The sequence below is a fragment of the Eurytemora carolleeae genome, unplaced genomic scaffold, assembly GCF_000591075.1.
Source record: "Eurytemora carolleeae unplaced genomic scaffold, Eaff_2.0 scaffold520, whole genome shotgun sequence".
NCBI classification, from domain to species: Eukaryota; Metazoa; Arthropoda; class Copepoda; order Calanoida; family Temoridae; genus Eurytemora; species Eurytemora carolleeae.
In genome coordinates this window covers 139,021-211,109 of record NW_019396438.1, presented here as the reverse complement: position 1 = coordinate 211,109, position 72,089 = coordinate 139,021, and the positions used below count along the sequence as shown (strand labels likewise).

The window sequence follows — 72,089 nt, the reverse complement described above, 5'->3', positions numbered from 1 at the left end:
GGTCACCAGAGCCATGAAACAAAGAAAAACGATAATTAGATTTTATCTAATTAGTCCTGACTGCACCTTATTTTAACTGTTTTGAAAACATATATATACAAAAACTTGATCGCATATACCAATATTGAACTTAAAATCTTTACAAATTGATTAAAGTAGACATTTTGCAAATTTTAAACAATTTATATAAAAAATTTGCAAATTTACGGCTGTGGTAATTTTATTTATATTAAGATTTTTTTAGATATTGCACATCAGTAAGTAAGTTTAAAATTCTTATTAGGGAAAGGACATTAACTTAAAGCTTGTTTTTTTATTGCTATTGCACAAAGTAAAATTTTGATTTATGATCAATTTGTAACTTTGAATTAACTTAGTAATCATAAATCTTAGATGTGTTTATCGTTATTCCTTTTATACCAATACATACAGGACATACTCAGCTTTAGCTAATTTCGCGTGACTTAGAATAAAATGTTTCATATTTTACGATTATGGTAGCAAATATTGTTTTTATACCAATACATACAGGACATACTCAGCTTTAGCTAATTTCGCGTGACTTAGAATAAAATGTTTAATATTTTACGATTATGGTAGCAAATATTGTTTTTATAAAAGTAGAAAGTATATTTCTCATTTACAGCAAAATCTATAATTTTGTTTCAAGTATCGTACCGACGAAAACATTACGAAATTTTTAAGAAAAATTTAAAAGGACTGTAAAGAAAAAATGAAAGGGGGTATAGGCTGAAACCTGAGAATCTCAGGAGTTGGTTGAGACATATTAGAGTTCTATCTGCTGTTCCTGTCTCGAGAAATTGATATAAAACTGTGTCAAAATTATATTAAAACATATATATGTAAGATTTTGTATTTAGTATTCTCAATTTTAAGATTTTCAAAACTAAGGAGAACTCATTCATTTTGGCCTTAGACAAAGGTTTACAGGGTACTGTTGTGAATCCGCCAATGACAATGTTACTTTGTAAACGGAGGGTTACTTGAAAATACACAGATATACGTTCCACAGTCAATTAAAAGGCTACAGTGATAACAAGAAAACTATGAATTAGAAAACGATATTAATGCAATCCTCAAGTTTATTTCCTGTTGTTACAAAGCAAAACGTTTTACTATTAATTGGTTGAATTACTGTTTAGGCAAAATGGGTATGTTTTTACTACACAATTACTTCGTATCATGTTCATTGGACTATTTAAAGGCATTAATTGAGCCTAAAAGTCGTCTTCCTATTCCAGATTTTTCTGGTTATCACTGTAGTAAGTCGAAAATTGCAGAAAGTACAGGGTAACTTATAGTTACGTTGCCTGGTTCACTTTTATAACTGTGCTTATAACTGTTTTCCTCAACAATATAATGAAATTAAGTCAATACTGAAACTAGTAGAATAGATATAAATAATTAATTCTAATCTTCAAATACAGAAGTGTTAAAAACAGAGGGGGGGGGGGATGTGCTTATCAGTCAGAACCTCATTTATAAAAGACTAAGAGGGATTTAAAGTGACACTGCAAAAATGACAATGTCTGGTTCACTACGGTACCCTTAAAAGCTTGGTCTGATCAATGTTTACAATACTAAAAATAATTATTTCCTCTAAAAAAGGGACAATTCTTGCGCATTTCTACTACAGGAAAAATAATAGATTAACAAAATGTATCTATATCAAATGAAAGTTCTCTTAAGCATTTAGATTTAAAATTGTGTGAATTAAACACTCCATTTGTTCCGTAATGAGTGTATATATAATCCTAATTTATGTTAAGAAGGTAGAACTAGATACAGGAAGAACAAGGGCTTTAAACCAGTTTAAAACTGTTCTACTTAATTTATTTTATCGAACTCACAATACATCTTGTCCCAGTATAATTCCAGCTATGCATAAAATTACAGTTTAACACACACAGCTTTTTATCTTATAGAGCCGACTAGAAAGTTTGGAAATTAAAGAAAATCAGAATTTTTCTAAAAATCATGGGGTTTTCACCTGTAAAGGGAGTGTCTTGCTTTACATAGTAGTGTAACCCATTCAGTTCTCATACGGACCCGGAGCTAAGATGTAACCAGTGCAGTGTGAGCTCAATAGCTCGGAATAGGGATAGTTCCATTGATGTAACACCTTAAGTCCTCATACTGACCAGGAGCTAAGCGCAGATTGCAAGTAGTCCGGCCTATAAACAAGCGAATGTACTAGCTCTTTTTTACATAGATATAGGTCGGACAGAAGTGGGGCAGATACCAAGTCATCTCATCTATATCGTGTAGGAAGATTCGCCCGTTAAAAAATGCCAACCCGGAGAAGGCTTTGAATGCATGTTTGGGCGCATGGAGAACCAAAGCCGCCATTGGACCAGGAATTCTATTTTCCAAGTTTAAATTCAAGCCAATAGGCATGAGACACGGCCTGACATGAGGCAGAAGGAAATAGAGTTGGCGTGGGATAAAACCGAAACAAAAAGTTAGTGTTCATGAGGAATCCGAAGACGAAAGATTAACTCGTCGTACAAAGCAAATAAAGGCGGAGAGCCTGTTAGAGAGCTCCGGCTTTCCATGATACATTAGTATAAATTTTAATTGTTATTTTTTTACTTGTAAATACCTTTTTCATTATACTCTGTAGATTTACTCACATCAGTTTTCAGGCTTTAGATTTCCTTTTTTTTCATACCATCTTTATATGGTAACATGGTCACAGCTGTCACATCAGCTTTGAGGCTTTAAATTTCCTTTTTTTCATACCATCTTTATATGGTAACAGTAGTAGACCAGAGAGTGCAGAATGGTAGAGAATTTTTTAGAAATAATTTAAAACGTTTGTAAGAGCGCATAATTGATCTTAAAAATCCTCCTACCTGAACTCTCAGCTCAACTACCATTCCAAGCAAGACACATAAAATTCTCAAAAATTCGAAAAAAAAACTCGTGGAAACTCAGAAAAAAAAACTTATTCAGTGGTAGGCGAAGACGAAATTTGTTTAATTTTTAATTGTTTACAACTTTTTTTCCGATTCATAAGTTAACAAGTAATTAAAGAGAAGATTTTTTGATTTACAGCTTCTTATTGTTTCCACGTTTTAGTTTATTCATGCTGTTTAAAGCTGGATATAAATCAAAATTAAAATCGAAATTCGTCTTAATTATATTGATATAATCGCCAAAACTTTGTCTCAGTAATGTAGCATAAAATTGATCGTCTTTTTCTGTTTAGTTCACAGTGATTTACCCATCTTGAAACCTATAGGGGTTTTCAGCGAAATGGAGAAATTGTTTCGCATTATTTCTCATACCGTGAAAATTTCGCGTTTATCTGTTTCGCAAAAAATTATCGCAAAAAAAACTAAATGCGGAAATTTTGAAAATAAATTGCGAAATTTTTTGTTTGTTTTCTTGAAATTTCGCATTTTTTTCGCGAACATGTTGCTTTTTTTGTGAAGCAGATCAATGCGAAATTTCGCGGAAATTAGCAAAAATCACGACATTGTCACTTTTTTCTCTCACAAAATTCCATATGGTTTTTGAAATTTCGCAAAAAAGTTTGCAAAATACGAATAGAAATTTTCGCTTTTTTTTCGCGAAAGTTCTCGTTCGCTGGAAACCCTACTAAAAATGCAGGTTTCATTTTCTATGATACAACTCGAGGTAGACACTCCAGCTATTTTCTATTTCCCTCGGAGGAGGTGTGGTTGTGCTTTTACAAATGTAGGAAGTCATACATTGTATAATATTTCAATCCAAGCAAACCTGTCAAATCTATAATTCATCAGTCAAATATATATTCTTGTATTTTAAAAATATCTTCATAGAGTAATAAAAACCTGAATTATGGTTAAAAATACAAAGTAGAAGGGGAAACAATTGTATGAAAACTATAATTTTAAAATCTTTTTAAATTAAAAAACATTTTTGAAAAAGACCTTTTTTTCAATTTCGACCATTGTGAGTCACTCGTTCGTAGAACCCCCCGGAATCATACCACAAAGAATCTGACCTGATCGATTCAGCCGTTTTGATATTTATCTATACTTTGCTTGTCTGTCTGTTTGTTTGTTTGACCCTAGGGAAGGTTTATGGATGATCAAAGTAAAACAAAATTCGATTTTCAAAAATTTAGAAAATCCCGAAAATACAAAAAAAAACTAAGAACTTTTGTTGTTGTTTTTGTTTCACAATGCTTACAAAAAGAAAATGTTCAGAATTCAAATAAAAGATTGACGCGCTAAAAGCTCCTAGTTAGATAAAAACAAAACGGCTCGTCCAGCACAAATATGTACATATCTTTAATACGAAAGTTGTTTTCTAGGAGCAATGTTTTTTTTGTTAGAATTTTAATTGAAATGTTTTTTTTGTTTATTACAGGAAACGTTTCCGTTAATTTCCATGACACCCCCCCCCCCTTGCGCTATTTTATTCTCCGAGCAAATATAGGTGAAGTACTAGAAGTATTGGATTACATTGGTTGTAAAGTGGATTTCTCGAAACTTAGTCCAGAAAATTACACTTTAAGGGAAGGGGGGAGGCCGGGGGGGGGTTTCGATATCAATGGCAAATTTTCTTATTTTTTGTATTAAAGCTCAACTGTAGAAGAAGCTGTAAAGATAATTTAATTAAGTATAATGATGTACTTACATCAGACTTTAGAGTGCTGTCCTGTGTTATTTCTTCTTTAGTATTTTATTCTATTCTATTATATAACTTACCCTTNTGAAGACCCAAGCGTTGGGGAGGGGGCGGAACAACCCCGGGGTAGCTAGGGTTAAATGCGATCCTAGGATGGAGCAAAATCGAAGGGGGACAGGGAGTTGTGATTCAGCTCCCTTGAATTAAGGTTCCCTTGAAGAATTCCCCTATTTTGATGAAACTAATTTGATTAACAATATTTAATTTGTATAAGTGAGACGATGAAAATGAAAATGTAAAATGTCTCCTGTTTGATAGAACTGATTAGATTCATAATATTTAGTTTGTATTAGTATCGTTCGATTTAGAGTTTGTATCTTTTGTATATAAATATATTGTAAGAAAACCCGACTCGTTGAATATTTGAGAAACTCAGTGCATTGCTTTATTGATTTTTATTCATTACTATAGTACACCTTATTTATTCTATTCTTTAATATAATATGACTTACCCTTTCTTTCTCTATAGTAAATGATACACCTTATTGTTTTGTTCTAATTTGTAATATTACTATATTCTGTTACTTTTCTATTCTACTCTCCCTTATGCAAATCAAACTGAAATAAGTTGTACGTTAGAGTGAAACCTTATATTTTTTATTCATAACTCCTCCTATTTAAAAGTTTTTGAGATAAACGAATTTGCCTCATATTTTGATCGGGAAACTTGGTAGGACCACGGGAATGTTCTTATAGCTTGATTTTGAGATTCTTAGTTGAGTGGGTCGACTTAAATAGCGAAATTTAGTTTCACGCCCCCAGCTAAATTGTTCAAGTGCGGGTAAACGGTGGAAGTAACTTCAAGTAACCTGGGCAGCACTGGGTTCCCAAGCTAGTTAGAAATAAACCCGATTTAATCTTTAGCAAGGATCTGAAAAAATCAAACATTTATAAATAAAAAACTAAAGTTAATGTGAATGGCATGTCTAAGAAATGGAATTCAAATCACCATGTGCAATGTAAACAGTAGCGTTGACTATACTTCTAAATGAAAAAATATTGTTTGCATTCCACTTTTTTAACCACTTTGTTTTTTGAAAATACTGAATAAAACACTCCCAAAGTATTTTTTAAACTTTTGACTTAAGTGTTTTTTTTTACAGAATTACGGCTAGGTTATTAAACAATTTAAGACAGTTTAAAATCATGACTTTAAAGTATTGAATAGCAAAAGAAAATGCAAGCTGTTAACAAAACTACTCCATACATTTATAAAAAATGGTTAAAACTATTTAACGAAACAATAAAGTCTTAACTAATAAAAATGTATGAGAATTAGTTTTTGGAGCAAAATAGAAAAATAAATTGAATCGTTCTTCCATAATTAAAAAAAACAGTACGGCATTGAGGAATAAAAATGTTAATATCATTTTGTTCTTACAAAATAATTTAACTGAAATGCAGGAAATTGTTTTTTTAAATGCTGGAAATTGAATCAACTTATTCTCTTATTTAACAAATAATTTAAATTCTAGATATAATACAAGATAATTTTTACTTCCAGTGATTTATTTAGTAAGTTATGAAAGAAATGATATGTTCGGAAATTGAAAACCTGACTTTAATTTTCTTGAAAACGGTCAAGGGTTTTCATTTAAAAGAACTTCTTTAATAATTTTAATTTCAGAAAATAATTTAAAATTGGGAATTGTTGTCCTCCTTAATAACATGTTGGTTATAGTTTTTACTAGCTGAAGGGCCCGGCGTTGCAAGTTTAAGAATAATTTGCCTTCAACACTCCCCGGCCACCCCTGAGTATCCATAGAAAATTTCAGCCCAATCGGTCCAGCCGTTTGGCCGCCTGTACACAACATATTTACGAATGTCTTGTTTTATTATATAGAATACTAGCTGAAGGGCCCGGCGCGGCATTGCCCGTGGAACAAACTAAAAAAATAAAAGTTAAGAAATTTAAGGAAAAGAAATTTCGATTTTTTTGGCCTATAACACCCCCTGGCCACCTATCAGTGTCCACAAACAATTTCAGCCCAATCGGTCCAGCTGTTTGGCCAGCTGTAGACAACATATATACAAATGTCTTGCTTTATTATATAGATTATCGAATTTTACTCTTAATATTGGCCGGGATCCTAAAAACAGCAGTCTTCCAATTTCTGCCCATTTTCACACTCAGTACTAGAAATAGGCCAAGTGTTGGTTTTGGAAATATTGTCCCCTGCAATTGCCTTCTTAATCTGTTTGATAAAGCTCTCCGATTATATGTATAGATATGTTTGTATGTATATATATTCATATGTCAGCTATAGCTGGTCAAACGGCTGAACCGAATGAGCTTAAATTTTTTGAGGGAACCCTTTAACACCCAGGTGTAACATTAGCCAAACAAAAGAATTTTTTTCTCAAAAATTAAATTCTTTTCTTTCAAAATTCGATTTTTAAAAATCCACGGGCAACGCCTCGGGCACTTAAAGCTGGATATTATTTAACATTAGGTGAACATTCTATTTCAGTTGGAAAATTGCGCATTTTGTCAAATAGGACAAATAGAATAAGCAAATTGAATTTAAATATTTACTCAATATTTTAAAACTTTCTTTCTACAAAGCAGGTTTCTTTTCTTTTTGCAACAGAAATTAAAGTCTTTTCGTTTCACATTTATAAAGATACTTTTTGAATTGTTAAACCTGTTAAACCTGTTAAACCTGTTAAACCTGTTAAACCTGTTAAACCTGTTAAACCTGTTAAATCATGAATCATTGCTCATGCAAGAGTCATACAATATAAATGTTAGCAACAAAGGAGTCGAGTCTTTGCCACAAACTCAAATTTTCTAATCTCTATAAATTTGCCCCTGATGGTATGAAGCTTTGATATTTCAAACTTTTATTACTTAAGCTAACAGAATTCATAGTTTGAAATATCTAAGGCCCAGGACAATGGGTTGCAAAGATTTAGGAATAAGAAAATCAGAGTTTGTTGTTAGAGACTTAATTCCTTTATTTTTGAAATAACATCTTTTTAGTCCTTTCCAAGAAATTTTATCAGTGTCCGAAATCTAATATTTTGAACAAATTCAGTTATTTCAAAAATGGTTGCTTTTATCCCAAAATACATTGCAAATAAAACTCTTAGAAGCTTAATTATTACATGCTTCACATAATATAAAAGTAATGATAAACTACAGTAAAACCCTTAATAACGAATACATCGAAAGAATTCATCAAATGTCGTATTCTTCACTTTCTAATAATGGAATGTTGCGGATATTTAGTTTTTTAATTAAATGATTATATGAAACTCTTTAAAACTGTTCCCGCATATTCATGGCTATTTATTTATTTTCGCAAATACTGAAATTTACGAAATAAAGTATAAAACTCATTGAAAAATTGTCAAGACGACATTTGATAAATTCTTCCGATGTATTCGTTATTAAGGGTTTCACTGTATAAAAGCGTAAAGTAAAATACTTTGTAGCTCACAGTGATCAAAACGTTGCAAACATTTACACAAAAATCGATGCGAATTTTGCCAATTATTTCTTGAATCCTAAGTTCTAATAAAGTTATAAAGAAGATAGATAGGTACGTCTAAACAAGTGTAGGTCGGAGAAATTTTTCTTTTTTTCTTTAACAAATATTAAAATATGAGTGTGGCACATTCTTAGCATCCATTATCAAGGGCTTATCAAAATTGCATAAAAATTTTATAAATTTTAGGATAACTGTTTATTCATAGATTTTAAAATTAAAGTTGAAAGGTCACTTTACAGTTGAATCATTCTTAACAATTGATGCAACTTTTTAAAGCATGTCTGGATATATATGCAAACTTTCCTTAAAATTATAATAAAAAATTCAGCAAAGTAACAGTTTACTCTACTTAAACTCTAATCTTCAAATTCTTATATGTTAGCTACATCAAATAATTCAAAGATAAAATAGCAAAGATTTATTCAATTAGGTTTAAAAAATATAACAGTTAGGGATTTAGTGATTAATCAGTTTTTTTAATTTAAGATTTTGAGCAATCATTTATAAAAGTTAGACTACAATATTTATTTTTAAAAAAGTAGTCCGGATTTTTTATCAAGAGCCATTTTAATGTTTTATACGCGGAGCACAGAAACATGAATTTGACAAGTAGAAAGAAAAGTTTTTTTTTTGGAAAATTGAATCTTTGCACTTGAAAAAATATGTGGTCCGGCAACAAAATTGTTTTTAAAACGACACAAACTATTTATGTGCTAGGGTCCTGGGGAGGTTTTAAAAAATCAGATTTACTTCGGAAAATCGTCATTTTTTTACTAATATTAACACCCTACACATTCTTAACATTCATTTTGAAATGTATGTAAGGTTTAGATCGGTAGCTGATATATTAAAAATGTAACCCCCCTCCCCCCTTCAACCGGGATAGGATAAATGTTAATTTATAGATTTTAAAATAAAATTTAATAGTAGTTTAATTAGAAACTAGGTAGTTCACCGTAAACCTGAGTTTTTTGGAGTTAACGATTTTTCCAGGAAATTCATTCCTTTGGACCTCGTAGTTGGGGGACACTTTGATATGCAAACGTACAAATTCTAAACCTAAAAAAAAAAAAATTAAGATCATAAATGTAATATTATGTATAAATATTGTTTAACAATTGATTGAAATTCCATCATCTCAATTTGGATCTTTAAAGCGGTCCAGAGGCCGAGTTTAAAGAATTTGAGCCGTGGTTTAAATTAAAGCCACAGCTATAATTTTGTTGGGTCCACTTAAATTTTTCAAGATTTAAGCCGGCGCTCAATTGAAACCAGTTTTTGGGGGATTTAATACACGGCTTACATTCATTAAATTCGGACACTGTTTTAACATTAGTATACAGTGAAAAATCAGGGGGGCAATTGAAATCTTAAACGGTTTCAATCAATTATCAAATATCAAAGTGTGACACATGTCTCTACATGTATTTTTCAAGAGCTTTTTAGAAATATAGTTTTCAGATCGGTAGCTTTAGTTACAAAAAAGATATGGGCTATTTTAGATTTTTTTTCACAGACCAGACTTTTTTTGCTCTGTACCCTACCCTATAAATTAAAAAAAAAATGTTTACAAAAAATCCTTGAAATTAACACTCATTAAAAGTCAAAAAATTCCACAGTGATAGTATCAACAATGAGAGTGCTAGGACAAAAAAAACTACAGGGGGGGCGCCAAACGCCCCCCCCCAGGTTTAGGGTTAAAATTACGTTAGGGGTAAAATTCTACCTTCTCCTCCTAGCTGTTTGCTTTGTAATTCTGTATAATTTAAATCAACATTTTTGTTTGCAGTTTTAACAATATATCAACGTTAATTTGAAAGCTAGTCAGGGTTATTATTGTTATCAAATAAACTGAAAATTACTTATTTTGCAGTTTCCCTTCAAGAAGAATTGATACTAGAGAAATCAAAAATCCGATTAAACGGAATCCAACAAATTTAATACACTAAAGTTTCTGTTGCAATTTCAAGTGACCTTCCATAATAAATTCCCGGTCCCCAACGGTACCCTTTAAAACATTTTTCTGTTCTTTTTTGTGGAAGATATTGTCGTTTTTTAGCTAAGTGTTTTTTCTCCTTTGTTTCTTTAGTCAGAAGTCCTCAAGTAACTTTTATAGAAATGTATTCATTGTAAAGTAAAAAATTGGATATATCATTTCGTTTGTTCAAAAAAAGCTTTTAAGGGTCCCGATATGAATCGGTTTCTTAAACTTATATTAATTAAATTTTTAAATCCACGAAAAAAGAAAATTTTTGTTAATGATTAGAGAAGAGAAAATGCTGAAAGACAGAGCAACAATTATAAATTGAAATAGAAGATGGACGCAAAACGCCATGAAAGCCTTAAGTTTAATTATAAGATAAGATAAGATAAGATAAGATAAGATATAGTTAATTGCTAAAAATACACATACAAGTTATAAAGTTGCAGACAAAAAATCTGCAACTATTTTTATATTGTTTACTATTTGCTGTTTTGGGTGTTACCCACACCTAATTAATACTCAAACTTTACAATATGATGAATATTACTAGGTTTTGAAAGTTTACAATAAGTCAGGGATTACTAGTTATATCTTAAGAGACCGAGGTGCAGCATAACAAAATAATTGATTTTTCAGTTTTAAAGTTTAGTACCTATAACAGAATAAGATTAAGCATGTAAAAATCTACAAAGTTCTATATTCATTTTTTGCAAGAATACACAATCTTGACGCAAAAAAACTCGTATAATTTACTTTTCATTTTTAGTTCTCTTGGGAGCTGGATGCTCAGAAAACCTGGCCAAAAAATCCCCAATTGCATCAATTCAGGTCAAATTTTAAAAATGTATAGTTTAACTTTTAATATTTTAAATATGTTATTTCATGTATTGTTAAAATAAACGTTTTGCATCGTAAATCTACTTTTAAAGAGCTGTTGAGAAGAACAGTAATGCTTTCAAATTCTGATCTTCAAAACATCATACCTTGACGTATAATAAATACAAGAGTAGTTTCTAAACTTGAAAACTATTTTCGAATAGATCTGAACACGTGTTCAATTATGTCTAGATTGCGGTGTTTCGGTCCAATGTTTATTTATGTAGAACTTTTATTTTAAATATTTTTATCTTTAGGAAATATAATAAAGTAAAGGCATGCAAATTTAACACTAAATTACTATTCAATTTTAAAATTAAATTTTATTGAGAAGCTATATGGTAATCTTTTTTTTACATTTTAATGAAAACTTAAATATATATTTTGAATATCTTAGGATTTTAAAAAATTTTACTTTTAAATTGTTTTTTCTTCTCATTTGAAAAGCCGTATTGTTTAAACCTTTTTAATGATAAAAAAACATTTTGAAATATATTTTGGCCTGGTCAGGTTAGTTAAAACATTATGCCATGAAACGTGAATAAATTTTCATTTTAGTACTTTCCTAATAGGGTTAAAATGGCATATTCACCATTTTATATTCAGGTTGAAAGTATTGAGGGTGGGGAGGCACATCTACCCTGTGATATAAGTTCAAGGCACAATGACAGTGTATATCTTGTACTATGGTACAGAAAAGACAGCGGTACACCAATATACAGGTAATTACAATATTATAAATATAATCTGGATTTTTATGGGTTTTTTTAGATTTATAATTTAAAATTTTTAGTTATGATTCTCGAACTGGGGATCCAAATAACCCTGGCCTGTGGTCGGAACCTAATGCTTTCGGTCAGCGGGCACACTTCGATATCAACTTAAGCCCGGCCATTCTCAGCCTCAGGTATAGTACAGCGGGCACACTTCGATATCAACTTAAGCCCGGCCATTCTCAGCCTCAGGTATAGTACAGCGGGCACACTTCGATATCAACTTAAGCCCGGCCATTCTCAGCCTCAGGTATAGTACAGCGGGCACACTTCGATATCAACTTAAGCCCGGCCATTCTCAGCCTCAGGTATAGTACAGCGGGCACACATCGATATCAACTTAAGCCCGGCCATTCTCAGCCTCAGGTATAGTACAGCGGGCACACTTCGATATCAACTTAAGCCCGGCCATTCTCAGCCTCAGGTATAGTACAGCGGGCACACATCGATATCAACTTAAGCCCGGCCATTCTCAGCCTCAGGTATAGTACAGCGGGCACACTTCGATATCAACTTAAGCCCTGCCATTCTTAAAGAGAAAGTAGCGGGATGGAAGAGGAGGATACTATATTAAAAGAGAAAGTAGAGGGCGGAAGAGAAGGATACTAGATTTAAAGAGAAAGTAGAGGGCGGAAAAGAAGGATACTAGATTAAAGGAGAAAGTAGAGGGCGGAAGAGAAGGATACTAGATTAAAGGAGAAAGTAAAGGGTGGAACAGAAGGATACTAGATTAAATGAGAAAGTAGAGGGCGGAAGGGAAGGATACTAGATTAAATGAGAAAGTAGAGGGTGGAAGGGAAGGATACTAGATTAAAAGAGAAAGTAGAGGGTGGAAGAGAAGGATACTAGATTAAAAGAGAAAGTAGAGGGCGGAAGAGAAGGATACTAGATTAAAAGAGAAAGTAGAGGGTGGAAGAGAAGGATACTAGATTAAAGGAGTAAGTAGAGGGTGGACGGGAAGGATACTAGATTAAAGGAGAAAGTAGAGGGTGGAAGAGAAGGATACTAGATTAAAGGAGAAAGTAGAGGGTGGAAGGGAAGGATACTAGATTAAAGGAGAAAGTAGAGGGTGGAAGGGAAGGATACTAGAATAAAGGAGAAAGTAGAGGGCGGAAGAGAAGGATACTAGATTAAAATACTAAAGGAATTGAGTTTTTGCCCCAAACTCAAGTTGGTTATTCCTATTTCTTTGAAACCTAGGGTGTAAACCTTTGATATTTCAAACTTAGGCTATTTGGTCTAACACACTTCATAGTTTGAAATATCAAAGATCTACAACATCGGGTTGAACAGATGTAGGGATTATAATTTTTAAATGTTGCAAAAACTCATTTCCTTTGTTGCATAAAACGCGCTGGGTCGACTATACACTGGGTAGCCTGACTATACGGTACGTCTTGTACCAGCACGGATTGATCAACTTTTAGACTGGGATGGCTTATGCAATAGGAGACATCTCTTTATAAAGATTTACTATTTTAATGGAAGCCATTGCAATCCTGGTTTGTAGAACCCTACTTTCTTTGTTTATCTAAAGTGTTTTTATATAATTGTTTTTCTTAACTCTTTATTCCCTTCATGTTGTTTACTCAAGGGAATAGGTAAACTTTTCTGCTATATTCAAGCAAAAACAATGTATTTTTATCATTTTAAAAACATAGTATAAATATTGTATATGTTGAAGAAAAAGTTTTATCAGTTTATCAAGCGAATAACTGATCATTTTAAATAAGATGGTGGCCCTCAGATTGAACAACAATTATTCCTATATGTAACGGTTTCGAAACATATGTGTTTAAATAGATCAATCATATGTGCGGAAAATATGCATAAAGTCTACAAAATTTACATTCAAATCGTTGGGCTAAATTTATTTTGCTGCGTAAAAAGTAGCTCAATAACGTGCAAAACTTGTTAAGTTTGATGCAGAACTTGTTACGTATGATGCAGAACTTGTTACGTATGATGCAGAACTTGTTACGTATTATGCAAAACTTGTTAGGTTTGATGCAGAACTTGTTAAGTTTGATGCAGAACTTGTTACGTGTGATGCAGAACTTGTTACGTGTGATGCAGAACTTGTTACGTATGATTCAGAACTTGTTACGTATGATTCAGAACTTGTTACGTATGATACAGAACTTGTTACTTATGATTCAGAACTTGTTACGTATGATTCAGAACTTGTTACGTATGATGCAGAACTTGTTACTTATGACGCAGAACGATGCACAATTTGGAGTTCCGCTTGATTCGAAAACATAAGCAAAAATAATTTTTCTGAGAAAATAGCGCTTAATTTGCGCAAATAATATCGCCCTTTCCTGGCAACTCTAATATAGTTTAATAATAGTTTAAAATATTAAAGGTCTACACCATTGGGTGCAAAGATATAGGGATTATAAAATTCGAGTTTGTGGCAGAAACTCATTTGTTTTGGGTATTTTATATAATTAAACAATCCCTTTTAAATACCTTTAATCCCAAAATATTTAGACCTAATTATAAACACTGGGGTTTTTTTCTTTAGCAAATTAAAAACATCTCTGTTATAAGTAAATTGATATTTTAAGAATTGTAGGGATTTTTTAAAGTAAGGTGCAGGGGCTAATTTCAATTAATTGTTGAGGTTGCTAAATTGCCTATCGTAGCGTCGGTTCAAATCATGAATCACCAATTCAAATCCACATGTTTCTATAATTTTGAATCAGTAATTCAGCGACCTTTCTCCAATTAATTAAGTTTCGTCCCAGATTGCATTTAGTCTTTCAAAAAAAGTTGCTCGTGTGTTTTGCTTAAAATCTTTTTTCTATTTAAAATAAGTTCTGCTTAATTCATGCAACTTTCTAAAATAAGTTATAAAATTACATTTCTGTAATACTAGAGTCCATCAGTAAAAGAGTTGGAAAAAACCACAAGTAACTAATTGTAAAGTGCCCAGCAAATTAGGTTTATACTGTAATGACAACCTTTATTAGTTTTACTTTATTTTATATAAATAGTAGTCTAAAACTTAAGTTGAAAAGAGGAAATACACATTACTAGCACCCAAATGAAAATGCAGAAAACAGCAAGATTTGTAAAACAGTGGGCCTCAACAAACATTTTAATCCCAAAAAAACACTTTCATTTCACCTTTTCTCAACTCTTCAACTTAGTTTTGAACTAACAGACGTCTCTTTGACATGTAACATTTTTGTAATTTTTATTTTCCCTGACTGTAGAATTCAATATTTTTATTTTCCCTGACTGTAGAATTCAATATTTTTATTTTCCCTGACTGTAGAATTCAATATTTTTATCCTGACTGTAGAATTCAATATTTTTATTTTTATGGGCTTAAATCTCCATTGTAGATTTTTAACAGCTGTAAATGCTAAATACTACAATTAAAACAAATTCCTATTTATTTTCGAAAAATATAATTTGAGCTTTTGGATTCTGTATTTATGGTCTTAAGGTTAAGGATGCTTTTAAGAGAGGCTTTCGTTGTATTAAAAGATATCTACCTGATTCCAGGAATAGACCAAAAATGTCCAGATTCCTATATTTAAGCTGTGTTTTTTTTTATTTTCAACATGTAAACTGATAAACTTTAAGTTTCCATTACGTGTTATCATGAGAATATTTCATTTTTCATTCTGTGAATTAGAAATATTTCAGTTTTTATTCTGTGAATTAGATATATTTCAGTTTGTATTCTGTGAACTAGAAATATTTCAGTTTGTATTCTGTGAACTAGAAATATTTCAGTTTGTATTCTGTGAATTAGAAATATTTCAGTTTGTATTCTGTGAATTAGAAATATTTCAGTTTGTATTCTGTGAATTAGAAATATTTCAGCTTGTATTCTGTGAACTAGAAATATTTCAGTTTGTATTCTGTGAACTAGAAATATTTCAGTTTGTATTCTGTGAACTAGAAATATTTCAGTTTGTATTCTGTGAACTAGAAATATTTCAGCTTGTATTCTGTGAACTAGGAATATTTCAGTTTCCATTCTGTGAATTATAAATATTTCAGTTTCTATTCCGTGGAAACTGGAAATATTTCATTTTTCATCATGTAAACTGGAAATATTTTAGTTTCCATCATGTAAACTCGAAATGTTTTATTTTTTCATCATGTAAACTGAAAATATTTCATTTATCATTACGTAAACTAAAAATATTTATTTTTCAGCACTTAAGCTGGAAATATTTCATTTATCATCACGTACACTGGAAATGATTAATTTTTCATCGCGTGAACTGGAAATATTACAGTTTCCATTGAGTAAACTGTAAACCTTATAGTTTATATTATGTTAACTGTAGATATTTCAGTTTATATTACGTAAACTTAAAATATTTAATTTTCATCACCTAAACTGGACATATTTAATTTTCATTACCTAAACTGGAAATATTTAATTTTTTATCTCGTAAACTGGAAATATTTCATTTATCATCACGAAAACTGGATTTTTTTTACTAAGTGAACTAGAAATTAAATACAAATGATATTGTTTAGTGCTTTGAGTGCAGATGACTCGGGAATCTACACTTGCAGGAAAAAGTCGTAACAATACTTTATTATTCATAATAATTAATGTATTCCCTTTGTATTAATTTGATTAAGAGAAAACTATTGTTGAGCTAAATACTTTTAATGTTTATTTTCTTCATTATTTAGATAAACAACTAACGAGGTGAAAAACGATGTAAACCGGTTTCTTTGCTAGAGAAATTACGAATTACATCAAACTTTATGCATTTTTTATGGTCTTTTTTTGCATGCAAAATATTGCGCTTTAAATAATTTGAAATTAAGATTTTCAGAATGGAGGAAATTAAGTTTACATAAATGACAAAGATTCTACAAGCCTACATTTGTTACATAAACCGCGCTGGGTCCATTACACACTTCTAGACAGACTGGTACGAGTAAATGTGTATTATTACTCATGACAAATAACCTTTGTTAATTTTTTAATCAATTATTTTCTAAGAATTTTTTTTCTAGATTTAATGATGAAAAAGAATTGATTAAAATATTTTTTATATGTGCTGTTAACCTTTAAGAACCAATCTTAATCTTAATATATTTCTTACTAATTCCTTCTAATACCACTCAGACGGGCACCTACCCCCCCCCCACATATATTTCTTACTAATCCCTTCTAATACCCCTCAGACGGGCACCTCCCCCCCCCCACATATCTCATCTCTGCCCTAAGTTGTGTAAGTTATCCCGAAGTTTGTGATATACATTATTTAATATAGAACTTGGGTAGATTGTTGCCGGAAGATAATGATTTATATCCTGTGGATTCCCTTATGAAGGGACTGAAAGTGTAATGTTAATGGCCTTGCCCGATTCAAAAATCGGTAACATTGAAATTTTTGTCGGATCAGGTATCAATGTTATATTTTAAAAATTAACAAAAGTGACTAGAGCATTTCTACTTCAGGAATTATCAGAATTAAACCATTTTAAACCTATAAAAACGATAAAATCTTCAACATCATTGATCAGATAAATGTTAAAAGGGTACTGTTCTTAATAGGACATTGCTATCTTTGCAGAAGGGTCACTTCAAATTACGCAAACAGTCCCTTTAAGCGCGCTCATATATGCCGGATTTCAAGAGGGCGGAGTGGGATTCCTGTTGTGCACAATGTCTCGAAAAATTTCAAAACAGAGAGAGGGGGATTGAATTTTGTAGATCCAGAAAAATAATATCTGTGGGATGCCTGCGTAGAGACTGGCAGCTGGTGGGGTCTTAAATGTAAGACATGTGGTTTCAGCGCTCGGCCCCCTAGCCTGTCCTAGCCGCAGCGCTCGGCCCGAAAAGTGTCCTAACCTAACCTAACTCTAAATAAATACTAATTTAATTATTTTTCTGGATCTACAAAATTCAATTCCCCTATCTCTGTTTCGGAATTTTACGGGACATTGCGCACAACAGGAATCCCACTCCGCCTTTCAAGAGACCCTCCATTTGAAGAGTGATATGCCCGATACATGTACTCTTTAAAACTTTAAGCAACAATTGAAAAGTAGCGTTATTTTCATATAAAAAACGTTCATTTTTTGTCGATTCCCCCCTGGTCTATGCTGCATAAACCCTAAAATCACGTTTATAGAGAAAACCGCAATTAAAAATTAATGATTTTCATGTTGAAAAAAAAACTATTTTTTTTATTTTTTTTCTCCGACAAAGATAAGATTTGAAATTTAAAGTTCTCTTTAAACTTTTCCATAATTCATTTTTTATTTGTAATCTGCAATTTGACTGGTGACCATATTGGATTGGATGATAGTTTTATAAAGGAAAGTTCTAAAATGAAAAAGTGAATTAAACAAAGAAAAACAATTTTAATTTTTTTCTCTGATGATGCAGGCATGAAAAAGAAAGCAGTAGATTTTATCTTTATCTCTTACTATACCACCTATACCCTTTGTACCCTCTATGGTTTAAAAAAAAAATGTATTATTTGGACGAATTAGTTAAAACTGTTAAAGTTATGCGGTTTCCCAAATAAAAGGTTACTAGAAATTATGTCTACAATCCTTTTAAAGAATCTATATATATATACGTAAAAGGACTAGGCTTTAAGGTCGCTTCGCGCCCATCTTCTATTTCAATTGTGAACATTTTTCTCTTTGTATAAATTGTAAAACAAAAACAAAAAAAGTTTGTGGATTTTCTAAATAAAAATTTGTGGATTTACTAAATTTAAAAGAAATCGAATTTTGTTGAAGGCAAATTTTTGAAGTTTTGATCCTCCATACACCTTCCCTGGGGTAACATGATGTCCCACACAAAATTTTGGTCCCATCGTTAAAAGCCGTTTTAAAATTTATTGGATACAAACGGACAGACAAACAAACAAACTGTTAATATAGATGTAATCTCTGTTTTGATGTTTGTTTGTATGTCCGATCAAAACTTATGAACCCATTGACCGATTTACCTCTAAGCTTAGTGGGTCTGCTTTTACAGGAAAAACGTTGATGTCGCAATTTACTCGTAATTTATCGTAACTATGAGTACTCTGGTTCTCAAGTTCTCAAGCTAGTATGATTATAAAATTAAAGACGACTGTTCCTGCAGAGTTGATTATACACAGTCTCCAACTGACTACAAGAATATTTTCCTTAAAGTTACAGGTCAGTATTCTTATCTTCAAAATAAATATATATCTTCAATTGATTATAGGTTATATTCCTATATACAAAACAAGAATATATCTTCAAGATTATAGTTTATATTCCAATATACAAAACAAGAATATATCTTCAACATTATAGGTTTAATTCCTATATACAAAACAAGAATATATCTTCAAGATTATNTGTACAGATATATATCATCCTAGTTAAACTATAAATACGTATCTAGTCTAATTACATATTTGAGAATTAGTTAGATTTAAATACAATTTACAACGTAATTTTTCTAGGTATGTTCAACGATATTTATTACGATTATATATCATAGTTTATTAAATTATGCTATGAAAAAGAAAAATTTTAATTAACAAAACTTGATTTCCAAGAAAAAATGCCGCGTCAAAAATTAATTAACTTTTTTATCAAAGTTATTAAACAGTTTCATTAAAAAAGTTTGATGAAAGAATAACTTTGTGTTCGGAAAATGTTTACACAAAAAATAAGAAAATTAAACTTCAAATTTTCATCATTTTATGATACTTGAATACCATTTTGTCGTTTACCTTTTAGCTTTTCTTTTGTGTTTGTCGATTTTTTTACTAAAATCAAAATATTTAGTTTTTAATCTAAAATCTTAAACATGTCGTACATATTTTTTTTACTTCATCTCATGTCTAATCGGACTAACCTGTTAATTTCCTTGGATAAAAACCACAAAAATTCTTCAAAATTATTATTATATTGTTGTTTAGAGAAAATATATCTTTTATTTTTAATCCCCCCGGACTTAGAGGATTGTCGGCACGCAATCAGAGTTTCATGAATCCCAGAGGATTGCCGAATTCCAGAACCAACATAATTTTTCTTTTATTAAAAATATATATTTTCATCATTATCAGAAAGGGCAATTTTTTTAAAGCCTGAAGATTATCATTAAGTTAGGAAAAGAAATATGAGATCAAATTGGAATCAGATAACGCCGGGGACAATATCTGCAGTATGATATTTGTGACTTGTCTTTCACAATATCTGGGACAATGTCTTTAACCCTAAACAGGCTGGGGGGGGAGGGGGGACGTTTGTCCCCCCCTGTAGTTTTTTTGTCCTAGAACTCTCATTTTTGAAACTATCAGTCACTGTGAAATTTTGTGACTTTTAATGAATAATAATTTAAAGGATTTTTTTTAAACAATATTTTTTTAAAATTTATAGGGTAGGGTACAGGGCGGAGAAAAAAATCTGGTCTGTGAAAAAAATCTAAAATAGCACATAGCTTTTTTTGTGACTAAAGATACAGATCTAAAAACTATATTTTTGAAAATCCCTTGAAAAATGCACGTAGAAACATGAGTCACACTTTGATATTTGTTTAAAACAAAACAAAAATATTTGTTTCATTTTTTGAACCCTTTTTTATGCATTTTTTTCACCCTCCCCAGCACCCAAACTATTAAAGTTATCGGTCTAGTTTTTTTTCTTTGAGCTAGCCATGGAAAATTGGGCTATGAACACCCTTTTCAACCCTATTCTCTAAGGCCTTTTTCTACAGGCTATACGTAGATTCAGAGCCCCCAGCCTTTATTGGGTTAACAATACATGGGACGATGTCTTTGTCAATATGTAGGACGACATCTTTAACGATATCTGGGATGATGTCTTTGGCGAAATCTGGGACGACGTCTTTGACAATATCTAGGACAAATGTCTCTGGCGATATCTAGGTCGATGTCTTTGATAATATTTAGGACAATGTCTTTGACGATATCTGGGTCAAAGTCTTTGACGATTATTGGGACGATGTCTTTGAGATTATCCTAGACAATGTTTTTGACAATATATATCTGGGATGAAGTCTGTGACGATAAATTAGATGATGTCTTTAGCGATATCTAGGACGATGTCTTTGACAATATCTTGGACGATATCTGGGAAAATGTCTTTGATAATATCCAGGACAATGTTTTGACAATATTTGGCATGCTGCCGTTGACTATATCTGGGTGTCTTTAACTATATCCAGCACTATAAATGTCTTAGGAAAAGACAATATCAAAGAATTGAGTTAAAAATGCATAAAAATATTTTCTTTGCCTGAATAAAATGTTAAGATTTTTAATTGTTTCTTGAAAGTCAAGAAATGAACAATAAAAAAAAGAGACCAAATGCCAATCCCATTTCTTCTTTTGCCTTTGCGATTTTAAAAGGTTTAAAACCTTTAATTCTTTGTTTTGTGAAGTTAATATTTCAGTGCCCCCAAGAAGCCTGGTGATTATGGGTGATCGTGGAACAGTTTATAAACCAGGAGATCCTGTTGGACCTTTAACAGAGGGTCAATCTTTTACTACTGTTTGTAAAGTGTCAGGAGGTAATTAAAACTAATTAGGAGGTAGTTAACAAGTAATTATGAGGTAATTAACATTAATTAGGAGGTAATTAACAAGGAATAGGAAGATAATTAACAAGTAATTAGGAGGTAATTAACGAGTAATTAAGAGAAAATTAACAAGTAATTAGGAAATAATTAACAAGTAATTATGAGGTAGTTAACAAGTAATAAGGAAGTAATTAACAAGTAATTAGGAGGTAATTAACACGTAATTAGGAGGTAATTAATAAGTAATTAGGAGGTAATTAACATTAATTAGGAGTTAATTAACAAGGAATAGGAAGATAATTAACAATTAATTAGAAGGTAATTAACGAGTAATTAAGAGAAAATTAACAAGTAAATAGGAAATAATTAACAAGTAATTATGAGGTAGTTAACAAGTAATAAAGAAGTAATTAACATGTGATTAGGAGGTAATTAATACGTAATTAGGAGGTAATTAACAAGTAATAAGGTGATTGATTAGTAGTAGGTAGTTAACTAGCAAATAATTAATAAGCAATTAACAAGTAATTAGGTGATTGGTTAGTAATTAGAAGACAATTTACAGTGAATAGGAGGCAATTAAGAATAAAATTGGAGGTAAATAAGCAATTATGAGGTAATTAAGAAATAATTAGGAGGTAATTAACAAGTATTAATATTATTGATTAGTATTTAGGATGTAAATTATAAGTAATAAGGTTATTGATTAGTAGTTTGGAGGTAGCTAATAAGTTAAAGGAGGTAATTAAGAAGTAAGTCTGTAATTGATAGGGAATTAGAATGTAAAAAAGAGTAATTAGGAGGATATCAATTAGTAATTAGGAGGTGATGATGACTAATAATCAATAATTAGTAGGTTATTTATAATTAGGAGGTAATAAGTAATTAGGGGTGAATAGTAATTAGAAGTTTTTTAGTTATTAGAAGGTATAACATGTAATTTAAGTAGGTGATTACTATTTAGGAGGTATTTGGTAATTAAGAAGTATTTAATAATATTCAACGATGTTTAGTTCTTAGGATTTGATTTCTTATTAGGAAGTGTTAAGTAATTAGAAGATATTTTACAATTAGGAGGTAGTTTTAAAGTATTTAAAATCTTATTACATGTAAATAGCATTAGTAATGTTTTGTAACAAGTTTTGATAAATTCCTATTTACATTTAAAGTAAAACCAATATCTTTCATTTTCGTTATTTTTCAAGTATCTAATTAGAGTTTTTAATGATATTATCTAACTTGAAAAATGTATTGTTTTTAGGTGACCCTGCCCCTGGTGTAGTATGGTACAGAGGGAACCAAATCTACGATAAAACATTTATTGGAAACGAACTCGGAGTTGTGCAGAATACGCTTTCCATCCAGAGGTATATTTTATTGTTAAGAAAACAAAAATTGTTAGTAATATCGTATTTTCAAAACATTTCTAAATTGTAAACATATTTTTAAAACATTTTCTTCTCTTAAATGTTCTAATTCTTTAAAAAATCGTCGTAATGTCGAAATGATTTCGGCTATTCGATATTAGTATAAAAATGTTCGTGTTTTTCTAACAGTGTTGAATACTGATAATTCGATACATGATTGAAGACAGCCAAACAAGCCAAATGTATAAAGATATATTTAGGGTTATTTTTAGTAATAGTTAAAAACATAAATTAAATGCTTTTATCTCTGCAGTCTGCACCCTCTTCAAAACGAAAAAGTTTTTTTTTTTCAAAAACACATTTCAGTTTGGATTTATATCAGTCAGACAAATATTGATTTTAAAATAGATAAATTAAATTATGGTAGAAAATTCAGAAATTTCTTTAATTCAATATTTGTTTTTTTATCTTTTTAATCAAACAATTAATTAATTTTGAGTTGTTAGTCAAATCTAAAAAAAAAATATTTCAACACTCGTGGTGTTACATTTTGGCTGGCTTGTAAATAACATAAACCCATACACATACACCCTTATATGTATATATGCATACAAACATACATACACCAATATTCTGTGGCTCTGGACTCTACATAAATGTATTGTAGGTTAAGTAGAGAGGACATAGGTGTCACATACAGATGTCGAGCAAACAATAATAATATCACGGCTCCCCTGGAATCATCTATCAAGCTTGATATCATGTGTAAGCATAAAATTAATTTTAACAGCAAGTTTTTATACTGTGATAATTAAAAAGTTCTGGAATTAACAGACGACTTTTAGAATTAGGTTATAATTTTAAATACATAGAGTAATAAAACGAAGAGGTGAAGGTTAGCTCAGAATTACACAACCGACCTCCCTATTAATTTATTAAAAGAGCGGTCGGTTGTATACATCACGATATGTTTACGTATCTAACACTGTACACTTGTATATAGAGTGATCGTATTTCTAAGGGGTGGTTTTATGTAGATATTAGAATATAAGTATTTATAATTAGATAAACAATTAATATGGATTTAAATAAAGAAAGAAAATCTAAAAATTGGTCAATTTCATAAAATCCCCCTTAGAAATACTATCACTTTATAAACAAGTGCACAGTGTTAGATACGTAAACATATCGTGATGTATACAACCTCCCTATTAATTAATGAATAGGGAGGTTGGTTGTATACATCTGAGCTAAGCTTCACCTCTTCGTTTTATTACTCTATGTTTAAATAGTTCAATGAACATAAGCCACAGCAACTGTGCAATGTCAACAGACCGATTTAACATAACATGTGATATTATAAGTTACTAGTAAACTTTATGCACGGTAACAACATCAAATATTAACATTCGCAAAAGTTTTGTCTTCTTTTTCCATAGTTTTTTGGCTCTTCATGTATCAACATTTTTTCCCCTAAATATCACGGTTTTTAACGGACATAATAATATAATATTAATTTTCTCAAAAACTATAACTGTGCCCAAGATAATGCAAGTATGCAAGAATTATGTCAAATATGCTTTCTTTTTAAAAATTCTTATAATCTGGAGGTTCAATTGTTGTTGTTTTTCGATTATTATATTGAAGAAAAGTTCCTTCCCGAAACTATTTAACCTATATAAGCTTAGGAAAACGAATGAATCAATATAGATTTTTGACTTTCTTTTAATTGATTTTGTTTTTTAATAACATGGTTTGAAGACACATTATTATCCATCCATTACCTCGTAATCTAACTGTATTATTTATCTATTACAACACTTTCAAATAAACCTAATTATTTGTCATAAAAATATCAATTAAAAACTATATGCAAATAGAAAAAGAGACATTTCTAATATAAAAGCCATTCGTTCACTGTAAAAAAAAATAAACTTTATTTGTAAGTAGGTTCTACCGAAATTAGAATGATTTGGTTTAAAATAAGTTCGAAATGTAGGGTTTGTAATAAGGACAAAATAATTGTATTTTCGAACTAAATTATTGTTTTTTGCGAACAAAATGTTTGTAATAAAAAAATGTTTTAAATTTTTTAAAGACTGTTGGTAATTTTGAAATGCTTTCAGGAGTTAAGCAAGACAAAGAACAAAAAAATTGAATTTTTTCTAAATCGTGTTAACCAACCCATAATTTAAGTAAAACATAAAAGCGCAATTTCTATGATGACCATTATTATTAATTATGATTACTAAGCATCTTGATGATTTAATTAAATATTCTAATTTAATGATCACGAAACTGAATTCTAATTACTGGCGCCTGGTATTCCAACAGCAACAGCTTTCTGCAGAACTAGAAATTATTAAATCTCTGGAAGATAATTGCAAGAATTACAAATAGCTTTTTTCTTCTTATATCTTCCTTTTCATTTTCCCCAAAACCTAATTCCCATTTTAAAATGCCGCCAGATTTTCTAAATCTTCTCCTTTTCCTACTGTTTATATTTTGCGTAACATCTCTTTATTAACAGCTATTTCCAAATTTTCCTGTCTGTCCTATTTCCCACCTAACAATCCCTCCCGAATGCAAATACTCAATTAGTGCATTCTTTCCCCAATAGGTTTTCAAATACTTACATCAGCATAAACTTCTCCAATGCACCTCCTTAAACCTAGTAAACCTCATTACACCTCTTTAAACCTCGCTAAACCTCGTTTGTTAAACCTATTTCAACCTCATTAAGCCATGGTCAACTCGTTTAACCTTGTTCAACCTCAATTAACCTTGTTAAACCTTCATTAATCTTGTTAAACCTCGTAAAACATTGTTTTATCTCGTTCAACCTTGTTAAATATTGTTTAACCTCGCTAAACCTCGTTCACCCTTGTTCAACCTCTTTAAACCTCGTTTAAGCTCATTAAATCTTTTTAAACCTCCATGAACCCCGTGAAACCTCGTAAAACCTTTTTAAACCTTGTAAAATCTAGTTAAACCTCCGTCAACCTCTTTCAACATCATTCCATCTTGTTTAACCTTTTTGAACATCATTCAACCTCATTGAACCATGTTAAACCTTGTTTAAACTCTGTCAACCTCGTTCAACCACTTTCAACCTCGTTCAACCATGGTAAATCTCATAGAACCTTTTTCAACCACATCAAACCTTATTCAACCTCATTAAACCTCATTCAACTTTGTTCAATCTCTTTCAACCTCGTCCAACCTCATTACCCCTCCTTAAATCTTCTTTAACCTTATAAAAAAAATTACGAATGGATTTGTCCCCTTGAATGAAAGTTGAAAGGGTTAAAGGATTAAAATAAAATTATTATGTCTAGTTTATAGAAACTGTAGAACAAAGAGGAACTTTTGCTATAAAAGGAAGACAAATATAGATAATTAGGGACAAAGCTTTCAACAGATAAAACTTTTAAATTAGAAAGAATTTTTAATCCAGATTGGCAGCAGTGTAGTGTGGTAGTAATAGAAGAATAGCATATAGTGCTGTAGCAATACAAGAATAGTGTAGTGTGGTATCAATACAAGAATAGTATAGTGCGTTAGCAACACAAGAATAATGTAGTGTTGTAGCAATACAAGAATAGTATTGTGTGCTAGCAATACAAGAAAAGTATAATGTGGTAGCAATAAATAAATAGTATAGTGTGGTAGCAATAAATAAATAGTATAGTGTGGTAGCAATACAAGAATAGTAGATTGTTGTAGCAATACAAGAATAGTGAAGTTTGGTAGCAATACAAGAATAATGTAATGTGTTAGCAATACAAGAATAGTATAGTGAGCTAGCAACACAAGAATAGTTTAGTGTTGAAGCAATACAAGAATAGTTTAGTGTTGAAGCAATACAAGAATATTTTAGTGTTGAAGCAATACAAGAATAGTGAAGTGTGGTAGCAATGCAAGAATAGTATAGTGTGATAGCAATACAAGCAAAGTATAATGTGTTAGCAATACAAGAATAGTGTAGTGTGATAGCAATACAAGAATAGTAAAGTGTGTAAGCAATCCAAGAATAGTTTAGTGTTGAAGCAATACAAGAATAGTGTAGTGTGGTAACAACACAAGAATAGTATAGTGAGATAGCCTTTTAAGAATAGTATAGTGTGTTAGCAATACATGAATAGTATAGTGTGGTAGCAATACAAGAATAGTATAGTGTGTTAGCAATACAAGAATAGTGTAGTGAGATTGCCATATAAGAATAGTAAAGTGGGGTAGCAATACAAGAATAGTATAGTATAGTAGAAATACCAGAATAGTGTAGTGAGATAGCTATATAAGAATAGCATAATGTTTTAGCAATACAAGATTAGTGTAGTGTGGTAGCAATACAAGAATGGTGTATTGTGGTAGCAATACAAGAAAAGTATAATGAGGTAGCAATGCAAGAATAGTATAGTGTGGTAGCAATACAAGAATAGTGTATTGTGGTAGCAATACAAGAAAAGTATAATGTGGTAGCAATAAATAAATAGTATAGTGTGGTAGCAATACAAGAATAGTAGATTGTTGTAGCAATGAAAGAATAGTGAAGTTTGGTAGCAATACAAGAATAGTGTAATGTGGTAGTGATACAAGTATAGTATAGTGTGGTAGCAATGCAAGAATAGTGTAGTGTGGTAGCAATACAAGAATATTATAGTGTGGTAGCAATACAAGAAAGTATAATGTGGTATGAATACGTGAATAGTATAGTGTGGTAGCAATACAAGAATAGTATAGTGTGGTAGCAATACAAGAATAGTGTAGTGTGGTAGCAGTACAAGAGTAGTATAGTGTGGTAGAAATACAAGAAAAGTGTAGTGTGGTAGTAATACAAAAAAGTGTAGTGTGGTCGATATAAGAATAGTATAGTGTGATTGCAGTATAGGAACAAATGCAGTTTGGTAGTAGCACAAAATAAGAAAGTAGTACAAGAAAATTTTATGTGGTAAAAGCACTAGAAACGGATACGGTGGTAGCAATAAAAATATATAAATAAATTTATCCTTTGAGATTCGAAGAAAATCGAATAATAATGATATAGAAATTAGAACAAAGAAACTACGGGAGTAAAACAGGATAAAAGTGATATATGTTGGATTTAGAGGATCTATAAAAAGATATATTATATCCCTGATAAAGAAATAATGTGTATTATTATATAATAAATATCCATATTTTGACCAGGTTTATCCGTGTATACAACATAATACATCAATAAATGACTAAGGGTGTATCCAGGTTGTACTAGAGATGATTGAGAGAAGATTTTTAGATCTTAATCTTATTCAATCTTTAATCTTCTTTAATCTTAATATCATTCAATCTTTAATCTTCTTTCTATTCAGTTCTCTCCTATTGATTCATCAATACTTGTTCATATTAATAATNACATATTTAAACCAATGTTCCTGTTTTATAATTTCCCCCGTTTCCTGTTCACAATCGTGATCTTATGGAAAGTTATTTATTATCATAATTTATATTATTATCTTTGTAGTTTTTATCTATCTATCTATCTATCTATCTATTTATCTATTTATCTATCTATCTATTAATTTATCTATCTATTTATCTATCTATCTATCAATGCTAGGTATTTTCTCGAATCAATTTCCCAAGTGTGACTTCCCAAGTGACAACTTCCGAAGTGGCAACTTCCCAAATGTGCTGGTGCAATATCCCAAGAGGCAATTTCCGAAGGTTAGGTTAGGCCCTCTAAGGCACCGCAGGCTACAATGGGGCCGAGCGCTGCGGATAGGACCTGCTAGGAGGCCGAACGCCGCGGCTAAAACAGGCTTAGCCGAGTGCTGCGGTTAGAATATATCTATTTATCTATTTATCTATTTATCTATTTATCTATTTATCTATTTATCTATTTATCTATTTATCTATTTATCTATCTATCTATTTTTTCCTTCTATATATCTCAATAAAAGATTAAATATTTGGTCATAGCTATAAGATATGTATTTCATTTACTGAATACCGATGAAGACGGATGTTTATTAGTTTCTATACTTCTATATTTCATATCAGGGTTTATCATATTTATCAAGAAATTGCCTCAAGATGTACAGTGCGGCTTTGTACAATAAAAACACCTCCTTTTTCATCCCTTCAATAGTTTGAATTGTTTTATTGATTAACCTTTTTTTTCTTTAAACTTTGGACAAGTGAACTTTATAAAAATCTTCTCATTCAAGTCTAAAAAATGTCCAATATTTCTTGAACAAATTTGTGACCTTATTGTTCATCTCAAATAGATTATTAAGTACAATAGGTGGCAACAGAGAAATGAACCAATTATACACAACGTCACAAGTGTCAAATATAACAAGGAAACTAAATTTTCTCACGTTAGTTGACATGTTTTCCAAGATTAAAAAAGTGTAAAAACAGAAAATAAAGAACACATAAAGTTGCACATATTTTATTGTAAGATAAGCACTTTATCCTAAAACTTTCACTATATTATTAATAATTTAGTCGGACACGAATAACTGTTGACACTTGTTACGTCAGAATACAACTGTACTGATGTGTACATATTCTACGTTGCCATCTATTGTACTAGAATCTAATTGATTCATCTGGTTTTCAGTTTACGTACAAGTTGGAGAAAACCAAATTTATTTGGTTGAAACTTGTATATTAGAAATCTAAAACTTTTTATTATTCTCAATAGTTCTCACAAGTTTGTGTTCCTAATGTTTTATTATTCTCAATAGTTCTCACAAGTTTGTGTTCCTAATGTTTTATTATTCTCAATAGTTCTTACAAGTTTGTGTTCCTAATGTTTTCAACTTTCAACAATTTTTGCGCGAGTCCTTGCAACCTTTAGTCAACTTTGCATTTACACTACATGTATTCTTAAAAATAGTAAAAAGTCAAAATATTTCTCTCCGGTTAAAATAAATACGAATTCTTATCCAAAATATTTTTCCAGCAAAATTTGTTGGAGGTTACCACCCTTGTAATTGGATACCTATGTTTGTCTTTCAATTCAGCAATTCCATCCAATTCATTGGATGGATTTTTTAAAAATCCATTATCATTGATTTAAAAAGTAATCATAGCTTGGCGATGAGTATATCGTTGTGATTGGTTGATGACACTAAAAGATTACTAAAAACTGTGTTGACAGTGACACAAATAAAAAGTCAAAATTTTAATTTTTATATAATCCATGTCACAGGAACTAAAATCAGAATAAGACGCACCTTTTAATTACCCCAGTCTAAAAGTTACAGGATCCGTGTCGGTACAATATGTACTGTATATGCATTCAGTCCTACTGTCCAGTCAGGCAACCCAGTGCAGAGTCGACCCAGCGCGTTTTATGCAACAAATGTAGCCTAGCATTATCACAATCAGTCCATCCGTTCTGCTGTTCAAGCCGACCAACAATCTTTCTTGTTTAATTATTCCAGATCTAGATTTCAAGATAATTAAATTTAAAAATAAAATTATAAAATCTTAGCCTGAAACATAGATGTTGCTCTTTTTATACTGCCCTGCTTATAGCATTTAATAATTGAATGATTTGTGGTTTTTTAAATTTTTTTTCTTTTGCTAACTGTTGATTCGAATTTACTACTGTGTAATATTTTGCTGGAGCAAAAAGGATTTGGCATCTTAGATGAAATAGTTTCATTCTTACCTCATATTTTAATAGATTTATCAGATATTCTAAACTTGAAATTCAACAAGCTTAAAATGCAAGAATCCTAATCTTCAAAGAGAACTGCTTGTTCTAAATTTAGAACAGGAATTATAATAATATCCTTTAGAGAAGGAATATTCGAGAATTTGGAAATTATTTTGCAAAATTTAGGAATATTGCAAAATTTTGGAATATTGCAAAATGCGGACAAAAATTCATGATAAACTTTTCTGCGAGCGACGAAAATATATTGAAATAAAAATGAATTAAATTCAACCAACGAATATCAGAATTGCAAAATATAGCAAGAAAGCATAATAAGAAAATAAATATGTTAGGAATTTGGAATAGTAAAGGGTACTTAAGCTAGCTACGACTAGATTAACTTCTAATCCTTTTTCTCTATAAAAAAATACCATCTCCGGAAACTAAATAAACTTCTTCTAATTTTTTCATGTTTAGTTCCTCCCCTTGGAGCCAGAATTATTTCGGAGGACAGGCCTTTACTATCAGGTAATAATGCTTAATTCATTGAAAGATTAGTTGGGTTATAGATTCGCGGATTGAATGATTGATTGATTGATTGTTTGGTTGATTGAATGATTGATTGATTGAGAGAATGAAATTGATTGATTAATTTCTTGTTTAGTTAGTTGATTAATTGGGTAAACGGTTAGCTGATTGAATGATTGATTGATTGATAATTGATTAATTGATGATTGGTGATTGGTTGGTTGGTTGATTTATTGATTGGTTGATTGGTGGAATGAAATTGGTTGATTAATTTAATGTTTGGTTAGTTGATTGATTGGCTGATTGGTTAGTTTGGCTGGTTGATCGATTGATTGATGATTGGTTGAATGGTTAGTTGATTGATTTACTCATTAGTAGGTCGATTATTTGGTTGATTGGTTAATATGGTGATTAGTTAGTTGACTGATTGTTTGATTTGTTAATATGGTGATTAGTTAGTTGACTGGTTAGGTTGATTGGTCAATATGTTGATTAGTTAGTTGACTGGCTTGTATGATTGGTTAATATGGTGATTAGTTAGTTGACTGGTTTGTATGATTGGTTAATATGGTGATTAGTTAGTTGACTGGTTTGTATGATTGGTTAATATGTTGATTAGTTAGTTGACTGGTTAGTTTGATTGGTTAATATGGTGATTAGTCAGTTGACTGGTTTGTATGATTGGTTAATATGTTGATTAGTTAGTTGACTGGTTGTCATTATCTAAATTGTTAATGTGAGGTTTTCTTTATCTTAATACAATGGTCGACGTTTATATCAATACAATGAAAACGACTTTTCTATTAAAGTTTTGATTACTGACAAGCTTTTTTTCAAATTTCAAATTTACAAATTAATTGATAACTTCTCTTTGTTTCCAACTTAATAGGCATCAATGCTGTTTAAAAACTAGGTAGAACTCAGAATAAAATCCAAAGTCGTCTTCAATGTATTGATATTTAGGACAACAAGTGTATTAAAAAAATAAATGGCAGCTCAGATTTTATCTTTCTACTATTTACGACCCTTTCCTACTTTTCTTGTTTCTGTTTAACAAAAATAAAAACAAGAATAGCATTTTAGCAATTATGTTTTGCGAACTTAAATATATCTGGCCTTTTGTTGAAGGATGCCTTTTTCAAGCATGTTTTCAATTAAAAAAATGACCTAATGCATTTTGAAAAATTAAGGAAAAGAGTACAGTTTGGCCTGTATATCCTGGGGTTCTCTGCCTTCAAGCCATATTGCCTGGTTTAGAAAACACAAGAATCACCAGGTTTAATATTTTTATTTCTCCCGGGTAATATTTCCCCCTGTAATATTTCTCCGTGTTTTTTTATTTACTAAAAACTAGGGTGCGGCCAAACGTAGTTATGTGCTCATGCCTTAATAAATTATAAGAAGAGAGATTAGAATATATTTTAGGGTTAGGTTAGGTTAAGACACTTTCTATGCCGTGCGCTACGGCTAGTTCAGGCTATGGAGTCGAACACCGCGGCTAGGACAGGCTAGGGGGCCGAGCGCCACGGGCATGGTTAGAACTGGCTCTCTCTTTTTCTTATAATTCATTGCGGCATGCGCGCGTAACTGCGTTTGGCGTCTGCCTTTAAATTATGAGAGCAACATTAAATACAGCTGATGAGTGGAAAGCAGTTTTGGCAAATTCTCACACAGTTTTAGCCAATTCTCACACAGTTTTAGCCGATTCTCACACAGTTTCAGCCAATTCTCAGTTCTCTCACAGTTTTAGCCAATTCTCACACAGTTTTAGCCAATTCTCACACAGTTTTAGCCAATTCTCACACAGTTTTAGCCAATTCTCACAAAGTTTTAGCCAATTCTCACACAGTTTTAGTCAATTCTCACACAGTTTTAGCCAATTCTCACACAGTTTTAGTCAATTCTTCCATAGTTTTGGCCAACTCGCACACGCTATTAGCCAAAATTCTCAATTCCCAAAAAATATGATTATTTTGTGGCAGACTTAAAATTTCATTCAGGTAGAAACCTTACCTATCAGTCAAGTTAGTTGCCACAAAAATATTATAATGTTTAAGGGAATGATACCAGTGACTACGGATAAAGTGTCTGTGAGTTCTGACGGAAATGTAACAACAAGTTGGATAAGGTATTTCCATAGATTAATAACAATACAGATAGAAAACAGTAAATGTATAGTCTTTTCAAGGTTTAGGGGTTTTCGTGCACAATAACCCACAGGCATGCCGCGTTAAATGACAAGACAGAGAGAGGGCATGCACGTCACTTCTTTGGGCCTCTGCCTCAGGGTTATTGTGAACGAAAATTTCCTAAATCTTTAAAAGACGACATCTAGTGTTCTATCTGTATTGTAGTTAATCTATGATATTTTCTATGTTTTATTTTGCTGGAAACAATAAACATATATCATTCCCTTCACTTCACCTAAAAGCTTTGAGTTGCAGAGAATTAAAACTTTTTAAGAACATTTTTTCTCCTGGATTCAGGAATTCACAATCTTAAAGAGAATTACTACGTTGTTTTAAGTGACCCATAATTTGTAAGAGTGGTTTGCCGGATTCACAACAGTACTCTGGAAACATGAATCTGGTCAATAATGCCTGGAGAAGAATTCGTTATTCTATTTTTTCACTGTTTCTGAAGCAAAAAATGCACAATTCACTTTTGCAGAATATCAACATAAGATTAAACAGTTTTCAAAAACAATATTGTTGATATCTAATTTATCCTTGATAAGACAAAGCTTACAAGGTTACCGTTGTGAAAGGGCGTCATTAATCTTTTTTAGGAAATTTGATTTAAGTTTTAAACCTTTTATTTTGTACATCGGAACTTAATCATGTTACACAAGTATTGTGATTGAGTTTTATAACTAGAGTGAAGTGCGTTATTTGGTTATGGTTAAGCTTAACTTTTCCGATTTTTAGGAAAAACATCTATTACTCACTATAGCTAAACACAAATTAGTTGAAAAAACATACATTCTATAGTTTGAAGATACTTGAGTAAGAAACCGAAGAAAAAAATGGAAATGATTTAGCATTGCTTAAGATACACAGGTTGCTTTAAAGCATATCAAATTGCTGTATTTGATCATATATTTCACTGAGGTTGGTTATAAATTGCCTTATTTGGTTATAGTGTTAAACTTTATTATTTTACACTCGTTTAAGCTAGTACTGTATTTATAACAACACTATTTTTCATGAGTCGATTTCTAACAAAAAACGTTTAAATTAAGTTTCAATATAAAAAACTCGAACAAAAGTAAAAAAAAAAATCTAAACCCGACAAGAATGAACTTTACAAAAAATTTAAATTATTTGATTTTAATATTTTTCAACCCAGGCACCAATAAAAGTTGAACAACTTTTCTCCCACATAAATCTTTCTGTCTCTTATTATATCAAGATGTTCAGCGTAGATAGGATCATCAAGATGCTCAGCGAAGGGAGGATCATCCAGCTGTTCAGCTAGGGGAGGATCATCAAGCTGCTCATGGTGTACAGTCCACTTGAAAAGAGTTCCTGGCATTAACTTTAGTTTGTTGGTAGCTTGTTCATTCCAAGGAAACAATCCAGTCCTTGCAAAAGATTTGCACATATATTGTCATCCCTGAGAACCTTTTCAGTGGCTTCCCATAGCTTGCTCACAACAGAATATTTGGGCAAACTATAGACCCGACATTTCTGGTTTGAAATTTTTGCATATTTGTGTTTTAATGTCCTGTAAATGTTACACTGAGTGAAGAAAAAAATTCCGTGACTAAAGAAATACAAACCTGATAATAATATTTTAATAAGAACTAATTTTGGGTATGCTAACATTTCTACTTGCAATGGTATAATGGTATATTGAAAGATAGAAAATAACCAAATACAGTAATTTTTTTAATATAACCAAATAACGCACTTTACTTATATCCTTTTATTTTCATTTTGTGTAGAGGATAGATAGAGTTGCATTGACATTTAAGTTTGATTTCATCTTTAATATTGCAGAGACATTTTTGGTCAAAAATACAAAAAAAAACCTTTAAATGGTTGACTTATGAAATGTTTTGAATAAGTTCAAATAAAATATTTTTACATGGATTAATGATTTTTCAATAAAAATAGAACTGTGGAATAATTGTCCAGGATACATGAAGTAAAACAGTTGATCAGTGCTAACCCTATAAAGTCTGGGAGTCTGAATCTATGTATAGCCTTTTTGGCGCTCCCCCCCCCCCCCTAGAAAAGGCCTTAGAGAATAGGTATAGGGTTGAAATGCATGTGCGTTGCCCAATTTGCCACGGCCAGCTCAATGAAAAAGAAATTAGACCGATAACTTTAATAGTTTGGGTGCTAGGAAGGGTTGAAAAAATCGCTTTAAAAAGGGTCGGAAAAATGAAAAAAAAATATATTTTTTTGTTTTAAACAAATATGAAAGTGTGACACATGTTTCTATATCCATTTTTCAAGGGCTTTTCAGAAATATAGTTTTATGTGTGTAGCTTTAGACACAAAACAGTTATGGGCTATTTTAGATTTTTTTTCCAAAGATCGGACTTTTTTCTGCGCTGTACCCAACCCTATGCATTAAAAAAAAAAATTTTACAAAAAATCCTTTGAATTACTATTCATTAAAAGTCACAAAATTTCACGGTGATAGTGTCAAAAATGAGAGTGCTAGGACAAAAAACTACATGGGGCGCCAAACACTCCCCCCCCCCCCCCAGCCTGTTTAGTGTTAACAGTTAAACGTAAGTAATAATTTGTTTAACAAGCTACTGAAAAACTTTTTGCTTTAAAGCAACGTCACTCCTAGTAAGATAACTTAAACGTCGTCTTCGTATTCCACCGTTTTCTGAATCCCACTGTATGCAGGTTGCTGGCTAAACCTGAGTACAACGGTCAGGTGCTCTATTGCCGCGGCTCCAATTATAAACTTGAAGCTGGAGTATTCGTGGAGGATAGTAGAACTATATCAGTCTTCTTTAAACCTAATGTAGAGATTCGGCTCGGCCGTGCTGTCAATCCAAGGTAAAAACTGTTTTTCAAAACTTCAACACTTAAAAACAAAATATTAAATTCTTCTGAAAATAGTTGCGTAAACAAGATTTTAAAATTCTTGGATAAAGAGAATCCAAAGAAATTAAGAATTAACACTTTAAATAGATTTTTTAATCAAAATATATCGAAAGAATTTATCATCTTGGCGATTTTTCAATAGGTTTTATATTATCATACCTTAATCTCAGTAATAATAAAAATAAAAAGCCATGAAATATGCTATAATTGTTTTAAAGAGCTCCATATTATTATTCAATTAAAAAAACTAAATATCTGCATCATTTTTTTATCAGTAGGTTCAGAAAACGACATGTAATAAATTCTTTCGATGTCTCCAAAGTTCTGAGTTTAACTGTATGTTTTTGAATGATTTAAGAGAAGATAATCAATATTTTGTAATTCCAGGGACCTTGGAGAAGGAGATGATCAATATTTTGTAATTCCAGGGACCTTGGAGAAGGAGATGATCAATATTTTGTAATTCTAGGGACCTTGGAGCAGGAGATAATCAATATTTTGTAATTCCAGGGACCTTGGAGCAGGAGACAATCAATATTTTGTAATTCCAGGGACCTTGGAGCAGGAGATAATCAATATTTTGTAATTCCAGGGACCTTGGAGCAGGAGATAATCAATATTTTGTAATTCCAGGGACCTTGGAGCAGGAGATAATCAATATTTTGTAATTCCAGGGACCTTGGAGAAGGAGATAATCAATATTTTGTGATTCCAGGGACCTAGAAGAAGGAGATGATCAATATTTTGTAATTCCAGGGACCTAGAAGAAGGAGATGATCAATATTTTGTAATTCCAGGGACCTAGAAGAAGGAGATAATCAATATTTTGTAATTCCAGGGACCTAGAAGAAGGAGATGATCAATATTTTGTGATTCCAAGGACCCTAAAGAAGGAGATTATCTATATTTTTAATTCCAGGGACCTTGAAGAAGGAGATGACCTGTATTTTGAATGTCATGTTGTGAGTAACCCACCCCCACACAGAGTTCTTTGGAGACATAATGTAAGTAATCACTTCTAATATTACATTACTAGTTGTTCTTCTTGTTCTTTGTAAATAATAAAACCATAGATTAATAATATTTTTAGTTAAATAATCTGTAATAAAACAAACAAACACTGAAACCGTCCGTAAACCTACCGCTGGCAGTTGGGCCATGTTTACTCAAGAACAAGTTTAAACCCAATTGGTTTGGCCGTTTCAACGATATTTTGTGAATCAGAGGAGATGGAAGGCGAGGGAACTAGCTTTTTCGAAAACAATAAGAAAGATTGTAATCAAGGCTTCGGTAATCCTGTTTTTTATTTCGTAAACATAACTCCAGTATTAGAGCTATTCTGATACATCAGATTAGAATGTAAAGTTCCATACACTCATGAAGCAATTTAATCGTGTTTTATATCAAAACTTTGTGTCTGGATTCATTTTGCGGAAGATATTGAATTTTCTGGGAGATGAATTGAATTTAAGTTTTCAGTATAGTTCGTAGTTCTAGTTCTAGTTTTAGTTCTAGTTCTAGTTCTAGTTCTAGTTCTAGTTCTAGTTCTAGTTCTAGTTCTAGTTCTAGTTCTAGTTCTAGTTCTAGTTCTAGTTCTAGTTTTTAACCTTAAAGTAACTATAAAGGGTAAATGAAAGGGGGTATAGTTTAAAACCTAAGAACTTCAGGATTTGATCAAGACCTGTTTCAAGATGTGTAAGATTTGGTATAAAGATCTATGCTAAAACAGATAATATTCAGCAAATACGCAACCAATCTAAAAACGACGATATCCCAGAGGAGCCTGAAAAACTTTGCTTTCTCCTTTTATTATTTAAATTTTATTATTTTTCATTTTTATTAGATATAACGTAGTAAATATATTATCAGTGATATCTATTAAAAATTATAAATTATCTAATTCAAATTTCAATAGGAGCAAACCTTAGTTTTCGGGCTCCTCTGGGATATCGTCGTTTTCAGAATGGTTGCGTATTTGCTGAATATGATCTGTTTTAAACTTAGATTATTAAACAAAATCTTTAATAAATAAGCTTTGGAATAATTTTGACACAGTTTTATATCAATTTCTCGAGACAAAAACATCAAATAATACACTTATAGGTCTTGATAAACTTCTGAAGCTCTTAGGTTTCAGCCTATACCCCTCTCAGTTTTCCTTTACAGTCTCATAAACTAGCCATTAACTTGTCATACAAGTTGCCACAAAAATGTTTAGCCCAATTCGTTCAACCGTTTTAACGTTTATTTCAAATACAAACAAACAAATAGACAACCAAGCCAATCTTTCTTCTATAAACCTTTATTTGATGTAGACATAATGGGACAAATTATATGAACTAATAATTAGTTATCAAATGAATTGTTGCGTTACAGTTAGTTAAACGTTAAATGTTAAACGTTAAACGTTAACCAACCGAATAAAAGAAACGTGCCCAGCCCTAGCTGTGTCACTATATTAAAAGATTAAACTTTTTGCTCAACTTCGGTAAAAATAATATCTTCTGGATATTTTCCTTGTCAGTCTGATACCTCACAAACTTAACAAAATATTAGGAGAGTAGAGTCAAACCATGGATAAACTATTACAGGATGGAGTGATGACGCTAACTACCCGCTTAGTAGCCTGGACAGGATTTACTAAAGAATTGAGTTTTTTACACATACTTGAATTTTTTAATGCAGATTTTTTTTATTTTCCAGAATTCATTGGTAGTTAGAAATATCTAAGATTGGGTTGCAAAGATAAAGGGAACAAATAACACAGTTTTATGGCAAGAACTCATTTCCTTCACAATGTCTGTTGCTGTTAATTTGGAGATAATCAATCAATGGAGATGGATATTTTGAGATCATATATGTTGTGCCCATTAATTCCATTAACCCTAAACCTGCCGGGGTACTTGAAAACCAGGATACGGTGGGGGGGGGGGACCCCAACTCACTTTGATGTCCAAATATGACGAATGGTACGTTATTGGATTATTGGATAGCTCTTATGCTATACTTTTAAAATCTGCAAATAAAATTGAAAATTTGAAAAATTTGAAAAAATTGAAAATTTGAAAAAATTGAAAATTTGAAAAAATTGACTTTTTTGCAGAAATCCAGTTGTAAAATAAAAAAATGTTTGCAGAAACAAACAGAAATTTCCAAAAAATTATAAAATATATATTTTTGAAAAGCCCTTGACGCATGCCATTTCAAATTTGCAAAACTGTTTGCAACATTTTAAATGACCTGACACGTATGTAATTAAGAAAAACTAAAAATGTATAAATTTCTTTTGCTGGTTGTATGCGAATAATTTGCAAAAATGTCTTTTCAAAACTTGTGCAATCCATTTCTTTATGTCATAGGCTTTCCAAAAAGCCAAACATTAACAAAATCTGACAACTGAAAGTGTGCCAAAACTAAGATTAAGTTTGTTACAGTAAAAAGTAGTCATTCAGGCAGTGTACATGAGGGTTCAGGCAGTTAGTAAAAAAGCCTTGTTTTAGACCTAAAGAGAGCGCTATATGGTTATTTGGGAAAAGCCAGAAAATTTCAACAGTCTCAGGCTAATACTTTTTGAGTTATGTAAAAAAAACTACAGGGGAGTCAACTTGACCTCTCCCCCCCCCCCAGAAGGAATAGGGTTAACAACTCTCCACAGTGGGTTCAGTGGTTCCAGTGGAAATTATTTAGAAAACCTTCCCAGATTAAAGTGAGAGGTTTCGTGAATCCATAATGTTTTCCTTCAGGTTTCTTGATACATTTTCCCCAAAAAGAAACCGTACTAAATCCCTAGTGAAAGCTCTAATTCCCAGGAAAATGTCACTGATAATTATTGCAAAAAAATAGGAAACGTAAGAAATACCTTTTAAAAGGTTCTTTCATGGATTCAAGAAAATAAGAGAGAAACATGACGAGGAGGTAAAACTAGCTCCAGACATCTAAAAACAGCTTTTAAAACTCTTGCTTTCTCTCTTTCTCTCTTTATGACTCTAAGTAAATAGTAGAATAGAGTGAGATACACAATTCAAACACGTGGCTAGAACTTTACTTCATTAATCATGAAAATACAAATATTTTCCATTTTCCTTTATTAATATTTGTACATGAACGTTGCGGATTATAGCTTGTTCAGACCACCAAGGTTCTAATGCAAGGAAAGTTATTTCAGAGGTGTACGCATTTTTTGTACTGCAGTGTACTGTCTTTGGGTGGGAAAGTAAACACAAGACGGAGGTCACAGCCTGACATGGAATCCATTTTCACATAAAAAATCAATGAAATATTCTGGTCATAAGAAACTATTGTATGAATTTTCAAAATTAACAAAATTAAATGCTTTTATCCTCCTCGGATACTAGACGAAAACTGATGCAACTATTCTTGTTTACAAATTCCGCCCAGAGAGAACTGGTTTCAATATGAACGCAGAGTATACGCGACCGCTATTAACTTTCCATGCATTAGTACCTTGGTTCATACCGACTCACTTGTAAGACGCGTCATCAATCTATACTGTGTATAGTGTGTAGTAATCATCCATGATTCAAATATATATTTCAACTGAAGAAAAAGAGAACAAATTGGAAGAATTAAAGAATACATTATTTTGCAGACAGAGTTACAATACACAATTCCGTTTTTGATTCAAGACGAAACAATGTTTGTAATTGTTTTGATTATATTGGAAGCAAAAAACTCTCCAAAAATAGCGATTTTCAATTCACTGGAAAAAAATTAAATGAGACGTCGTTCAAATTTATTTTTGAAAAACACCTAAAATTACCAATCCATCTTTGTATAAAGAATTATTTACAAAAATAAAAGTTATCTCAAAAAAAATTTGTAACCAGTAATTTTGGTGAACAAGAAAAGATGTGTCAAATTGAAATGTCCTTGCCAATCCATATATTAGTGTAGACAATAATTTTAGGAATTTTTAAGATTATTTGTAAAAGAGTTTATGTTTTATAACTTCCAAAAGAGTACATTCATACTGCAGCTTTGTATTGTACCTTAAGATGCCACTCAACTTACGTTGCAAAAAAAGAAGATTTCATCACTTTTTTCACACTTTAAAAATATGTTTTTGCATTTTACCACACAAAAGGTTAAATTGGACTTTCAGAAAAAAACTGATATTAATTATAAACGAATAAATATTTGTATCCTTGACTTTAGGTTTAATTTAAACTATATATATTTGCAAAGTACTCCATGCTAATCTAATTTTCGGGTTCAGTTAATCTTCATTTTCTACTTTAATATAAACCTAAATACTGAGTATAGAGGGTGTCACTGATATACTACTATATACTAACTACATATACAGGGTGTGTGTATCTAATAAACTAGCTGTAAACTGGGTATACAGGGTATGTGTATCTAATAAACTAGCTGTATACTGGGTATACAGGGTGTGTATATCTAATAAACTAGCTGCATACTGGGTACACATACAGGGTGTGTATATCTAATAAACTAGCTGTATACTGGTATACAGGGTGTGAGTATCTAATAAACTAGCTGTATACTGGGTATACAGGGTGTGTGTATCTAATAAAATAGCTGTATACTGGGTATACAGGGTGTGTGTATCTAATAAACTAGCTGTATACTGGGTATACAGGGTGTGTGTATCTAATAAACTAGCTGTATACTGGTATACAGGGTGTGCGTATCTGTTAAACTAGCTGTATACTGGGTATACAGGGTGTGTGTATCTAATAAACTAGCTGTATACTGGGTATACAGGGTGTGTGTATCTAATAAACTAGCTGTATACTGGGTTTACAGGGTGTGTGTATCTAATAAACTAGCTGTATACTGGGTACATATACAGGGTGTGTGTAAACGTAATTTTAAGTAACGTACCCTCCATGTGAAGATTTGCATGCCTGATTCACAACGATATCATGTAAACCTTTGTATGATCCAGAATAAACGATCGATGATATTTTTATTTTTCCAGATGAAAATTGATTATTTTGAAACGTAATTTCTTGAAAAATTTCTTGCGAATATTGTGAAGGCAAATCATTTGAAACGACGAGAGAGGTTTATTTTTCAACTGGAGGTTTACTTGAATATTTGTCTACAGTCTCTTTTAGGAGAAATAGTTTAAATTTATTTAATTTTTATTATTACGATTATTATTATTATTATTATTATTATTATTATTATTATTATTATTATTATTATTATTATTATTATCATTATTATTATTATTATCATTACTATCATAACGGCACCTACTGTCTTTTTCTTTTAATAAGTTTCCAATTCAGTCGTTAAACTATCTCTCCCTGTTCATAAATTCCTACCTCTGTTACATAGCATTCTAATCCGTACTTAGTTCAACTACCCCTCCCATTTCATAAATTCACTACTCACCTAGTTTAATTAATTTGAGCCGCGCCTTAAATCCGGTAAAAACTTGTTTCAATTGAGCTCCGGCTTATATCTTGAAACATTGAATACAATTTTTAGTATAACCAACCATATTTAAGCCTCGACTCAAATTTAAGCCGCGGCTAAAATTAATTAAACTAGAATTAAAATTTTTTAATTCGGCCTCTGATTAATAATTTCCCACCACTGTATCTATATACTGTAGGAAACTACAGCTGTGAGGCCGTGAACGTTGAAGGATCAGGAACGTCAACCTATCTTAATATTGCAATCATGTGTAAGTATTCAATATAATACCAAAAAAAACAGACAAAAGAAAATTTTGTGAAATCTTTTAAAAGTCAAAAAATGGGATAAAAAACTTGACTTGCTATTTAACTCTGTATGACTCCAAATTTATATTATCATTATATTTATCAAGCGAATTCTGGGATTTCCAAAATGATGTCTGTCTATTTTGTAACTTAAAAATCTACAGAGATATTAGGAATTTTATCACATTTTTATTTTAGTCAATTATAGCTTAAATCTGAACATTTATAAAGTTAGTTGTCTGTTCCTTTTTTTGTTGATTTTTATAGTTTTTTGAAAATGTTTTTAAAAAATATAAAATGATCGAGATGTTATGAGATATAAAATATTTAGATAAACCTTCATGCTCCACCAATCAGAAGAAAATATACGGAGTTTCAGAGAGAGAAACAGCTCATATATCATGCAAGGTAAATAATATATCATTCAAGGTAAATAATATACCATGCAAGGTAAATAATATATCATTCAAGGTAAATAATATACCATGCAAGGTAAATAATATATCATGCAAGGTAAATAATATATATCATGCAAGGTAAATAATATACCATGCAAGGTAAATAATATATCATGCAAGGTAAATAATATATATCATGCAAGGTAAATAATATACCATGCAAGGTAAATAATATATCATGCAAGGTAAATAATATATCATGCAAGGTAAATAATATATATCATGCAAGGTAAATAATATACCATGCAAGGTAAATAATATATCATGCAAGGTAAATAATATATATCATGCAAGGTAAATAATATACCATGCAAGGTAAATAGTATATATCATGCAAGGTAAATAATATATACCATGCAAGGTAAATAATATATATCATGTAAGGTAAATAATATACCATGCAAGGTAAATAATATATCATAAAAGGTACATAATATATTATACAAGGTAAATAATATATGATATAAGGTAAATATAATATATCATACTAGGTAAATAATATATCATACAACGTAAATAATATATGATAAAAGTAAATATAGATACATCATGAAGGGTACAACGCTTCATATATCAATTGTAAGATATATATTTTCTGATAATTAATAATTATTATCTGAAAGGACCAATATAAAATCTTTTCAATCACACAACAATTTATAAAAGAGCATCCATGGGAAACCAGCAGGGGGGGATGATAGTTAACTACCTGGGCTGCTATCTAGCCTGAGTGTACACTATGGAGTAATTAAGGACAGTTTACCAAAGAGAATAGAATATATTAGAGGGGAATTTACTAGAAAGAAGTGTAAAACGGCCATTTTTTTGTACTGTTTTTCCATACTGCAGGTGTACTTCACATATTTATTCTACATAACCTTTTAGGCCCTGGAATATCATTTTATAGAAAATCTCAAATTAATATGAACCAAATTACGAAATAGGCTGGTTTCATAATTGACCAATGATCATTTCACATAGACTCCATGCCTTTTACTTTACAAACGATGATTTTCTGTTATAACTATAAATCAAATGATGTTTTTTGTTCACATAATTCATTATAAAGTTTATTTAACAGCTTTAAAAAATTCGAAATTGAAATGAATAGTCTAGGAAACATACTTTATTAATGTACTCTACTGAATATAATTTGTGAACATTTATATGATTTGTACACTTTGAACTCCCTTTCAGGCTGAAAGGGACTGAAAACATTCATACCGAGGGATTCTCTAAAATCCCCTCTAATATATATTCTATTCTCTTTGCAGTTTACTGAAAAAGGACATTAAGAGAGTATTGCCTAATCATACAGTACACACAAAAAAATGCAGTACGCTTGCGGGGTACGAGTGTATGGGGAGGTTTTGCATCTTAAATTTTTTTTCAGTTTTTTCAGAACCGTTTATTTATCATGAAATATTGCTCTGTAAAAGACTGCAATAGTACGTCTTCCTGTGAAAGTGTAATCCTGCAGGTGATAAAAGAGCAGTGGATTGCAATAGTCAAAATGAAAACAAATTCTCCTAGCCGGATATGCAGTCGGCATTTTGAAAAACAATGCTATAGTAGTCAATATTAGTTTTAATTATTAATATTCAAGTTTTCCTTTAAAAGTGTAATTGAAGCTCGAAAAGTGCTGAATTCTTATAATTTCCTCCATTGTTTCATTTCATTTAATCACGATTAAAATATTCTACTTTCAAAGAGAAAATTATCTCGTGCCTTCGTAATCAAACAGAGCTTTACGGGTACCAAGTGAACCATACATCCCTCTCTATTTAACGGAAAAGTTAAAATGATGTCTCTACAGTTTTAGTATTTTTTTTTATTGAAAACCCTATTCTGCTTAAATGAAAATGAATATTTTCAGAAATCACCCCCGAATACTGTAATATACAGATTGGCCTTTGAAAGTGGAGAACATGGCCTGTACAATTAGTAAAGGATTAGCGTACATCATCACTCTATATACTATAACCTCGTTGGAAACCAGCTTTGTCTGGAAACAAAAATTGCTCTTTAAAAGTTAAAGCACTCACAAAGAATTCCTAAATTAAGCGCTAGAAAGAACATTCCCGAAGGTCTGTCAAGTTGTCCAATCAAAGGTGTATGTAAAGCGGTCAATTGGGGTTTATGAGTTATGATCACACATACAAAAAAGTCAGAATTCAAATAAATTGCATAGTACACCTAAGCTATGGGACGAGATTGGGGTCACTAAATTATTATAGATGCAGTAGAGAATATTAACAAATGAAAACATCATTGATTATTGATTTATATTAAATTATTATTGATGTTAAGAATATTTACCAATGAAAACATCATTGATTATTGATTTATATTAAATTATTATTGATGTTGAGAATATTTACAAATGAAAACATCATTGATTATTGATTTATATTAAATTATTATTGATGTTAAGAATATTTACAAATGAAAGCATCATTGATTATTAATTTATATTAAATTATTATTGATGTTAAGAATATTTACAAATAAAAACATCATTGATTATTGATTTATAGAGAAAAAAACATTTCTCGAAAGAGAATTAAATGGTGTATGAATTTTATATGAATTCTAGCCGGTCTCTCCCTTTACGATCAAATCAAAAGTGTCACTTTAAATATTTCATGTTATATTTGTAGGTTGACTCCTACCCCCTAGCTGACACCTTCTACTGGACCCTTAACACATCATTAGGAGATAAGGATATTCAGGTAAATAAAGGGACTCGTCGACTATTTAGAAATGCATTTAAAGGGACTAAAAACGTAAATTCAAGTAACCCCCTCATTGACAAAGTGTCAAATTCGAAGTAAAACGTTTTAGTTGATAAAGTAAGGATATGAAAACCATATTTTTCGTTCTGAAAACTTATATTTGCATATAGGGTTTCTCTACTATAGTGGCTTGCTTAGTTCTTGCTTTAGAAACATCGGAGGAGCAATGTTCAGAATTAAACAATTTTAAGTAAAAAAGACGTCAGCTAGGCTTCTACATAATTGACCAGATTCAAGTTTCAAGGGAATATATCTTAAACTGGATGCTCACTTATATTACAAAAGCAGTCTCTTTACCAACATAATTTTGGGAAATAACGCTTCCCATTGAACTATAATGATTCCATACCTTTCGTTAAGGAAACTGAACCCTTGCAAGTTTGCAACACAACCCTATTCCTATCATTGAAAGCATACAAAAAATTGATATAGCAATATAAATGTCATTCTGGGTGCTTTGGTGGATGCCTTAATTTCAAATGATGGACTTGTAGTGTATACACTATACAGATTTTACTGTTAGATCAAAGTATAGAAGAATGTGACAACAAGAGTTTGTGCTCATAAATGTATCATATCAGGGGAAACAAATGAAGATATGAGCACGTTTTAGCAATCAATCAAGGACGTAAATAATGATTCTGTAGGGGGGTAAAAGTTTCCAAAGTTTCTAATTTTTTTTTTAGCCCCACCCCCCTCCCCTCCTAAAATTTTTTCTACCCCCTCCCCCCCTAGAAAAATATCATGATGCATATCAAATTATTGGTTTTAGTTGGGTTTGATTTGCATTTTCCACTCATTTCTGGCATTTACAAACTCTATCAAATAAAGGCAATTCATTTCCTATCTTTCTGCTTCCTCCTTGTTTATCCTTTATTATAGTCATTCATTTTACATTAACTACAAAGATCTGTAAAAAAAACGCTGAATTTATCTTAAGTAACATAAAAAATAGTTTTATTCTAAGAGGAAAAAGATATTACTTTTTTAAATCTTTAGAAAAGCTACTCTGCAAAACTTTGAAAAAATATTGTCGTTGTTTATATTCTTATTTCTAATTTCTAAAATTTTCTTGTCTTCAATGTAGTATGTTAAGATCTTAAATAAATCTAATATGGAAAGGACGCTATTTAGAAGTAAAAATGTATTCTTAATTGCCCATACCCTTTTTTTCTATTTAAAAAAAAACATCTTATTGTACTGACATTGACTATTAACTTAGAATTTAGAATCATTTAGAATATGTTAACTTAAAATCTGAAATATCTGAAGTATCTGCACATTTAAACTATTTTCGTGCGAGTTTTAAAGATGTTCAATTTTAAAATCAACCTTTTTTAAAAAATAAATTCTAGGGGGGTCCCCCAGGATTCTAGGGGGGGGGGGTAATTAACCCCAATAACCCCCCCCCCCTATTTACGCCACTGCAAACAATTATGGAAAAAAATATAAATGAAATCGCTTATATTATTTAATGCATTATTTAATGTTAAATGTAACAAGACTGATATAATTGTTTAGGACTCTGATGGAGATATTTCCAATCTGGCTGGTTCCAGTCTTCTCTCATACAAACCTACTGCAAAGGTCGTTAGCGGATCTTTTCCGACTTTTTCATATTCAAAATTATTCAAGATTGTCTAGTTTACTATTCAAAAATAATCAAAGATCCTCCTACTTTTCCTATTCAAAAACAATCAATGATCCTCCTACTTTTCCTATTCAAAAACAATCAATGATCCTCCTACTTTTCCTATTCAAAAACAATCAATGATCCTCCTACTTTTTCTATTCAAAAATAATCAATGATCCTCCTACTTTTCCTATTCAAAAACAATCAAAGATCCTCCTACTTTTCCTATTCAAAAACAATCAATGATCCTCCTACTTTTTCTATTCAAAAATAATCAAAGATCCTCCTACTTTTCACATTCAAAAATAATCAATGATCCTCCTACTTTTCATATTCAAAAATAATCAAAGATCCTCCTACTTTTCCTATTGAAAAACAATCAATGATCCTCCTACTTTTTCTATTCAAAAATAATCAAAGATCCTCCTACTTTTCCTATTCAAAAATAATCAATGATCCTCCTACTTTTCCTATTCAAAGACAATCAATGATCCTCCTACTTTTTCTATTCAAAAATAATCAATGATCCTCCTACTTTTTCTATTCAAAAACAATCAATGATCCTCCTACTTTTTCTATTCAAAAATAATCAAAGATCCTCCTACTTTACCTATTGAAAAACAATCAATAATCCTCCTACTTTTTCTTTTTAAAAATAATCAAAGATCCTCCTACTTTTCCTATTCAAAAATAATCAATGATCCTCCTACTTTTCATAAAAATAATCAAAGATCCTCCTACTTTACCTATTGAAAAACAATCAATAATCCTCCTACTTTTCCTATTGAAAAACAATCAATGATCCTCCTACTTTTCCTATTCAAAAATAATCAAAGATCCTCCTACTTTTCCTATTCAAAAATAATCAATGATCCTCCTACTTTTCCTATTCAAAAATAATCAAAGATCCTCCTACTTTTTCTATTCAAAAATAATCAAAGATCCTCCTACTTTTCCTATTCAAAAATAATCAAAGATCCTCCTACTTTTCTTATTCAAAAATAATCAAAGATTCTTACGATAAAAAATCAAGTTATTAGTGGTAAAAAAAATTTAATAATGATAGAATAATTGAATAGTTAAATAATCAAATAATCAAATAATTAAATAATTAAATAATTAAATGATTAAAGTCTGCAATCTGCATGTAAAGGGATGAGGAAGATGGGTTTTAATTTGAAATTATATTAAATTAAAGTTTGATGCAAACTTGAACTAATTTCAATATTTGCTTGATACTAAACATCCAAGGGTTATTACCGCAAGATTTAAACATTTAAAGGATTAACAGAGAAAGGAATTGAAGGAATATTTTGTTTCACTTTTCATTCATCTTTGGTCATATTTGCCTAAAAATGTATTTTACTTAAAAAACTACCTACTTTATAAGTGCATGATCCGAGCCGGTATAACATCTAATGTACATGCATTCAGTACTATCCAGTCTGAACTACCAACCCATTTGTCTTGAATGATTGTGTCGTTCAGTATAAGAAAACGAACGATGGACGAATGACTTGGATCGTTCACAGAAATGAAAAAAGATCGCTTTTTAAAAACGAATAAAAAATTAAGAAAACAACCGATTTGAAATTATTTTAACCAACTTGAAAAAACCAATTTTTTTGAATAAACGAAGAATTTTTCCAAAAGGTTTGAAAAAACGAACGTTTTTAACTTAATCAGCGATTTTTCGAACAAACTTTTTAAAAAAAACTTTCGTTTTTATTTACTATACGAACTATTTTATTGAACGTAAGACATCAGTGAAATATCGTTCAGTGAGAAAACGATCGAAATAGATGAAAAATAAACGACAATTTTCAGAAAAAAAACGAAAACAAGTTGGTTTTAAATTTTTGAAAAAACGAACAAAATGTTTTGTTCATACAAAAAGCAGAACGCGTCCATCTGTAATTATGTCATCAAGAAGCGTTGATAAAATATAAGAATAAAAATGATTTATTTTAAAGATTGAGTTTGGAACAATTCTTTGCTACGGAAAGAATGTGGTCGGGAAGCAGTCTACTCCATGTGTGTTCCATGTTATCCCTGCAGGTAAAATCAGCAGATTCACCAAAGGAGGACTGGGCATGATTAGATATTTTTCAAGTCATTTCTTAACGGTTATTTAAAATTGTTCAAAAAAACTTTTCATGTAGCCCTTAGCTTTCTTCTACAGTATTTTCCGATCTTTCTCAAAGTTTTAGTTTGTTAACGATGTAGTTTTTAATGGCACTAAAGGAAGATACTTGAAAATTTTTTAACGATGCTAGTCATTGAAGAGTCGTTAACGATGATTGCACGTAAAAATAGCTTCAACATTTGGAGAGAACATTCAAAAACATTAAAACAGGAATAAAAACACAAAATACAAAATGCTTTGCATTGCAAATATTTAAAAAAAAAAAAAAATATATAATTTTTTCTTCATATATTTGTATTGTATGATTAGGACCCCCGGATAGGCCTGATGACTGCCAGATTACCAATCAATCCACAATGGGAATTCGGTAATTTAAATCTTTAATAATAAAAAACCTAAAAGTATGAAAATAGAGATCAGGGGAACCATACAACTGTGAAATGAGGGAACACTGTCGAACTCTAGTTATGATTTCAAATAGTCCATGTACAATGTACATAAAACCCAGCAATCAATAGATTCATTAATTGAAAATACGACATCTAGTGTCCTGTTATCGAGATAAATCTTGTATTGTTGATGAATTTTAGACCATATTTTGCCTTTTTATTTTTATTGAATTTTACAGTGTAACATGCCAACCCGGGTTTGATGGAGGTTTACCTCAACGATTTCACTTGGAAGTCATTGGAGCACTCAATCATAGGTAGGTACCACTTTTCTTAATCATAGGAAGGTACCTTGTATCTTAATCATAGGAAGGTACCTTGTATCTTAATCATAGGAAGGTATCTTGTATCTTAATCATAGGAAGGTACCTTGTATCTTAATCGTATATTTACATAAGGTTTAATTTTCAGAGTTTTGTTCAATGAAAGTCGAGATCTTCCTAATTTCTGGTTGTCAGGTTTAGAACCTGGAACTGCAATATATATCAGGTAATCTATTTATCGTATAACAAGCAATAAAGGGATTGTTTAGACAGCCACATACACCAATCCGAGCTAAATATGTTAGTTAATTAAATGGTTAAATTTTTTAGGAAAAGTTAAACATCCTTTTTATAGTAAAAACTCAGGTAGTCAAATCCCCCCTTTATTACCACAGTTTGGTAAGGGTTAATAAGGCTTTTTGTATTAGAGTAGGTGTTAATGATACATACTCACAAACTTGAAATAATTTTTTATGACAATTAAATTAAAGTTTGCACATTTAATATTCAGTCAGATAAATCATTTCAACAATTGTTTCAAATTTTGGAAATATTGGTTTAAAAGCCAGTTTCCTATTCATGCCTTTTTTATTCAAATTTTATTAAAAATATCCAACATGACCTTGCTTTAAATATCAAAATAAATTCAAATTTCTCGCTCCCCCGAGATTAAATGCATAGAGAGCGGATCACATTTCTTTAAATTAGATTTATTATTTAAATTCAGTTGTTTTGTATTTGCAGAGAAAACATGAAAATATTTAAATTCAGCTGTTTTGTGTGTTTAGAGAAAACATAATAATATTTAAATTCAGCTGTTTTGTGTGTTTAGAGAAAACATAATAATATTTAAATTCAGCTGTTTTGAGTGTGTAGAGAAACATAATAATATTTAAATTCAGCTGTTTTGTGTTTGCAGAGAAAACATAATAATATTTAAATTCAGCTGTTTTGTGTTTGCAGAAAAAACATAATATTTAAATTCAGCTGTTTTGTGTGTGTAGAGAAAACATGAAATTATTTAAATTCAGTTGTTTTGTGTGTGTAGAGAAAACATAATAATATTTAAATTCAGCTGTTTTGTGTGTTTAGAGAAAATATAATAATATTTAAATTCAGCTGTTTTGGTGTTTAGAGAAAACATAATAATATTTAAATTCAGCTGTTTTGTGTGTTTAGAGAAAACATAATAATATTTAAATTCAGCTGTTTTGTGTGTGTAGAGAAAACATGAAATTATTTAAATTCAGCTGTTTTGTGTGTGCAGAGAAGACATAATAATATTTAAATTCAGCTGTTTTGTGTGTTTACAGAAGCAAAATAATAATATGGAGTTTTCCATGTCATTTTGTTCTAGTTTTCATGAAATAGTTTAATTAAACATTTAATGTACTGCACACATTATTCAAGTAATCCTCTATCTTAAAATGTAACGTTTGGCATGTCTGATTAAACGGTACGGAACGGTTCACTGATAAAATCCATTTTTTGGTAAAATTGATCGTACAAGGATTTCGTCTTTTTTTCTTAAAAAGAGTCAAATTCTCACAATTGCTTTTAAACTTTTCTCGTCTGCATAAATATGCAATTAACTTTTACAAAAAAAGCACGGTTGAAATAATCAACTTTCAAATAAAAAACAAGGACTTTAGGTATCCTTTATATTCTTGCATATCCTTTACATTCTAGAATATCCTTTATATTCTAGGATATCCTTTATATTCTTGCATATCCTTTATATTCTAGGATATCCTTTATATTCTAGGATATTTTTTATATTCTATGATAACCTTTATAATTTTGCATATCCTTTATATTCTAGGATATCCTTTATATTCTACGATATCCTTTATACTCTATGATATCCCTTATATTCTAGGATATCCTCTATATTCTTGCATATCCTTTATATTCTAGGATATCCTTTATATTCTTGCATATCCTCTATTTTCTAGGATATCCTTTATATTCTTGCATATCCTTTATATTCTAGGATATCCTTTATATTCTAGGATATCCTTTATATTCTAAGATATCTTTTATAATTTGGCATATCCTTTATATTCTAGGATATCCTTTATATTCTAGGATATCCTTTATATTCTAGAATATCCTTTATATTCTAGGATATCCTTTATATTCTTGCATATCCTTTATATTCTAGGATATCCTTTATATTCTAGGATATCCTTTATATTCTATGATATCCCTTATTTTCTAGGATATCCTTTATATTCTGGACATCCTTTACATTCTAGAATATTCTTTATATTCTAGGATATCACTAATATTCTAGGATATCTCTTTTTTCTTGAATATCCTTTATATTTTAGGATATTCTTTATATTCAAGGATGTTCCATATATTCTAGGATTTCCGTTAAACTCTAGGATATCCATAATATTCTTGGATATTCCATATATTGCAGGATATCCAAATATTATAGGATATCCCTTATATTCTAGCATATCACAAATATTCCAGGATATCCCTTATATTCTAGGATATCGGCTGAGAATAGGAAAGGGCAAAGTCCTATGGTGATGATACAGGCTTTAACTAGTGTCCTGCTTGAGGTAAAGCAATAGTAAATACAAACTAAAAATTAACAATAGAGATCTAGATTTTATGGAGAAGGCTATAGAGTAGAGACCTCTATAGACTAAATAAAAGACTAGAAACTAAAGATTAAGGACTACAGACTAAAAATAAGAGTCCAGAGACTGGTGACTTGTAAAAAGATACAAGAGACTAGAGATAACATTTTATGGAAATTAGAGACTAGAGACCTATAGAGATTATAAAAAAAGAGACTAAAAACTAAAGATGAAAAACTAGAAACAAGAAACATGTGACTATAGCCTAGACTACTGACTACAGACTACAGACTACAGACTACAGACTACAGACTACAGGCTACAGACTCCAGACTAAAGACTACAGACTACAGACTACAGACTACAGACTACAGACTACAGACTACAGACTACAGACTACAGACTACAGACTACAGACTACAGACTACAGACTACAGGCTTTAGACTACAGACTACAGACTATAGACTACAGACTACTGACTAAGGACTACAGACTATAGACTACAATCTATAGAAAACAGACTACTGAATACTGACGGCTGACTTCTGACTTCTGACTTCTGACATTCTGACTTCTGACTTCTGACTTCTGACTTCTGACTTCTGACTTCTGACTTCTGACTTCTGACTTCTGACTTCTGACTTCTGACTTCTGACTTCTGACTTCTGACTTCTGACTTCTGACTTCTGACTTCTGACTTCTGACTTCTGACTTCTGACTTCTGACTTCTGACTTCTGACTTCTGACTTCTGACTTCTGACTTCTGACTTCTGACTTCTGACTTCTGACTTCTGACTTCTGACTTCTGACTTCTGACTTCTGACTTCTGACTTCTGACTTCTGACTTCTGACTTCTGACTTCTGACTTCTGACTTCTGACTTCTGACTTCTGACTTCTGACTTCTGACTTCTGACTTCTGACTTCTGACTTCTGACTTCTGACTTCTGACTTCTGACTTCTGACTTCTGACTTCTGACTTCTGACTTCTGACTTCTGACTTCTGACTTCTGACTTCTGACTTCTGACTTCTGACTTCTGACTTCTGACTTCTGACTTCTGACTTCTGACTTCTGACTTCTGACTTCTGACTTCTGACTTCTGACTTCTGACTTCTGACTTCTGACTTCTGACTTCTGACTTCTGACTTCTGACTTCTGACTTCTGACTTCTGACTTCTGACTTCTGACTTCTGACTTCTGACTACTGACTTCTGACTTCTGACTTCTGACTTCTGACTTCTGACTTCTGACTTCTGACTACTGACTACTGACTTCTGACTACTGACTTCTGACTTCTGACTTCTGACTACTGATTACTGACTATAACAAAATACCTACACAATTAAGGTTAATTCCCCTGTAATGAAAGAAGAGGGAGAAAAAGGGGATGAAAAAGTTCCGATTTTTATGGTTGTTGTTGCAGGTAATAGTAATTACTGGTTTCCAGTCCTTACATCTCATGTCATAAATTTAAAGCATCTTTTAATGTATTTTTTTCTAGGGGGGGGGGGTGGAGTTTGGGTGTTTTTTGAATTTCTGAACATTTACAGCTCACGAAACTCGGGACCGATTTTCCTCGAAATTTTAATGGGTTGCTTGGACCGGAAGGTCTTTAACCTGGTTTGAAAATTTGAATTTTTTAAAGGGAATTCTCCAGGCAAATCATGGGTTCCCAAGCTAAATTTTACTAATATCAATATATGTTATATGACATATTTGTGAACTAGAATATTTTCAGAATTAATGTTAAAATATCATGTATTACTCTGAAATTAGCATTTAAAAAAATTCCACTATATGTAAGAAGTTGAATATTACACTTCTAATTGATTGGATTGTTAACCCGTATAAAATAATACTAAACTATGCACTGTACAGTGTACATTACACAATTGTTCTGTTATAGTAAAGTGCAGTACAGTACATTACACGTATATTTATTTTATAATCCACTTAGTACAATAAATGCATAAATATCTACATGTACATGTATAATATTCCATTGGGTAAAGTACAGACTAAAAGTACATGTATTTTTCTTTATTAACTCTAGTTTCTGTCTAAATATTCAGATTTATGTAGTTTCCGGTTCAAAATATTCACCATTTTCTCAACTTTTTTATATTTCTTTGTTTTTGCCAAATCTTAATTTAACAAAAAGAAAAGTTGGAAAAGGTTTAATTTAATTTATTTTGGTTGAGGAGTTGTTGTGTTGAAAACTGGAAAAAGAAGATAATTATTTAATGGAGGGAGTACAGTCAAGGTTTCATTTTTATAGGACATGGTGTATTACAATGCAAATTCATAACAAAGACGATATCCAATTCGTCACTGAATTCCCTTGTTTTTTGGGACACCCTGTAGTATTTTTATGTGGATCTAAAATCTGAATAGTATTAATACAATATTAAATGGAGTTTTTGTACAAAATACTTAAAAGTACACAAATGGAAGGTAAGAAGAATTTAGTAAAAACGCTTCCCCGTGCCCAGGTTTTAATATACTCTTAAAATATGTTCAATATTTACAAAAGTACAAAAGTAGTATCATATTTGATGAAAAATAATTTAGGCATTTAAAATTTCTAATGAATTCTTGCCGGTGGGAGTTGTGAAGTATTAAGTGGTCTAAATTCTCATGGACAAATTTTAAATTCTCAGAAGTAAAAAATTTTGTGCTGCGAATCTCGCACGGGCAGCCGTAGTACATTGGAATATCCGAGCCGGGTCAACTTTTCCGGTCCCAGTTTGTACTGTATCGCCCGGACATTGGGTAAATGAAGCAGACACTCAATAGGACTAGCCGGTGCAACAAGGTTAACGCGGTCAGACTTTAGGTTGAATTTACTTTTACTAAAGGGTCAGGGGTGCGTGCTCAGGATCAAGCATTGATCACTTTCTAATCCAGTCCTACGAAATAATTGTTCTGTATCCTTTTGTGATCAACCCCTGCATATATTAGAATAATTGAGAGAGCAAGCATTTATTCTCAAAAATGTCCATATTGCATATCGAGATCAAGTGTTCAAGATTATAAATATTCCAAACAAAAGTTTCGACCTCAGCTAAATTTACATAATTCAATTCTTGGAATAACAAAGTTTTAATTTGTTAACAAAATAGATAAAAATAATTGAAGAATGAAAACTGTATTTTTACATGTTCAAGAAACAAACTATTTATGTAAAATAATAGAAATATTTTTTAAATAAAAAAAACACTTTTTTGACAAAACAGTGCCCGAATTTAATGAATTTGAGCCGCGTCTCAAATTCGCCGGCTTAAATCTTGAAACATTAAATACAATTTTAAGTTGAACCAACCATATTTATTTCTTTAAATTCGGCCTCAGCAAGTTCTGATTCCAAAAAATACTAATCCATGTTCTCCTTCACTGCTCTAGCTACATCAAAATATATATACCTATATTCCTATACCATAAATTGAAATTTCTTGCTTTGAAGTCTGTGTGCGGAGTTCTGGTTGAAAATATTGGAGAATTTCTGCTGAATACCAATAAATATTATAAACCCGCAAACCAACGACAACAAAGATAGGACAGAGAGACAAGAACTTTTAGATTGGATTGCGATCATCCTAATAGTATTGAAGGATTTAAGTTTAATCCGATGATTCAATCTCAAAATAAAGGAATGTCCAAAATTTTAAGTTGCATCCATCGCTAGTGTGTGGGGGGGGGGTCGGTGGTCTTGTGTAGAATTCTGAATTGTCTTTTAAAAATATTTATTTTGTCAATTTAATGAATTTTTTTAAATTTTCCTTTAGACGTTTAAGAATATTCCAGCTGTTCTCTGAAAAGATAAAGAATGATACTATAATGATGACATATATATATATTATATACAATTTCTGTCTGTTTGTTTGTCCATTTGTATCCAATAAATGTCAAAACGGCTGAACCGATCAGGCCAAAACTTGGTGTGGATTCTTACATGACCCTAGGAAAAGTTTATTGAAGATCAAAATTGGAAGAATAAAATTCCTGGAAAATAGATGGAATATTTTTTTTGAAAATGCGCCAAAATCCGAAAAAGTGGAAAATGATTTAAAATTTCCGACTTTTAGAGCAACAGTTATGAGCTAAAATTATTTCCATGAAACGGGGCGCGAAGCACCCTAAAGACCTAGTATTGTAATACTTTAGATTAAAATCAGTTAAGGTCAGTTTTCTGCAATGGTTCTGAAGTAAAACCAAAAGAAAATTCAGTTTACTATTTTCTGAATAAATGTTTATTATTAAATACATATTTAACTAAAAAGAGAAAATATGTAAATATTTTGAAACTCCATGATTAATCCTTTAAAACTAATCTCTTAAGAGGAACCACAAAGGTTTAAAAGTTTAATGGTATTAATGCATTTAATAATTCTGGCAACTTTCATATCTTTAATGAAAATTTATTTTTGAAACAAATGATTAACATACTGAAAAGTAATTGCAAAATTACTAATTGGGAACATAACCTACCTTATTTAGGGTTTCCAGTCGTAATTATGTTACACGTAATTACGTGTAATTACGAGTAACACTTTCTTTCACTTATGGAGGAGGAGCATTACGCAAAATTACGTGCTAATTAGGTATAAGAAGGAAAGTCTAGTTTCGCGTAATTAAGGCGTAATTACGCGAATTTACGTAATACGAAACCATTCCGTAATTAGTAATTCTCAGAAATGAATATAGTTCAAAAATATGTGTAAGGATATGCGCACTGCAACCATCTCCAATCTGATTGTATAATTTAAATACTTTCAAATTTAATTAAAATTCGGTGATGGACCAAATATCTGTAGAGAAAAAGCTGATCCCTATTTTACCCTTCATTTTTATTTCATTACACTTTAATTCTCCATTATATATATCTTTGAAACCTAATGTCCTAAACTTTAATATTTCAAAATATGTAATAATCTGCAAGATCAAATAGTCAAAGTATGGCATCAGGTTTACAACATCATATGAATATAGAAAAGTTTCATTTATTTCTTCATTTTTTCTACTAGATATTAATTTATGATTGTTTCATAAAACATTTTTTAATTCTTTTAGAAATCCACGAAATGTTTTTAAAGAAACCAAGAAGATGACTTTCATTATTTCTTTCTACTAGCCATCAATTTGTACAAGGCTTTCAATATTCTGCGAACTTTTTCTTTAGACAAACATTGAGAGATTTCTGAAATTCTAAAGAAAATTTCATTTTTTCCATAAACCTTGCCCGGGGTCACAAAGAAAGTTAGCCTGATTTACGTTTATTGGGTACGAACAAGTCAAATGTGTAAATATGTATTGCTATGATATAAAACCAATATATAACACAAAGTTTCAGACTTTAACCTTCCTCTTGTAGACTTGTGCTTGACAGCAGAGTCTATTGTGGAAATTTTCAATTTACTTTCCTTTGAAATGAGGATCCTCTCTAATATTAGATCTTTCATCAAACATTAACTAGTTCTAAACATTATAGGTTTACTATTTCAAAACATTAGAGGTTTACTAGTTCTAAACATTATAGGTTTACTAGTTCAAAACATTAGAAGTTTACTAGTTCAAAACATTATAGGCTTACTAGTTCAAACCATTAGAGGTTTACTAGTTCAAAACATTATAGGTTAACTAGTTTAAAACATTATAGGTTTACTAGTTCAAAAGAGTATAGGTTAACTAGTTCAAAACATTATAGGTTAAATAGTTCAAAACATTATAGGTTAACTAGTTTAAAACATTATAGGTTAACTAGTTCAAAACATTATATAGGTTTACTAGTTCAAAAAATTATGAGGTTTACTAGTTCAAAACATTATAGGTTAACTAGTTCAAAACATTATAGGTTAACTAGTTCCAAACATTATAGGTTTACTAGTTCAAAACATTATAGGTTAACTAGTTCAAAACATTAGAGGTTTACTAGTTCAAAACATTATAGGTTTACTAGTTCAAAACATTAGTGGTTTACTAGTTCAAAACATTAGAAGTTTACTAGTTCAAAGCATTATAGGTTAACTAGTTTAAAACATTATAGGTTTACTAGTTCAAAACATTATAGGTTAACTAGTTCAAAACATTATAGGTTAACTAGTTTAAAACATTATAGGTTTACTAGTTCAAAAAATTATGGGTTAACTAGTTCAAAACATTAGAGGTTTACTAGTTCAAAACATTATAGGTTTACTAGTTCAAAACATTATAGGTTTACTAGTTCAAAACATTATAGGTTAACTAGTTTAAAACATTATAGGTTAACTAGTTCAAAACATTATAGGTTTACTAGTTCAAAACATTGTTAACTAGTTCAAAACATTATAGGTTAACTAGTTTAAAACATTAGAATTGTTTACTAGTTCAAAAAAGTTTTCTAATTGAAACTTTTCAGAATAAAAAATCAAAATGTCAGAAACCTAGAAACTAGCTTGAGAATAAGTGCATTAAAATATAGCCAAGTTCAATCCTCATGGAATTAACTACAAGTGTCTTCTATTTAATCATACTCATCTTTACATTGATATTCTTGTATTACCTTTATGGTTTAGATTGTATTCTGACTACTGGAGTGCTGGGAATAGGGTTGGGATTTAGGGAATACTCTATTTATAATACCTCTTAGGTTTAGGTTGTATACTAACTACTGGAGTGCTGGGAATATGGTTTGTAATGCTCTATTTATAATACCTCTTTGGTTTAGGTTGTATACTAACTACTGGAGTGCTGGGAATATGGTTTGTAATGCTCTATTTTTATACATCTTTAGTTTAAGTTGTATTCTGACAGCTGGAGTTCTGGAATAGGGTTGGGAATACTCTATCTACATTACCTCTTTGGTTTAGGTTGTATATTGACTGCTGGAGTGCTGGGAATAGGGTTGGGAATACTTTATCTATAATACCTCTTTGGTTTAGGTTGTATATTGACTGCTGGAGTACTGGGAATAGGGTTGGGAAAACTCTATCTATAATACCTCTTTGGTTTAGGTTGTATATTGACTGCTGGAGTGCTGAGAATAGGGTTGGGAATACTCTATCTATGGTTTAGGTTGTATACTGACTGCTGGAGTCCTGGGAATAGGTTTGGGAATAACTCTTCATTGTCTGGCTCCTGTCAGATCAGTTCATGCTTTGGATTGTAGATCTAGCAAGGTATAATTCAGGGTGCGTCCCACCTTTCTTTCTATGGTTAACTTATACATGCTAAGGGACATTTTTCTGCATGCAAAGTAAATAAGTTTCGGCCCACAAACTGCATTTTTTTAATTCCTATATCATTGCAACCATATACTATTTGAAATACTATAGAATGTTAAAGTTTGAAATATCAAAGGTTTACACTGCATCAGATTTATGTGTATAAAGAAAAATGTTAATGCTGAAAAAAACATTGATATAAAGTTAAAAATACACTTTTTTCATTTGCATACTGTTTTGGGGATTACATTTGGACACTTTTAATTCTAAATTTGATTTATTCATCCATTAAATATTATATTTCCCCCGAATAAGTGTTAAAAACCATGTAAAGATATTTCAACATACTGAGAGACCAATTATACATCCTCAGCATAATGTTTAGGGCCTTGCTCAGATGGAGGAAGAGGAAGAACAAGAATCTCCAGATCTTATTCAGCATATATTTACAGAACAAAAACAAGATGGAAGTCAGGTCAGTTCAAGTCCCTTTCAAAAGAGTTGTAAAACATGAAAATCATCTTTAAAAACTTAAATTTTTAGGTTAGAGCAGACAGAGTTCCTGGAACCACAAGCATTCATAGTTCAGATTCATCAGGAAGGAATAAATCGAATTCATGTTTAGGATTATAATCTGAAAATTTTAATTGATCAAAAACTTTTAATTGATTTTTATTTGTGGTTTGTAGGATTCTCAGAAATGGCAGGAAGTTCTGATGGAACCAGACCACCTTTGTTTTCAGAAGCATCACGTCCTGCAACAGCAGAACACCAAATACAAAGCAGTAGAACCGGTTTTGCTGAGAGTAGTTTTCAAACTGGCCGCCAGGGGGAAAGTTTTTATCAAAACGGCCGCCAGGGGAAGAGTAGTTATCAAAACGACCGCCAGGGGGAGAACAGTTTTCGAACTGGACACCAGGTGGTTCAGAGCCCAGCGGACAGTTTAAATGGAATCAGCTACGGAACAAATTACGTCCACAACAATTTACAAGGCAAGATATTTCTTTAAAAACTTAATTTTTATTTTAGCAAAACAGAAGTTTATGAAAATCAAAAAAAATCTTCATGAATTGACTTGCATGTTTAGTTATTCCTTAAAAGATATATACATATATAAATCTGATTTATATTTAAAGTAAATGCAATAACTTGAAATATGTGAGAGCACATTCCTCAAACTTAAAGGGAGTGTTTGCGAAAAATAAAAAAGGATATAGGCCTACGTCGAAAAATATTCGATGGTGATTGCTACTAATCTTACTTCTATCTCTACATAAGCGTTTACCCCCTTTCATTTTCGCGAACACTCCCTTTAATCCAAAATATATTGAGCTTTGAACTTAAACATATAGAATCAAAAGCTAGAATATATAAATACAATATTGCATTTATTTATTCGAATGAGGAAACAGAAATATTAAAATCATATTACTTCTATAATTACTTTTCATTAAATTGCAATTCATTTAGAACTGATTAAACTAAAACTAAAACTTAAAAAGTTTTTCACAAAATCAGATTTGATTACCTTCTCTCGTTTTAATTTCAAGTTTTACAAATATTTCATAGTTAAAAATACTTGATTTTCTTTTAAAAAGACAATCAAAGGAATCAGAGCTGAAAATTTTAGAATGAGATATCCTTAATCCCAATTACTTAATCTGAGTATCCAATGGACACACTTTTGATTTTCTTCTTAAACCGTTTTTTCTTTGATATAGTAGAGAAAAATCAAATACCGTTTCTTTTAATTTAGAGAGTCCCTCCCGTTTCTGTACATAATCTTAAATGGCCCGCAAAATTTCAAATTTATCGGCTTCTTATATGCGACTCTAATTGGATGAATTTTCTTTTCAGGATACAAGTACAAGATTAGGTTAGTCTCGATATTAAAAAAAGAGAGGATCAAGCATTAATCTCGATATCCACCATTCTAAAGTTTTCAGCTCAGTTGTAAAACGGAAATATACGCTTTTAATGGAGTCATCTTACATTTAAGTTATAAAAGTTTAAAGTAAAAATTTTAAAATGTTCTAGTAAAATTTTTAATCTAATTTTATCAAAGCTGTATGTTCAGGTTCCAAAACGCTTGGTAGGACTAGATATGGTCCAGCTTTGCATGGATACTCAACATTTACAAGGTTTTTTCATAACATTCTGTAGTGATGTATTTTATGTTTAAAAAAGTATTGAAATCAAAGTATTGACATTTAATGCAAGTTCATATGCCAATTTTCTAAAACTTTTGAATTTTAAGATTATTTGTTTTTCTAGTTTTGAGATTATAAAGATAAAAAGGAGACCATCTTGAACAGTGCAACCATGTTTAATATGTAGGATGGGGACACAACTTTATTCGACAAAATTTAATATTAACAGAGAACTATACTTACCTACAAAGGACCATATTTAACAGAGGACCATATTTATCAGAGGACCATACTTATCTGCAGAGGACCATATTTAACAGAGGACCATACTTATCTGCAGAGGACCATATTTAACAGAGGATCATACTTACCTGCAAAGGACCACATTAAGCAATGGACCAAATTTATCAGAGAACCATATTTAACAAAGGATTATATTTAACAATGGACCATATTTAACAAAGAATTATATTTAACAATGGACCATATTTATCAGTGGATCATATTTAACAAAGGACCATAATCAATATTCGGAGCACCATATTTAATTGAGGACCATATTAAATGAAGGACAATTTTTAACAGAGGACCATATTAAATGTGTAGATTCATATTTGATAATGGAATTTAACGGAGGACCATATAAAAAGACCTACAGGGTTACCCACAAAGTAGAATACTTCAGAGACAACTGTACGGAATTTCTACTGTCTGTTTCCTCATATTCACGATTCTCTTCAACTGTAACTGTAACTTTGCCAAATCATTAAATAGATAATAAAAGACAATATTTAAGACTGAAGAGTTAATTTAACCATGGGATTGTCCTACTTTTTAAGTTTTAGGTCGTCTTTACAGTCTCATTCTTTGTGGATAACCCTGTATATTCAACAAAGCCCCATATTGAAAGGAGGACCCTTATTTGATGGAGGACCTATTTTGAATTTAGGACCCATATTGAATGTAGGACCCATATTGAATGGAGGAATTGAATGGAGGATTCATATTGAATGGAGGACCCATATTGAATGTAGGACCCTTATTTGATGGAGGACCTATTTTGAATTTAGGACCCATATTGAATGTAGGACCCATATTGAATGGAGGACCCATATTGAATGGAGGATTCATATTGAATGGAGGACTCATATTGAATGTAGGACCCATATTGAATGTAGGACCCATATTGAATGTAGGACCCATATTGAATGGATGACCCATATTGAATGTAGGACCCATATTGAATGTAGGACCCATATTGGATGGAGGACCCATATTGAATGGAGGACCCATATTGAATGGAGGACCCATATTGAATGGAGGACCCATATTAAATGGAGGACCGTTTTTAAAAGACCATATATCTAAATTTGACCATATCAAGTTTATTACTTTTTCTGTTTCTTAACTAAAACTCTTCTATAGGGGAAACTCTCGTCCCTCCTCGATCCTCCTGTCCGATCTCCAGGAGCTGGAGACTCTACGCGGTGAAGAACCAGACCTAGCCACGAGTCTACGCAGTCTACACAGTCTGTCAGTTGATAAACCAAACCACTACTCACCCAGCACCTTTCAACCCACTACACTCTCAACTTCAACCCTGAGGTGACCCAATAAAGGGATAACATTATTCTTTACTAAATGTTCTTCATAAAACTAGTTCAACCCACAATTTCATTCTCCTTATATTTTTCTATTGTGGTTCAAATTGCCACCAAAATAAATGGTTTCATTTTTATCTCTTTGTCTTTACTCAAGACATGAAATAGGAACTTGTGTACTGCAGTTTCCGGGAAGAATGTAAACAAAGCTTAAGCTGGGACAGCATTGAGTTTGTTTACATTCCACCCAGAAACTGCAGTACATTTTATAGTATGGAAGTTTCTGTTATCTTTCTTGCTTTTAATTCACAACATTTTTGTTTCTAGAAGAGGACAAGGACAACCCTTAAGAAGTGGCGGAGAGCAGAGGGCGGAGTATTTGTCAAGTTGGGGCGGAGTAGGTGGAGATCGGGGCGGAAATATAGACTGTAGAAGTGGGTGGGGCGGAGAACGGGTTCTCGGGGCGTCGGGAAATATTTCTCCCCTCATGGAAAGTGATCGGGAAAGCTGTGTATAAACTTTTTAAAACGCACACAACACAATATATTATTATCAAGATCCAGCTCCTTGCCTTGAAGAGTAAGGTCTCAAAATATATTAGAATTATTATCAAGATCCAGCTCCTTGCCTTGAAGAGTAAGATCTCAAAAACAAGTTTAAGTTTAAGGTTAGCTAATTATGTACAATTGTAACACGTCTTTGTCAAATATGTTTTTAGCATTCACAAAATCAATGAAGAAAAAATTACCCCTTGTAAAGACAACTAGAAAACAATTGAATAGGTAGACACGACATTTTCTCCTTAGCAAGCGCATTTTATGTTGTAACAAACCAAATAGTTTTCCTAGACATTTATCAATTTCTAATTTAGCTAAATGGGTCTGTTAACGTTGCACAATTACTGTGCCTCATGCTCATTGGGCTTTTTCAAGTTACAACTAGATTCTATAAAATTGTTTTCCTGTTTCAGAGTCCTTTGGTTAAAACTTTAAATAAAGGTATTATTAAGCAGTACGTGTTCAATGTTCATACATGAACAGATTCAGATTCCAGAAGAACTAAGGGTTATTAAGCAGTACTTGTTCATGCATGAACAGATTCAGATTGAAGAAGAACTAAGGGTTATTATGCAGTACTTGTTCATTCATGAACAGATTCAGATTGAAGAAGAACTAAGGGTTATTATGCAGTACTTGTTCATGCATGAACAGATTCAGATTGAAGAAGAACTAAGGGTTATTAAGCTTGTACTTGTTCATGCATGAACAGATTCAGATTGAAGAAGAACTATAAAGGGTGTACAAATTATTTTGGTTTTTTTTGCCTTGAAAGTAGAAAAAACGTATTAAGGGTTAAATTTGTTTGCTTTTTTCAAATAAAATTTGCAAAAATGTGAAAGTAAAAATATGACATTTTAGTTCTTGCTCTGAATGTTTATATAAAGCTTACTGACATTAATTTCCCTTTTTTCAGCTAAAAAGTGAAAGAAAAAAGTTCTAAGGGAATGTTCCCTTTCTTCCAAAATTTATATAATGCCTTAATTTTTCAATTTAACCTATATCAGTTGAAAGTTGTTTTTAATCAGAATATTGTAAACTTATCGTCTAGTATTAATACAGGTAAGTCAAATCTGCAGGTGCAAGCTGTTTATTTTGAATAGGTAAACACTCCCTCTTATACTACATTCATATAATCTTAAAAGTCATATCTTTTCACCACATCAAATCTATTTCAAAACAAATAATTCGTACAAAGATTGGAACACAAGCCTGAGCGCAAACATAGTGTTTTTAGTTTTTTAAAGAAAATTTAAAATTGAGACATTTCTCGATTGTCCAATTGTTAATAATGCACTTCACATTAATACTTTTTTATCTAGCGTCATAAATATCATAAAAATGACGTTTTAAACGAAAAATATATGTACAAATATATCATCCATGTTAATATTGTATTTTAAAAATATTAAAGATGTAATGAAACTGTAAATAAATCTACTTAATGTTTATAGTTTAACTGCTTGTACCTTGAATACTATATTTTATTGTAAACTGATTGAAATATGTAAATAAATGTTAAAGTAATTCTCCATTAGATTGCATAGATTTAGAATTTAACTCAATAGCGCACTAAGCAATTGCTTCAAAGGTAGAGCTGGGCAATGGTACGTTAACAAACGGAATTTTTTTTGAAAATTAACGGAATACTCTGTAACAAGTGGCAAACACAGTTAATTTTGAAAGTGTTATCGGACGGAAAAAGCCGTTCTTGAAAAAAACGGATCATATTATATAAACAACGGATGGACATGTTTCAAAATTAAGACGACTTTCGATAATTTTCAACTTGAGTGTTGGCGAAAAATGAAAGGGGGTATAGGCTGATATCCGTCGATATTTCAACTTTCACAGAAATCATATTTATAATTATCTAAGGTCTACAATGTTGGGTTGCAAACATATACAGTGTGAGTCAAAAAAAAGTGTGATTTGCAGCGCCTGGTGCAAAATTGTATCTTTTTTGTGCAACTCTCCTTTATGGTGTTTTTTTTTCAATATTTTTTTGCAACTCTCCTTTATGGTGTTTTTTCAATATTTTTTGAAAATTTGTTAATTTTTTTTTTGATACTCCAATGGCCCCAAAAAAATCCGTGAACCTTTTTATCTCTCAAAATCAAAAGTTCAGAAAAAAAGGTGTAAATTAATTATTTCTATTGAAATATAAAATTATTTAAAGATTACATCACAGAATCGCAGAAAATTTGCAAAATTGTAATCAGAAAATTCGCAATTTTCTGTTCTTGTCTAATTTTTGCGGAAAAAAGTTTTTCAATGGCTCTTAAGGTTTTAACTGAACAGCGTAAATTTAGTAATTTAAAATAAACTGGAGAATTTAAATAACTTTTCCTCAAAAATTAGACCAGAACTAAAAATTTCTTTATTACAATTTTGCGAATTTTCTGTGATTCTGTGATTCAATTTTTAAAAAATTTGAGAATCTGATAGAAATAATTTATGTTTACATTTTTGCTTTTCTATCTTTTGATTTTGAGAGAAAAAAAGGTTCGAGGATTTATTTTTGAGCAATTGGAGTACCAAAAAAAATTACAAATTTTCAAAAAATATTGAATAAACACCATACAGGAGAGTTGCACAAAAAAGTTACAATTTTGCACCAGGATCCGCAAATCACACTTTTTTTGACTCACCCTGTAGGTATTATAGAAAATCAGAGCTTGTGGCAAAGATTCAATTCCTTTGCATTTTTTACGATTGATCGTCAAACCAAAACTAGAGGAGATACAAGGTCATTAACAGGAATAACATTCGCAATATACGCAATATACGCAATATACACAATATTCGCAATATACGCAAAATAATGCAAAATAACGCAAAACTTTATCTGTAGCTAGCTAACTTATCTGATCAAACTCAATTTTAACCTTGTAGCATGCCACATCAAAAAACCGTATTGAAAGGATAAGCATCTATTTTCCATGGTATCTCTGCTGTTATAGATATCAGAAGAATAATACACATTTTGCGTATATTGTATTATTAAATGCATTTTTAACAAAATTTTGTCAAACTTTTTTAAAAATTCATTCGCTTCGATACACTAGTCACAAAGTCGTATACCAGTAATGTCGAAAAAAACGTTAACTTGACAGCTTGTGTCTAATTTGCAATGTGCTTAAGTTGAAAAATTATCAATAAACATTTACGTTTAAAGATATCAGATAACAGTAAAATTTAATTTTTTTATATAATAAAACATGAATAAGAGTTTGAAGACAAATCATTAAGGAAATTTTCAGTTGCGTCTTTACGGAAAAAATGAAAAATTCCATATAAAGGAATTGAGTCTTTGTTGCAAACTCTGATTTTTAAATCACAATATCTTTGCAACCCAATGTTGTAGTGCTTAGATTTTTCCAAACTATGAATTCCGTGAGATCAAATAATCTAAGTTCTAAATATAAAAGGTTTACACCATCAGGTTGCAGAGATGTAAGAATTATAAAATTTGAGTTTGTGGCAAAGACTCAATTCCTTTACTCAGTTGCGTTATTCCACAAAAACCGTAAATAAATCCATTAAAGAAATTGAGTCTTTGCCACAAACTCAAATTTTCTAATCCCAACATCTTTGCAGCGTGATGTTGTAAACCTTTTATAGTTCAAACTTAACCTATTTGATCTAACAGAATTTATAGTCTGACATATCTAAGGTCTACGACATTAGGTTGCAAAGATATAAGGATTAGAAAATCAGAGTTTGTGACAAGGACTCGATTCCTTTACAACTGATTTAGATATTACAATTTATACAGTCCAGACTGTCTTGGGATGATTAAAATCATAAAATTTGTTTATATTATATTTTCAGAGTATTACTTCTGATAGTATTTTTAATAGTTTCTTGGACAATATGAAAATGTCATCTTTGCTATTTGCAATCCTCGAAATTTGGTAATGAATATACTCAAATAAAGTTACGTTGGAGCATCATTAAATCCAGAATTTATGTATCTGTTTCTCAACCTGAGCAAACTCCTGATCATACCCGGAGCTAAATTCTAAACCCGGAAAAAACAGGAGTTAATTGTGAGAGATAGGGAGAAGAATATGTTAACTTGATATATCTAGTTTTCTTTTGAGGTTAATTTAAATTCTAATTAAATCTATGAACAGGTTGTTTCTAGTTTAATCAATGAATAAATTTATTAAGTTATATCGAGAAAATAATGTGAATTCTAGAGGTTAATACACGTAAATATTTGAATAGATAATCCAAAATCCGTATTCATAGATTTACACTGTTAATGAAACAATCAAATTTCAAATCTAGGACATTTCCATATTATAAATGACGGAATCTGGAATGATATCTGTTATGTGAGGGATATCGTCATTTTTCCAGCTTCCATGTTTATTCTTACAATTTTCTCCAATTGTTTCAGCAGCAGAATTGCGCATTGAACGTCTTGTATACAAAGGAACCACAATTTAAAAAAAAACTATTTTAAAAGAAAAAGATTGATATCATCTTGCCTAGACACAGCCTTTAAAGTTCAGCGTGGCCAAAATGTACGAATTATTAGGTTTTTCATTTTTATCAAAACGTGTAGGGATTGTACGGATTGTACGAATTGTAGGGATTGTACGGATTTTTAGCCCAGAAACCATTCTAAAAGTCTTCACTTAATTCCTTCACTTAAGTCTTCACTCTGTAACCTGTAGAGTTTTGATAAAGTGCAAAAGATTTCAAATTTAAAAAAATGTTAAGGTCAAGGATTACAATTAACATCATTTCTGCTGGGGAGGGGGGTCAATTTTTTTTTACATAACTCAAAAAGTATTGGTCTGAGGCTGTTGAAATTTTTTAACTTTTCCTAAATACACAAAGCCCTCCCATTAGGCCTAAACCCGGACTTTTATACCAACTGCCTGAGTCTTTAGGCACATTGCCTGAATGACTACTTTTTCCTGTAACAAACTAAATCTTTGTTTTGACCCACTTACAGTTGTCAGATTTTGATAACTTTTAGTTTTTTAAAAAGCTTATGTCATAAGGAAACGGATTGCACAAGTTTTGCAAAGATGTTTTTGCAAATTATTATCTAAAACTTAGCAACATTTTTTGCATACTTGAAATGACATGGTCAAGGGCTTTTCAAAAATGAATATTTTATCATTATTGGATAATATTTTTACAAACATTTTTACTATAAAACAGGATTTTTAAAAAAAAATAGATTTTTGCAAATTTGCAATTTTTTTGCAGATTCTGAAAGTAGAGCACAAGAGCTTTCCAATGATGTATCATTTGTCATATTTGAACATCTTACATGGGATGTAAAGTGGGGGTCAAATTGCCCCCCCCCCCCCAGCAGCAAAACCCATCCAAATTGAGAAAATGAAAAGAATAGCTGACATAATAGTACAAACATAAAAAAGCGAGCATATTTTTAAATTGTATTTTTTTATTTTATCGGGATTTTTTTATCTGACTTTTATCTTTGTCATATGTACACTGCACACTGTACCATTATGTGTACATTGTACAGAGGTCATTTTTGTTTCAAAAAAAATTAAAGCAATATAAGCCTTTGCTCACATACGAAAACAAAGAAAAATGAATTTTAATAGAAATGAGAAATTATTTTTTTAGTCTTGTTGTTTTTTAATTTTGGATTTTTTTTATAAAACTAAATTTATTTTTTATTTGTACGGATTGTACGGATTTTCTTAAATGTAAGGATTGCACGGATTTTGCAAAAAAAAAATGTACGGATTTTTTCTTCAATTTTTTTTTCACTGGCCTTTTTACGGTTATTTTCTTCATCCATGAAATCAAAAGTTTTGTGGATAGATCACGAGATCACGATTCACGATGTAGCACTGATCTCTATATTGTGCAGACCAACATATTATTTAACTCATCTCATATATTCCATGGTGATCATGTATTCTGCAGGGATCAAGCATGTATCCTCAAATTTAAATTGGATATTGTGATCAAGTTTTCAAGATAAACAATACTCTTCAAACATCCAAACTGTGATCCTACTCAATTCATTTGAGATACCTGCCTACTAAAACCATCAACTAAACTAGAAAGAGAAGGCACAAAAGTATGACAAACATTGCACAATTACATCGCAATTATCAAATTAATCGCCGCACTAAATTTATGGGCATGTACAATTTGGCCTTATTTAGAAACAAACTGAAAACATATGCACCTGATTTTTTTTCTTTTTTTAATGCCATTAAATCTGAAAAGTTTGCTTTACGAATACAGGATGTCCCACGAAACATGACAGTTGGTGATATAGTTTAAATGTCTTCTTTCCTAATTTGTTAAGTTGTTTGATACCAATGGTGATGAGAAGAAATACTATATGGCAGTAATATTGTAGGAAAATTGATTTTTCAAACAAATATATATTTGAGTAAAAGATTTGTTTAACGAAATAAACTGCAAAAAGTCTCAAATAACTAATACAGTATCAAGGAAGAAGACATTGAAAACTATTCACCAACTGTCATGTTTCGAGGGACACTCTGTATGTAGAATGTGTGTATATCGTTTAATAAATGTTTATTCCATCTTCAATTTAAAGAGATTTATTGTTTTTTTAAACTGTCGAACAGATTACACAGATATGACAAAAGGGTATTCTTTTATTAAAGGTCATACATTTTATTTTGATGTTTATGCTCATTTACACTCATTAACCCAGATTATTTTTGTTCATTGAACTTATGTACATTGTCACGGTGCTTGTACTGTAAATGTAAAAAAACAAATGAGTGCACCTTGTGTCCTGTCTGCACAAACCCATTTCACGTTCACGTTCAGATAATTTTTTAAGCTTTTGGTTAAACTATTTGCTTTAAAACACTATAAAATATGCAGAAGAAAAGGTTGTTTTATTCCAAAGTTTTACTGTGGTTAATTTTACACATATTTAGTAGCATTATTTGTTAGTTGAATCAAAATTTTTCTAATTTTTTTATTTATTGAAAACAAATTATATCATTATTGAAAAAGTGAAATATTAAATTAGCCTCTAAATGCACTGACTATTTTAATATGTACTTTCACTGTTCAAATTTCAGGGAATATTGAATTAATACATTTGGATTTAAATATGTACTTTCACTTTAATATGTACTATCAGGGAATATTGAGTTAATACATTTGGATTTTAATATGTACTTTCACTGTTCAAATTTCAGGGAATATTTAATTAACATATTTGGATTTTAATATGTACTTTCACTTTAATATGTACTATCAGGGAATATTGAGTTAATACATTTGGATTTTAATATGTACTTTCACTGTTCAAATTTCAGGGAATATTTAATTAACACCTTTTGATTTTAATATGTACTTTCACTGTTCAAATTTCAGGGAATATTTAATTAACACATTTGGATTTTAATATGACAAATACAAGTTTAAATATCCAGTGTAATTTTTTAGATTTGATTAATAGTTTATTAGAGGTTTGATGTATTGCAGCAATAAGGTTGCCCAGAAATTGATATTTGGTTGAAATTGTTGAAATATGTATGGAGCA

At 31.0% G+C, this 72,089-nt stretch overlaps 1 protein-coding gene across 1 annotated transcript; it reads left to right on the top strand.

Moving 5' to 3' along the window:
* Nucleotides 1–18,928: 18,928 nt before the first annotated feature.
* LOC111703345 (nephrin) lies at nt 18,929–64,940 on the top strand. Its single transcript, XM_023475246.1, has 26 exons — nt 18,929–18,983; nt 21,235–21,351; nt 22,622–22,727; nt 23,395–23,492; nt 30,859–30,909; nt 32,100–32,185; nt 32,967–33,037; nt 35,778–35,933; nt 36,901–36,989; nt 42,592–42,663; nt 43,032–43,108; nt 45,819–45,890; nt 47,475–47,540; nt 49,560–49,644; nt 50,042–50,099; nt 50,361–50,438; nt 50,593–50,670; nt 52,948–53,020; nt 54,390–54,465; nt 60,093–60,196; nt 60,627–60,716; nt 60,785–60,839; nt 60,931–61,233; nt 62,319–62,382; nt 63,817–63,996; nt 64,320–64,940. The coding sequence occupies exons 2-26, from the start codon at nt 21,258–21,260 to the stop codon at nt 64,507–64,509; spliced, it is 2,472 nt and encodes an 823-aa protein (XP_023331014.1). The 5' UTR covers nt 18,929–18,983; nt 21,235–21,257; the 3' UTR covers nt 64,510–64,940.
* The last annotated feature ends 7,149 nt before the right edge of the window (nt 64,941–72,089 follow it).

Excerpts from the sequence above, each read along its gene's own strand:
- LOC111703345 (XM_023475246.1), top strand. The coding sequence starts at position 21,258 with ATGGGTGATCGTGGAACAGTTTATAAACCAGGAGATCCTGTTGGACCT. Across the intron at positions 50,439-50,592 it reads ATTGGAGCACTCAATCATAG|AGTTTTGTTCAATGAAAGTC; the intron begins GTAGGTACCACT and ends TTTAATTTTCAG. Across the intron at positions 60,197-60,626 it reads TGGATTGTAGATCTAGCAAG|GGCCTTGCTCAGATGGAGGA; the intron begins GTATAATTCAGG and ends CATAATGTTTAG.